This window comes from Chlamydotis macqueenii, chromosome 1 (genome assembly GCF_036417535.1).
Source record: "Chlamydotis macqueenii isolate bChlMac1 chromosome 1, bChlMac1.mat, whole genome shotgun sequence".
In the NCBI taxonomy this organism is placed as follows: Eukaryota; Metazoa; Chordata; class Aves; order Otidiformes; family Otididae; genus Chlamydotis; species Chlamydotis macqueenii.
Genome location: NC_141556.1, coordinates 65,822,205 through 65,894,293, shown reverse-complemented (window position 1 = coordinate 65,894,293; position 72,089 = coordinate 65,822,205). Strand labels below are relative to the sequence as shown.

The following is a 72,089-nucleotide window of genomic DNA, read 5'->3' as shown; positions in this document are numbered from 1 at the left end:
CACTTTGTCCTTTCCATACAGATAAACACAGGACACAGAAATCCTTGGACTGGCAAGATGAAAAATCTTGGATTCAAACCCACTGCTTTTGTATTTCAGTGTAATGAATGTTAGGCACCATAAGCAAAAAGGTGCACTGAAAAGTAACCCTTGAGCTATAGAATACTATTGGAATTACCTAAGAAAAATAGAAACCTTTGGATTGTTTGTCCAGGTTTCAGCTGAGACAGTTAACTTTCTTCCTAGTAGCTGGTATAGTGCTGTGTTTTGGATTTAATATGAGAATAATGTTGATAACACACTGATATTTTAGTTGTTGCTAAGTAGTACTTACATTAAGTCAAGGACTTTTCAGCTTCTCATGCCCTGCCAGTGAGAAGACTGGAGGTGCGCAAGAAGTTGGGAGGGGACACAGCCAGGACAGCTGATCCCAACTGACCAAATACCATAGGACATCATGCTTAGCATATAAATCTGGGGGAAGAAGAAGGAAGGGGGAGATGTTTGTAGTTATGGCATTTGTCTTCTCAAGTAACCATAATGCGTGATGGAGCCCTGCTTTCCTGGAGGTGACTGAACAACCGTCTGCCAATGGGACGTAGTGAATGGATTCCCTGTTTTGCTTTGCTTGTGTGTCCAGCTTTTGCTTTACCTATTAAACTGTCTTTATTTAAACCCATGAGTTTTCTCACTTTTACTCTTCTGATTCTCTCCCTCATCCCATCGGGAGAAAGTGAGCAAGCAGCTGTGTGGTGCTTCGTTGCCAGCTAATGTTAAACCATGATGATGTTGTACTTTATTTCAGATTGTTCTGAAAAATCTATCTAGGTCCTTGCACATTGCACACTAATTTACAGGTACAGATGTATTTTTTATTAGGAAACACTAGGATTTCAATTTCAAGTGTGTTTTCAGCCATGCTAATTGTCCTGCTATATTCTCTTCCAGTGAACTATAGGAAGGATAATGTTATTCTAATTTTCTGTAAAATACATAGGAAAAATACATAAGAATCTCTATTTCATTATAAAAAAAAAACCCAAACATTTCTGAATGCAGAAAAAATATAGAACATAAACCCTCCAGGCTCAAAATCATAGGCAAATTAAAAAGTTACAAACACAGATAACAACAACCTCATGTACATGTACTTGCCTAATTAAATATTTTATCTCTTCTAGCAATCCCTCCATCTCCCTTAAAAACCAATAAGATATTTAAGGTACTGTCCCAGTTTTTAAATAGCTAGTTTGGTTATTGTGGTTCTGAATGAAGGGAAAACATTGTTTTTCAGAGGTTATTAGAGAAAAAAATACTGTGTTGATCACCTCCTGTAGTCAGCTGGAATACAACTCCATGCACTCCTTATGGTTACGTCTGACAACTGGTGGGTTTACGGGCTCAGTGGCAAGTCATAGTCCTTTCTCCTCTCCGTTTCTTCTTGCTTTTTTACATTCCTGTTATTCCAAGACACTTCTGCAGGCATGAAGGGGCTGTGTCTGTAATGATGTGTGATTTTTATAATCCTTTCCCAAGACCTTTAATTTAGTTACAAGACATGGGGTCTAACTTCAGGCTGTATTTTTCCATGCTAAATATCTAAGGTTGAGATCTCTATTTTGGTATTACGAGTAGACTAGAATTTTATCATTCTAGCAGCATGACTAAATAAAAGTTACAGAATGATCTTGACCTGTTCTGAGAAGAAAGTTTAAGAAATTGCAGGTATCAGTTGTACCAGTGGGTGAAGCATTATAGCAACACAATGTTTTTTAAGTTTTCCATGCACAGAAGACAGTAACACTCCTCACAATACACAGTTTCAAGGTTCAAGTGATTTTCGCCTTGCTATTGAGTTATAATAAACTATTTTGTAATCTTACTTAAATTTTATCTGGATGCTCAGGAAATCTTTGGTGAGATTGAAAGGCTGATACTTTTTCAAATGTCATAAAGATATGATACATATAACAAACTTTTAAAAAGAAGAGTGTTGACAACAACTAAACATGGATCACAGTATTCCAATGCATAAAGAGTGGCTACAAAGAGGATGGAGGCTCTCTCTTCACAAGGAGTCACTCAGTTTGAATTTCAGAAGGTTACAGATCCCATCTACCTTTTCAGCCATCACTACTGATCTTTTCTAGCAGGAAGACATCCAGACTGTCTTGTCCACTTGGAGTTGGTCACAGGGCAGGAGCACACAGACAGATTTTAGATGGAGACTGTTGGGAGAGACAAGGAGTAAAAAGCAGTTTGGGTGTTTTGCACATGGAGAGTGTTTTCATGTGGACCAAGGGTACTCTTGGAGGTAGATAAAGTGTATTAAAAACTTGGCTTTTATCTTGGTAGTTTTCTAACAGAGATGTAGAAGTAGGCAATGATTTTGAACTCTGAGGATTTCCTGTTTTTCTGGAGGAGTAAGGGAGGTAGGGAAGAGAAGAAAGGCTGTTTTTCAAAGGTAATGTAGGATTTCTTTTAAAGCAAAACTAGTTTTAAAATAGCAGAAGTGCACTATTGCGAGCGACGGAGGAACGTACAACAAGGACTCAATATGAGTAATAAGCGTAGTTCGATTTATTAGTCCTGGGTGCGCATATTTATATTGCTAAGATAAAATATGCCTACTAGTCATTGCGTGATTGGCTTAAGCTCTAATGGTTACATTTGCATATCCCTCCTACTTGCAGTTAGCTAACCTGGAAAGTCCCGTTAACCTGGAAAGTCCCGTACTTTTCATGTTTTCACTTTCTCAAAGTTATTTACGATCTTCTTCAAGGTTGCTTCATTTACTTTCTCACAGGAAGCTTCATTACTTTCTCACAGGCAGCCTCATTATTTTCTCACAGGTGGCTTCAGTACTTTCTTACAGGCGGCTTCATTACTTTCTCACAAGCGGCTTCAGTGATGTCCTTGAGGCCTGCTGCTCACAAACATAACAATTCAATTCGGTCTGGATTGTTCACTAAGTGTCCCTGATACTCCAGGTATCCAACACACTATTTGGAGTTAAACTATTATCCTGAGCATCTAAAATTACAAAAGCTAGATATTTCTAACTAGTGAGTCTATATTTTATAGTATTTGTAAAAAATAGGAATTTTTTAGATTACTCCACCCTGCCACTATTTGACATTGCCCTGGCCCTTCTATGACCCACCTTCCTTGTCTAGCCTCTGTGATGTTTCTTGAAGACACTTGAACAGCCAGCCATTCAGTTGACCTCCATCCCTACCACTTGCAAAGTAGTTCTTAAACACTGTGAAGGCTCTTCATGCAGGTGGATGTGATGCAGATCAAACACTACCTCTGTCAGTCTAAATGTTCCCTTTTATGTCAATGGCCTTTGTACTGCTCCATGGGATGGACATACCAACAATGCTCATGGAAGTTGGACTTATTTTCAATTTTCTAATTTCTTTCCTTTTCCTGAAGACTATGTTACTCACCTATATTTATATACAAGTATTTAGAAGACCACATATGTAGCTTTGTAAGCTGTAAATACTCTTTCTTCTTTATTTTTTTTTTTCCTCCTTAGCAATTGCAAGCACACTGCAAGAAGACAGACTAGGGCATGAAAGATGAGGAAGGAAAAGATGTTTGCTGTGATCCAGCTGACAGTCGTGCAATTAAACTGCCAGGAAAAAAAAAAATATATGCTTTACTTGTCTAAAGAATGGTTTCAAGCCAAGCACATTTTGTACTGCACATTCAAGGAAGTAATTAGCATATCTGGCATTGTAATAGCTTAGGTGATGGGCAACAAGATATTAGTCACTGCAAATAGCTGCAGTATGGGACTAAAGTATATTACATGGATGGTTGTTTGACACCATTTATCTGAGGAGAAAGAACATATAAATGCATCTAAATAAATTAGAATGCAAAATTACATTTCATCCTTCCTTTTGAAAATAGAATTAAATTTATTGAAATAATTTTTACATGCTTGCCTCACATTATCTTGTGTATTTTTTTAGAATAAATAGGCTGAGGACAGTGGGTAATCACAGACCTCTTAGATTGTGCATTAGCCCATCGTCTCTAGAAGCGGCACAGATGGAGATTACTGTATCTGATACTTTGCAGTGATGATATAGACAAATCCAGTAATATCTCCTACCATTTTGTTTGTGTAGGACTCCATGTTCCTCAGATGAATTAAGAAACAATTCATCTGAATCAGTTAATCATGAAAATACAGGTGCAATACAAGACCCAGTGTGGAGTAATGCCAAGGTAAGGAAATTCTTGCAAGGAACTACACTTAGGTCCCAAATCTCAGGGGCAGCCAGAAGGTGAATCAGCTTCTGTACTCACACTGGACAACTGAGATCAAGGACATTACCACATTATTTTTGTCTAGTAGAAGGAAAAAATAAAACACAACAAAAGTCAAACTATTGAAAATAAATTCTTGCCTGGGGTCTAGTCTTCTTTCCAAGCATTGCCTTCCATAAAATTTCCACTAAAGATAATTTTTTGAGTCTTCAAAAAGACCATGTGTCCCTGTGTACTCAAGGATAGCACATGCTCAGCTACCACAGTATGAATGGCAGATCTGATACATAGCACTAATTAGGTGTCAGCTCAGATGTGACAGCAAATTCAGAATAAAATTATCCATCAACACTCACTAGATCAGTCTGTAAAAGTAAAGTCACAACTGGATAGCAGACCCTTGTGCCTTGGGGATATACTAACAAAAGCTCATTGCTAAAGTAGTGCTGTTGATATAGAGGCCTTCCCATTGGTCCATGGCTGTAAAACCTGCATATTATATTTTATAAGATGCTAATCTTACATAAAACTTGATAGAAGTGATAGAAAATACCTATCAAACACTTCTACATCCAGGAATGCAGAGATTATTTTTTTTTTCAGCTAGAAAAAAAAACCTATATGATTTTAGGCACACAGTGTAACATCAGTTGTGATTATAAAGATTACTACCATAGGCAAATATCCAAAGGCTAATTGTAGAAGATGGCTAAAGCAGCATATTACCTGCATCTGTTATTGATTACATGAGAAACTCTGCGTATATATGGAGGTCTCAAGAAGGCATCCAAGGGGGATATGTTTACTTTACCTAAGTCTCTCAAAAGGCATCAAATCAGTTTAGCTGTTTGTCAGAGGGCTCATTTTCATATTATTCATAATAAGACTAGATCAAATTGAACTCCAGCAGTCTTAGATATAGTGTTTTCGGACTAGTCACCTATTGGGAATCTCTCTGTATCAGTAACTAGCACTTGCTGTCACAAATGGCAGTATGTTTTGTGGAGAAACACAGACATAGAACTGAAGACTTGCAGCTGGAACTACAGTTTATGTGTAAGGAGGAACCACAGGGGAAATTTAATCCTCTTAAGAGGAAAAAAAAATAATCAGAAAGGATTCTTTTTTATATGTTTCTCAAGAACTTCTCTTTTCCTGCTGTTTTTATTTTGATTCTTTTTTGGCTCTCTGCTACAGTCTGTGCTTTATAAATTGGCAATGGGAGTACTGCATGCTTCCAAATTCTCACTACTGCAAATGTTCTCATTGTTCATTCAAGAATTACTCCTGCATCTGAAATACAGTTATACTATTCATAGCCTAGGTAGCCACTGTGAACTGAACTATTCAGCTTTTCACTATTGACATGCACAAAAGTAAGATTACGGCTTGCTCTAAATATTAGGTCGTGTTCAACTACACATAGTCCTTGTCTCTGGGGTCTCTCCTGGAAGAGCACGACATGACTGAAAGATGAGATGTGCTCTCCTGAAAGAATTAATTTGGGTGGTGTCACTGGGATCTGTTCATATTTAAGCTGATTTCCCCAGTGCTTTGTCACAGGCCCACTCTGGGATGACACGAAATCCTTTCTACTATAGTCAGAGATGAGTGGGCTTTTTGCCCATATATAAAGGTCAATACAAACTGCAATACAAGAAAGAGGCAAGCCAAAGGTGGGCTTTTTTTTTTTGCTTTTTCTGGGTTTTTTTGAGCCTATAGAATTACTTTTGAACTTTTCCAAGTAATACATGGGTAAATCTCAAATAATTCCTTGTTGTTATGATGCCACATCACCAAATTAAATGTTACCCATGGCTAGTATTAAATTGTGCTGATTTAAGATTTTTTTTTTCCTAGTTGAGCTGCCTAAACTTATAAATTTATAATATGTAATCTACACTACTTCCAAACACTGTTGTTTTGGTGCAACTTAATAGGTGAAATTGGCCACTGCTATTTGCGTTGGTGGAGGTATCACCAGGTATACTAGCTGTCAAGTAGTTCCATACTACATGTCATCCACAGGAGCTTATTTTTACGCTGAACTTGAATTCAGTCTTTTTGCAGGATACTTTTACAGAGAAGAATTTAGTGAAAAGTAAAAAAGTGTAAGAAAGTAAAAAAGTGTAAGAAGAAAAGCAATAAGAAAAAGTATTCAAAATGTATTGAATGACTGAAGTATGCACCTAAGTGTAGCAGCTAGCATAAGTTAAGTCTAGTTGACAATAGTGTCAGCATAAGTAGATGAGGTTTAGTCAGGCTCTTAGAATCAAGGAGTAGCTTAGTCATAAGAATAGAGCAGTAATTTAAGCATAAACAATCTATTATTCACTATGAACTCTGCGAAGGTTTTAAGACCCTTCAAGACAAGCAGATAGTGAGCATCATTGCTGGTGGCAGTCAGTTGTGGGGTGTCAAGTGTAAGAATGAGTCAATTAAGAATGGAATATTCCCTACCTTGTCCTATAACACTCAGTGTCTGGAGTCACTGGGGAAGAGACTAGTAAAAAGGCAGAAGAAAGGTCATGTCTGTAATAGTCAGGTCTACAATTTTCATGTCCAGTCTTCTGAAATTTACTGCACAGAAAGCTTCAGAATAATTTCAATGGAAACAGTTTGTTCTAAGCAAGTATGTGTGAAATGAAGAAAACATGGTTATTTATTAGTAACAGTTTGTCATTATGTTAAATGAGACAGAAAAAAAGGAGTTTGAAAGAGTTTGTTCAACTGTGGCATTTGCTCAGATTTGACAAAGTAAACAATCTTTTAAACAGTAAGAGGTCACAAAGAACATGGGATATAAGCATCACACATTTAGAAATCAAAATGTAATTTCAATGTTATCAGAGTGTGGGGACAAGTAGAAGAAAACCCTGTCACTAGTTATGGTGATGATTTGATTTTACACAAATATTCACAGAAAATGAAGCAATGATTTCTTCAGCCTTATTACAGAATGACACAAGTTAACTTCTCCTACATATGCCTGTTCAGGTGACTGTAATGCAAAAGGAAATGTACGGGACAGCCAGCCTTATCCTTGTAGTGTTCTGAGGTTTGGATACAAGGGAAGATGGAGCAAAGTGAAAGGGAAAATTTTTCTTTTTCTGTGACAAAAGGGGGAGATGCTACCTTTATATTTGTTAAATACGTGCTCAACAGGTTGAGGAATATGAAGTTGATGCAGCTGAGGGAGGCAGAGAAGGACTGAGGGGCTTCAGACACTGCCACTATAAGAAATAGTTTCAGACTCTCAGAGACGAGCAGAATGGGAACTATTTTCCAATGCAGATGGGTAGGACAGGGAATGAATAAGATAACTTTGGCTCTGCTCACACTCTCTACAGCTCAGGAAGCTTAGGTCTGCATTTCATGGAGGAGGAGTTATCCTGTAAACTCTTGCACATGAAAATATAGAAATCCACCCAACAAATCCTTGGCTTTAGTTACCCTATTACTTCAAAAGTGAATGAAACTACAGACTTTTCAAGAGTGTAAATGCAATACTTTCAATCCAAATAGTCACAAATTCACAGGGCTATTTAAAAACATATGTGGTATGTACTTATGGGTGGTCAACGTCTCCATTTACATGTATCTGAATTTGTAGTCTTTCAGGTATGTTTCAGTTGCTCTTTCAAATTTATGGCACAATAATAATAATAACATTTGTTTTAATAAAAGCTTAAAACCTAGCACCGTCTTGTGAGTCCAAAGGCTGAGATTTTGTGAAACAAATAAAAAAACCCTCCTCAGAACAAATACTGTAGGATTCCTAAGAAACCTGTGACATCTGTCAACTCCTAGTTCAAAAGGACCTTTTCATTTATACTGTGTACAGACAGAAGCCCTATACCAAGGTTAAAACAAAGACTGTAGTAATCTTGGTAGACAATAATTAAATCTACCAATTTGAAAAATCTTAACAGATTGTATACAGCAAACAGTGCTGTATGCCAGTGCACCAGTGCTCCTCAAAAACAAGAACTGAACAATGTTATCTTGGCCTTACTCATCACAGAAGGCAATGGGATTGTTTTGGAAACAGTCAGGACTGTGAACTGTAATGGATCTACCAGCATATTTAGAAATGCTCCTTTGGATGCAGGGAACAAGAACACTCATCTTCCAGGGGAAAATACACTTTTGTATGTAGAGAGATGTTACATCTTTTTGTATATCTATCTCATTTGTTTCTCTGGAAGACATAGTTATACTTGAATCAAAATGCTTGCAATTTGAATGTACGTTTGAAAATAAGAAGCTTCATTGGTTTATTAAATCTAAATAATACAAAGTGACACTAAACACTCAAAGTTATCTGTCTCTTTGCTGTCACCAAGCATTGCTACTGAAGATGGATGATAAAAATCATTGAGCTTTTCTGTTTCCTAGGTAAACAGCTGAAGGAAATGTGTCTGTGTTCCTCTATTCTTGCCCTAGGGCATTTTGATTAATATTGACATCATCAAGCCCTGTGCCAGTGGACCACAAGAAGAATAACATATTTTTGTGACTAATCCAACATTGACAGCAGCAGGCAGCCTGAATTCAACATAAAAAAATATTTTTAGTGGATTTCTCCAGAGTCTCAGACTGAAGCCAGCACTTGGCAACAGTCATCACTTACGAGACAATCAGCTGTAACTCTGAAAGCTTTTGAAGATATGAAACAATACATTCTTACTCTTTAGCATCTCATCTTGCACAATCAATTTTAAAGATAGCTCAATTTTTTAATTCAACTTCTTTGGACAAACCAATTATTTAGAAATATATGCCAGTCTGCAATGTCGAGTGTACAAAGGTGTACAAACAAAACCAAGAAACACCAGCTGTGGTTACACTTACAGGATCAAAACTACATGACTTTCACTAGAATTTAGAATATTCCGTTTCCTTCCCTTTCCATCCTCCTCTTTCGAGGACTCCTTGCCATTCTAGTTAGGTTGGAAGTATTGTTTAAGATGAGCAGATAATGATGGACAAGGCAGATAGTCACCCTTGCAACTGAAAATTATGTTGGTGGGGAACAATATGTTTGCAGGCTTTGCTCTTGGGACTCGACTTTTGTGTGGAATAGAAGAATTGGGGGTAGCCAGTTGCTTTGAGGATAGGCGATGGTATTGTTTACACAGTGGAGGAAGATAGACTAACATCCCACACTATCTTCTACAACTGCTGTATATCAGGGCTGCAGTCAGAGGAAAGTGGGGGTTTCATGTAATGCTCTTCCTCTTGATGCAGGTAGGGAGGTAGAGAAGACAGAAAAATGGCTAAACTTTGGCTTTTTTCAAAGTATCATTTCAAATGGAAATGACCTGGATTGAGGAGAGAATAGGTTGTTATGAGGAGAGTCACCACATGTGCTTTCCCTCCTGAAGCAAAAGGAGAAGCCATGAAGACAGTGAAATGTCACAGGTCACACTTACTTCCCCAGGCTGATCCTGGATTTTTTAAGTTCTGCCCCTGGGGAGAGAAGTGAGGCTCAGTTGAGTCACCCAAACATCAGTTGTGGGAGGTGAAGGAAAGGAGCCGACTGAATGGTGCAGAAGGCTTTTGGGTGAGGTGTCTGAAAGGCAACAATACAACAGCTCCTTTCAGTATAATCCCCCAGCTTGCTGTGGTAGGGTCTCTAGCTGAAACAAAATGGAAGTTTATGTCCATTGGTAAACAGGAAAGAATCTAGATGTGAGCTTCCTAACCACAGGTACCATTCCTGAGGTAGGAGGAAAAATTAAACATTTTAGAATAATTTAATTTCACAGTCATACACATTCATATACCATACACTTTTAAAACATTACTTGCAGATTCTCAATTAGATTTATGAAAGCTATGCTTGATATCATTTCACTCGAGCATGCAGCATGTCTACATAATATAACTTAAATATCCAAATTCAATTAGAACTCAATGTAAATATTTAAATCTAATTATTAGTAGCAGGCAAGCACACAGATAAATATTACCAGACAACGATGTCAGTCAAAATTACACATAATCCACTGCACTTGGAAGATAGAGTTTATATGAGCTTGTGAGTTCTTTATGCAATAAAATGGATACCGAAATTAGCTTGCATTACCACACTTGTAGACAGGTTATCACAATCAGCTAGCTAAGACCCCATGTGGCATCATGGATGGGTGGCATCAGACAACTTTCCTTCTCTCATTTGAAAGACTTCAAAACCAGGCTCTACTACTATTCAGATAAATGGTTCTATCTGACTGTCTGACATTTGCTTTTCTGTTAGAGATATTTATGTAAAGTCACTTTAAAATCAGGCCAAGGGAAATAATGGGAGTCATCTGAGAGCAACCAAACATTACGTACTTTGACAACACATTTTGTTTTCTTTTTCTTATCTATCCTGGATTTCTTCCTTCTGTCTCACCCCAAAGGCTGCTTTTCTAAACATCCCAAGTGGGATATCCGAAACTGATATTTATGACATGGTTTTAATAAGCTGGTTCTAACAAACATATCCTAAAGAACAAGGCTAAAGGGCAGAGAAGCTTATTAGGCAGGTTTCTTTGTGGTCTTAATGGACACAGAGATCAGAAAGGAAGAGCTGAAATGTCAAGAATTCCCAAATGTAAATTCTAAGTTAAATAAAATCTGAGTATAAGTGATCTATATTTCTGTTTTGCTAGTTTCATCTATATTTGAGTACAAAACCATTATCATATTTCAATAGTTTTAAGAGGGGTTTTTTTGTACTATTGACAGAATTAATATTCAATGAGTCAAACACAATCAGCTTTGCATAAAACATATCTACTCAATCCCACTATTGCAAAGACTTCACAAATAATTTTGTTTATATAACATCACATATGGTATATAATATGTAAAGTCTCATCTCTTGACTTGATTTTCTCAGTGAGTGCTTCATAATATCCAACCTTACAGAAAGTCTTCTTCAGTCACTCCAAAGAAAATTCTGATCCTCAAAGAGTCTGTGTTTGACATTCTGTTAGAGTTGGGACAGGCAACAAACTCTTGTGAATCTCACTTGCCCTTAGGAGCAAAGCAATTTGCTTGAGAAGAAACATTAGAGCAAATAGAGTTTATTTTGAAAAGCTATGAAAGAAATTAAAATGGGAGACTGTGGCTGGTCATCTTAACTGGAAATGCACTGCTCTGTGGGATGTAGGACACTAACACAAAGACAACTGCTATTTTTTGTAAAAGTGCAGTGTGAAGCATGAGGACATAAAAGATACATGCTGGAGAAGGCAAAAAAGCACCTGAGTGGGAATGAGTATGCTCACCACTTCAGCAGAAGAGCTTAGGCTGTGATTGCTGCATTTTAAAATTCCAAAGGGGAGAGTAATTGAGCAACTTAAACATGCTAAGCATGTTAAGCAAAATCAGTGCATGGGCAAATCAGAGCATTTGTACTGCTCCCAAAATACCACCTTCAGAATGTGACAAGTGATAAAGATTTCTGTCTTTATACTGCCATAGACATAAAGCTTTTAAAATAATCTGGTTTGTATGACTATAACCAGCATTGTGATCAACTGAGCTGCATACAAGCAACACAGAGAATGGAGTTCATGCAGAACCTTTAGTTCTAAAAATACATGCATCTGTCATTTGAGTTAAACAGCAGATTCTGTTATCTACAACAGTAGCAGCAGGAGGGCTTTTATTCAACTTTTGGAATGACATAGTAGGCAATATTGTGAGAAAATAGTATTTCTCTTTCCTTATCTGAATCAATGTGTTTTATCAGGATAAGATAACTATATATATATATAGTTATATAGTTTTATATATATATAACTATATATATATAGTTATATATATATATAAAACTATATAACTATATTATATATTTTATATAATATATCTAAAAATTTATTTTCTGCCTCCATATGTATAAAAACTTTCCCTTTGAGAGACTCTCATATATTCCATGCAAAGTACAAATTGAGAGGAATGGTAGTTCTGTGGCCTAGAAGACAGGAGATTTGGTGTCAATGCTGATCCTTGATTTTCTCTGTATCAGTTTTAATGTTGTGGTAATAGTGTGCATTGGCTGAGACAGAGTGCTCTTTTCTGCATGTAAGAATACCTAATAATTTGTGAAATTGTGTCATGTTTGTTTTTTACTGGGCTAAAGGGTAGAAGAGTGTGGGTTTTTACAGGAGCCATCCTCCTCTCCTGAAGTCAATAGGAAGTAACTGTTCTAGTGTATTTCTGAGGCAAGATGGAAAGGAAGGCAATAGCCACCAGAAGTTTCCCCAAACCATAAGGTTGTCTGACAACACATGGAAGTCTGGAAACAACATATCATGGTGCACGATGAGCCCTTTCACATGCAGGAAAAGGCTAGGGGCAAAGCCTCCCATAGTGCAGCACAACCTGAGCCCTATGCTAGGGCCAGGCTGGGGATGTGGCACTGCAGAATTGGGACACACTGGTACCACCAGCCCGACACCCCTCCCCATGCAGCCTGAGCTGGTAAGATGAGGAGAAGCCACCACATTGCCCTGGAGAACGCTCATGCCTTGCTTCTTGATTGGTGCAGAATTAACAGAAAGGCTAAATCTCTCAGAGCTTGACAGCTAATTTTCCAAACTAAACTATACTACTAATAACCATCAGAACCCATCCTTCTAATGAAAATTAGTACTTTATATATTAAAGAGGAAATACTAAGATTAAAGGCAATGGCAAACTGGAATGACATAACCCTTGCTAAATAAAGACAAGTTTTCTTTCAGTTTTCAATCTTTCAATCACAGATGTAAACCAAGTCCCTCAACTGAAGTGCAGAACAGAATTCCGTTTAATATCTTAGAAGAAATTTAACTTACGATAGATTAATGTTCAGCCAGCAGAGACCAGCAACAGGGTTGGAACCTCAATACTATATATCTAATTTCATTTCAGGAGAATTACAAATGCCTGCCAAGGGGCAACTGCTTGTATGTTGAACTTAGATACTGTTTTTCTTCAGACAGGAGATTTTTATCAGATGGAATGAAGCAGCTGGTGGAATGAAAAAATGTCACATCCAGCTGAAACTGAACATTTGTAGCTTAGGTTTCCTCTTTAAAGAGTGCTGTCCTGCTAAGTGCCAACAAAGTATCTGACATGCTTGAGCCTCTCTACTCTGGGTCATCATTGCTTCATAATGTGTTGTCATTGGCACCAATTCAACTTAAACGTAAATTAAGTTCTGTCCAAATCTGGCTTTTTTTTTTTCTTTGCATGGTGGCAAAATTCTTGTGTGTTTAGTCTAAATGATTAGGCAAGTAGGAACAAGGAAGTTGGAAATTAGACTTAGTCTCTTAAATGAACTTCAATAAACTGAAATACTTTCATAATCTTAAATTAAATAATTAATCCATTATTTAAAGTGTAGTCTAATTACTTTGACGATTACAATAAACAACATCATAGCAGGAAATTGAAGATAATGTGAAAAGCATTACACAAAGTACTAGTTAATAATGGAGCTGATTGATTTAATTGTTTTCATCCAAAGATATTCTGTCTTCAGCCCTGCAAAGCTGGTGGCAAAAATGGCCTACACTTCTTCGTAGTGTAGAATTTTAAAATAATAGATTCATGAGAAGAAAATATTTTGTAATGTTACTTGGATACAGGCAGGGGTGCTCAACGTGAGGCAAGAAGGTTAAGAAGGCTGCTCTTCCCATCTGTGGAAAGGAAAATGAACAGATTTTTCTGTTTTAGAGGTGATCTTAAGGCATCAAGTCAATGTGAATATGCTGTAGGTGCACAAGAAATTCTGGCATGGAAAAGGGAGAGAATAAATAGGAAAATATGATCTCTGCAATTATAACCAACTGATCTGTATTTACTTTTGAACAGTTTTCTTTTGTAAGAAAGACAAAAAAAAAAGAATAATTTTAATCACTTTATTTCTTGTTCAAAATACATATGAAACAATTAGAATAAAATTATTTCAAATGAGTTCTTTTAATTTTCTTGTCTTTTTTAATATAAAATTATCACAAACTGTACACTTCATAACATCTTTTGAGGTTTCATTGTTACATATTTTTTCAGAACAGACAAATAAATTCACACCTTCCAGATAATACATTGTAAAAATACTGAAATGTGTTACAGCTCTCAAAAGCTAGTGCAAAAAAAACTCATTTACGATCAGTAGTACAATTTTATGCTGTCAAGTTTCACAAATGGCCATTTAGCGCATACAAAAAGCCAGTAACACGAGTTCAAAAAGTTTTGTTTTCTTTTCTCTATAACGCAGAAGCCAAGGATATTGACTTGAACAATGGCTAGGTATCAAATCACAGACTTCATTTAAAAAGTCACATCATGAACACTGAATAAAGGGTACTAAAACAGTCAGGTATTTAATATTAGATCTTGGTCAGCCAACATCACATAGCAAGAAGAGACAAAATCTTAGAAGAACTCTGTAGTTCTTTGTAAGCTACATAGACTTGGCAACATTTCTGATCTAATCATAAAGACTATTTGAAAGGTAGGGAGTTCTGTTAGAGTTTGGGCCAGTTAGGGCCTAATCCAGAACCCCACATTGTCACAGCAAAGGTGCTTATTCTGACAGGCATTGTATTGGATGTTTTCTTTTAATATTTCTGTTTAAAATACTGTTTAAATATTGAGTGGGTTATTTTTTCAGCTGTTAATGTTTCCTATGGCCAGGAACTCTGATTTAACTTCCTACCTTTTGAAGCATACACTCTGGAGAATGCCTTCCCCACAAACAAGCATATACTAGAAAAATGTAATGTTCTATGCTAAAGAAAAGATGTGGCTAATTTCTGTATTCTACTGCCTCTGCTTCAGTTGTCTTGAGGAGTGCACTGAAGCCAGTCGACTCGAATGCGGTGCAGACTACAGGCTCACGAGAAGAAAGGAGAGGCTTTTTGAGACTCCTCTTGTAGTAGCTAGACAGGCATCTGGCTAGTGTGCAGAAGAGTCAGTGCTGCAGTCCTGCTGCCTAAGGTGGTGAGGACTGGGCAGAGCAGGACAATGGAGAAATGCAATTTGGCCTTGCCCACTCTCATCTCGGCTAGTACAGCTACGCTAGCATGGAGGGTGCTGAGATGTGCTTTTAGCATAGACTAGCCGCGAGACTCCTCACGTCACTGCTTTCCTGGCCAGCAAAGCACCCGAGGTCTGCTCAGGGTCTGTGCCCAAGCCATCATGACTTCACGGGGACTCAATTAACAGGTCATATTTACAAAATACTTCACAGGATTTGCTGAACAAAGGCGCTTGTGTTCTCCACCAGAAAGGGGAGAAAGCACGTCAGAAATGTGTCTCCAAGTCAGGACACCAACAATGCCAACTGGTAGGGTAGAGAACTAGTCATATCCCATCCTTAGACATGTGCATTTAATTCCAATGTATCCTACTGAGACTACTCACATAAACAGAGAAGAATAGAGAAGAATTCTGACTCACACTTGGAAGAAAAAGAAACAAGAAACAATACGAAATATATATCTATACTTTTTCCTTTTCTTGAGAAATAGTTTTCTATTTATTTAACAAAAGTAAATTTTTTTTTCAATATTTTTCCATAGAAATATAGAGTGAAAAGAAGTGCTTTATATCTGATGTGCAACAGGACTATCTAAATATTAAAGATTTAATCTATACAGATACCCTCCGAGCTTCAATAGCAAGATGGCATCATGAGGAAAATTGTAGGCCACTATTAAAAAGTAAAAATCCAGGAAAAACACATCTGACCTCCATGCCTGACTACAGAGACCAGACATTTTTATTTATCAAATCAGGCAGCTGAGACTCATATTTCTTACCAGTAGCAGCAAAATTAACATTTGCAATAGTAGTTCATACTGTAGAGATGCACTGAAGACTATTAATACAGTCTGAATTGTCAGCAAGCCACAAGTATCCATGGACATAAGAGAATTAGTTCTTCTTGCCTTGAGACTTACAGGGTTAATTTCAGAAGATGCTATGATACATCATCACATGCAACCTGATGCAAAGCCAACTGAAATCAAGAATAGTGCTTCTGCTCAATTTCAATGGTGGACTGGTAAAATACATAATGCTGTGCTTTGAAATGAAATGACATATTAAGAAGATCTACAGAATAATTTTATTGGATATATTCAATGGTCTATTGCCATGATATTAAAAATATTTTCATTTTAATTAACACAAGAACTATTGCCATGTAAAGCAGCAAGTGATAGACCTAAAAGAAAGCTTGTTTTGAAAGCATGTCATAATTGTTGTATATTGGAAATAAGGTAATGAACAGATTTTGGTAAGCTTTTGTAGTAATGTAAAATATATAAAGGTATGTTGTTAAAATTACCTTAAAAGGCTGAAATGAATAACTTTTTTGTGCTATATTATTTCAACAAATATTAAAGCTACAATAGATACATTTATCACTTTGTGTTTTTCTTGAGACAGCCCAAAAAAGGAAGGTGAAGTATTCTAATTCTTTTTTTAAAAAAAAAGGAAAAAAAATCACAGAAAATGTCTTTTTGTCAGTATCTTTTATATTTTGCTGACACAAGTATTTTTGCTAAAAGATTTTAATTTTTTTTTTTGCGTCAATATTATTTTCAGTGCATGAGTAGATTGGTACTTTCAGTACCACTTTTTGCCCTGCTAGAGATTCAATTATAAAGTTTTATCTTAAGAAAAAGTTCATTTTTAACAACAGTACAGAAAACAAGGCAAAAATTCTAAAAGATGCCTTGGAATAATTTGAACAAAATCTCTTTTCTCAGCATGGATTGCTCATTATCAAGCCCTCTTTAGGTAAGACTGCTCTTTGACTTCATTGGTTGCCCTTTTTCTGGAGGGCGTGCAGAATCAGACCCAAGATTTTAGAGGTTAATCCCCAGAGCTTCTCTGAAACCTGGCTATGACCTACAATTTTTTTTTTGTCTGCTACTGGCAAGTAGCTAAAGTGCAATAGTGCCAGGCTCCCTTTCAGAATAATACAGGAAAGGTCCAGCTGTGCAGATTCAGATGCTGGCTAAGATAAAGCTGTACTTTGTTGTTAATGATTTTGATTCTCTGACCCAAAGTTACCTTGGTGGACTAAAAATTGAAAAGGTTGTAGGTTTAGATAAATGAATCAAGTTCTTGTGCTATAGGGATAATTAAGATCATTAAATACTTATTCTACATAGAGCTTGAAATGAATAAATGTAACAGTTTAAAGTGCTCTTTGGAGAGTTGACCAAATTTCCTTTTTTGTTTTCTGTGGTAGTCAAATCTCCATTTACATAAAGAAGAAAGACACACCCATCCACACGTACCCATTTGTCAAAAATAATTACAACTGGCAATTCTATGTCTTGCTCAGCTATGCAGTCATTTCCCTCGTAACTATTATGATGCAATTAAGCCTCAGAAAACCAGGGTGAGGAAAGTAATGGTCCTGTGGTGATCACTCTGATTTTCAGTAAGAGGCAGCCACTCCCAGAGTGAAACAATCATGGTACACCCAGTACTATGTGACAATTTAGGACAAAGGAATAAGAGTTCATTATTCAGCTGAACCTACATGAATAGGAAGAATAGGAGGAGATGGGATTTTTCTGGAACATCAGTTCCAGGACCCTATTCATACACAAAGAACTGGAGGATATTAAGTGAGAAATACACCATAATTATGACTTCAATTTTGTGAGTCACTGGAGAATTAGCACCTGCAAGAGCCCAATGACTCGTCCACCATTCTGTGACATTAGTTTAGGCTTGACTTCAAAACAAAACCAGTACCTTGTGTATCATAGCAGCATTTTCAAAGGTGTTTCCTATTGGTAATTCAAGCACTGATTGTCAAAAGCTTTGAAAATGTGAGGAGCTGACATTATATAAAAGCTATTTTTCACCTATTGGAGACTTTCCATTCTATGCCAGGTGCAAATAAATAGGAGGCCATTACAGCATCAAGAGAGGAATGTGTCAGAGCACATGCTGGTGATGTGCCTTTCTTGTCTCTGTTATGCTGGAAGAGAATGAGTGGAGGGGAAGGACATGCCACAAGCAACGACCAGTACTTTTTCCACTGTCAATCCTCTGGAGTCAGGATCTGTGGGGTGGAGGGCTGTTTTTATTTTAAGAACAGACCCAAGTTCTGCAAAATGGCTCCCACTACCCTTGTAAGCTTGCAAATGTCTGTACAAGATCTGAGGTAAGGGAATTACATCAAAAATCTCTTTGTTTTGTAAGTGTTTGTTACATATAAATTTTTGACTATTGAAAATGCTCTCATTCATCCCTTTTTTATATTTTCCACTTTTCTTTTGAACACCTTTTTTTTTTTTCCAGAGATCTATTTATGTGCTCAATAGGCTTTTCCCTTCCTCTCTTCTCCCATGTTCATAACTCAAGACACCACAAAAGATTTAAAGTATATTCTTGTCCAGTCCTCTTCTCTTCTGATGCAATTATTAGTCTCAACTCATAGTATATTGAAAAAAAAAAACTCCACCCTTTATATCTATCCTTTTGCAGACTGTATTTATATAAATAAATCTGCTTCACAAAAACAGCTAACAGTCCACAGCCTCTCCTCCCTAGAAATTAACTTAAGAATTGTCCTAAAAACCAGGTTCCTTCTGGTGATGTTAATCTTATGTTGACAAGCATTTGTTAGAATATCTCTGATACTAGGAATCACACAGGGACTAGGCAAGTAGGACATTTTGTGTATCTGCACAAAAATATTGTTTTATCATAGGGGGCATAGCCCTTCTTTTCAAGTCTACGAGATCTCAAGATATCACATCTTAAACCTACACTATTGTTCTACACAGGAAAGCAACTTCAGGAATGTTCTAGAGTTTTGTCGATTTTTACTGGTTTTGATTCCCCCCCCCCTTTTTTTTTCCCTCATGGGTAGATGCATGGATAGATTTGCTTTACTTCAGGCTTTTGAATTTCTAAGGTATGAAAAGATCCCAACCTACTGAAAAAAAAAACATTATCTCCAAAACTTTTCTATGCTTGTATTTTGAGTGAGAGTAAAACTGTGTACACAGGGTAGATTGCTGTCATGAAAACATGTTGCTGGCACTCTGTTGCTATGTCTTGCATAATAAATGAGTGGCAAAGCTCTCTGTGAGCTCTGAAGTTGTCATGAAATAGTTGTACACCCATCCTTTCCTTTGTTAGTCTTCAGCTCTCCCTTCATGTCAGGCTTCCTGAATTCACCTCTCCAGGGGAGAGGCACAATTTCACAGTTCTTCTGTAATTACGCTGGGCTCTGGGACACTGTATCTGTCATAACTGTGCTAACCCAGACAGTCTGAGTGGATTTGCAACTTTTCTTTCAGGGAGTCTGTGAATACTCCACTTCATTAAATACAGAATGCTATTTAAATATTTAAGCCTAACTATGCAAGCTTAAATATTTCAAATAAATGGATTTGAAAACAACAGTCTATATGCATATTTGTCCTGCCTCAAGCCTTCCCATCCATTAATGGGAATTTCTTTGTAAACTGTAACAACAGCTTGCATACCAGCGTGCTCAGACACAAATCTTGTCTATCCTGAAACAGACCTCTTGATCTTTCCTACGTTTTTTTTTCCTATGCCTGCTTGGGTTTTCAGCATTTTAGATAAGATGCATTTTTCAGACTGGTTGTAGCATCGGTAGTATCTCCCAGGCCATCAGTATGGACATCAACATTTTGTAAATCTCGCTTTCTTCTAAGAGGCACTCCCTTGTCAAACATTTTCTGCCTGTTTTTCTTTCTTTCCCTGAATCCTACATATTGGTCTCAAATTAGGTGAGTTCAATAGGCAAGTCAACATATTGTATTCATAAATTATTACAGAGAAGCTCCACTTTCATCACAGCAGCTATGTGACTTCCTGCAGAACCAACTTTCAGAGCACACTGTCTTGAATTATATATCAGGCAGCCATTACGTCTTTCCCACTGAAGAGAGCTTTGGTACTTTGGTAACCTATATAACCTATATTTATATTTATCAGTTATATTTTGACAATGTTCATACTGAGGGTCTTCAATAATGCATGGTTCACCAACATGGGCTTACCCATACAGAGTACTGTACAAAATGCCCTCCCCCTGGATGAGTAAGGTACCCACGCTTGTCCTTAGTATCAACAAAGTGAATAGTCCTTGTGATGATAGAGTGTAAAGCTTTAGCTGATTTTTCCCATTCTGCAAATTGAACATGCTTTGTGCCCTTCCAGAGGACTGAGTCCCATGTAACGTAAGAGTCATAGTCTATACTTCGTTGGAAAAATTTTACATAGCAATACCAGAGACATTCTCCTTTCTGAGCCAGTAAAGAAGAGGTTTCCCAGCAACAGCAACACTGTAGAGGTATTATCAGATAAAACATAAAATCACAGCCCTGAGCACTTGCTATCATCAAGCATCCCCTAGCACTCAGCACAAGATTGAAGGTGTTAGTTCCATTTTCCTGGACAAATTCCCCTGTGATATTTAAATCCCACCCGCAGCTCCACTTTCTTTTAGAGTTTCAGCACTTACTTTCCTGCGTGCTGTTAAAAATCTGCTAGTTTCAAGCTGGGGTTAAGGAAAAGGGGAATTGTGTAGGAGATGTTTATTCATTTGGATGAGTAAACAAAGGACACTTTTTGAAGTTAAGGTATTATTTGCCTTGGAAATGGCAAATGTCTGTGATGAGCACCTCAATTAACTCCTATGCCTAATGCTGACTCTTCTTCAGGAATGCCGCTCTTTTTTCCTGCTTTAAGTAGAGAAAGAAAGGACAAGTGATAGGAATATTGTGATGATTATCAGTTTTGAAAGGAGGCTTTTCATTTCAGAGTGCTTGCAGTTGCATTGAATAGTTGTGCATCTACTGCCACATTTTCCTTTGTCTGTCTTCGCTCTGTGGTCTGCTCTGTGTATGATTTATGTATTTTCTGAACCACAGAGCTCAGTTTAGACTGGCAAGCCTCAGAAGCTAAGTGAAAATGAATCTTGAGCAAAGGGTTAAACTGAGTCTCAGCTATGGTGTGAATGAGAGAAATTTTTCCATCAAAACATGCATTAATATTCCTGTCATGTATAGTATATTTTATCCATATTTTGGATGGGCTAATAGATGCTATATGTGCTTTGTTCAAAAGTCACCTCACTGTCTAATTAACATGTAAGTCATATTTTAACACCTACAGAATTTGCAAGCATATTCATTTGTAGAAATAAAGTCACATGAACTTTTTGGGTCAGGAACTGTCACTCAGTACAGATTTGTCTAGTATTTGTTACAGGCTGAAATACATTTCTGATTACGTGTGGGTGTTCTGTTGTAATAGAAGTGCTAAATAATAACGGTTATACATTTTGCAAGTGCAAATACTGGTATGTGCAAATCTAGGGTTTTGCATGCTCTAATAAGGTGGTTTTCAAATTTTGCAGGCACATTTATGGATCTCTGAAAAATCTGATATTTTCATCAGAAGAACTCTATTACCCTTTTTAAAAATGTCTACACACTTTAAAAACATAATCAAACTATTTTAGATGTATAAAGCTTGCTAAATTAATGGAGTGTAATAAAAAGTTAGTACATATAAAAGTTTATAAGATACAAGCAGTTAATTGATTAAAAAGATACAGCAAAATAATATTTGAACTAGACTATCATGTATTTGTTGTGCATTATCATGTTAAAAACTTTCCAAAGGATTACATGGAAGCCAATAGAAAAAAACTGAGAAATAGGAGAAATGGATGGATCAAATAAGTCTTTTTTTGAAACTTAAATTTTTCTTAATATTGCTCTAAAATTGCTTCCATAGAAAGAAATTAGGAAGTAATTGCTTTTTTTTCCCTTGAAAAAAAAAAAATCAACCCAATGAAAACACTTCATGTTGATGAAAATTTTCTTAAAAAATATTAAATATGGTTGTCATTCTTTAAGAAAAATCTATAGTTTTGTTACTTAAACATAAGAAATTAAAACAATTCCACATATTGAAGAAGAAATTTTGCAGAGGAACTTTTGTCCTTATATACTGTTTTGTTTTATCTTATTGGTTTTGGCCACTTTCTCAGTCCCTGACCAATATACATATCCCTGAGATATGTATATTGCTGTTTTAGTGCTTGCTAGAAGCAAAAACCCAGACAGTATTACTGATTTCTGAATGTCTGATGATCATTAGGGACTATGGAGAAGGGTTCCTTGACAGCTCTTTGTAGAACCAAAGTGAGAGATGTAGCTATCCTACATCTTTTGGTCAAGACCCCACAGGTTTAATGTTACTACTTTTTAAGGCTAGGATTCATCTTTCAGCGGTGCAGACAAAAGTAAGGCTCAGGTCTCTACTGCTTGAACAGAAGCCCAGTATAGACAAAAGATGGTGGGGAAGGAGATGGTTACTTGCTGAGAGAGTGAGGAGAAGGGCTATACCAGCAGAAGTATACATTACAGGGATCTGAAGTTGAGATCATGGAGCGCAATACATGACTTACATCTGCTTACCTATGCTACTGTCTGCGGTGCTGCTAGAATCCTAAATCTACCTATGGTTTAGGGTCCTACTTAACATTTTGCATAGACCTAATAAGAATTTTATGGTTGCTGAGAGCAAATCTAATGGTCCCTGAAAACTTATTTAATGTGGGGAAGGGAAACAATTGCTTGAAAACAATATTTACCCAGAAGACTAGAATGGCTCATTAGATACATTTGTATGTGGGCTTTTTCACTTTACAGTGCATTATTGAAAATAAATATAAAAATGTAAGAGCTCCCCTGGAACCACTTAATCCATCATGTACTTTCTCTGTACAGTTCTGTGGTTTACTGTTGTGAAAGTATAAAAAAGCTCTGCAGTGCAAAACGCAATTCTTATTAAGTACTGTTACTGTTTTCAGTAAATCATTTCAATAAAAGTAACTCAGGCTTTTAGGAATGTGAGTTTTTCAAACTATTGCAAAATTATTTTATACCAACCATTTGCCAAATTTGATTTTCGTCAAATTAGGCTAATGTTTATGATATGGCAGAAATGTGGATAAGTACAAAACCCCCAACATTCAGGACGGAAGCAGGGGGTTTACAACTTCTCTAAATGAAAATATTTTAAATTTCTTAATAAAGACATATGTAAATCAAGATATTAATTGACTAAAACTGTGCTAAGTTTTCACTCGGGTCTTCTGTGAGTACACTCAGAGAGTAACTTCTGAACCAGGCTCTAAAGGCAATGGGTTGGTTATACTACATATATACTCTGTCTTGTAAGCTAGCTAAGAAAGTAGTGGAAAACAAATACATAATCTTCTGCATTAATTCTATTAATCACTGATAAGGGACTAAAAATAATTAATTAGCAGATCATTTTTGAAGTTAGATGTCCTCAAAATTTTGCAGCCTGATTTTTCCTAGATGCAGAGCACCCATAAATCAAGTTTAGATACAGCAGTCATTCACTATTGTTATTAACAATATCAAAAATAACACAACAAGAGGGCACAAACTGAGCTATTATTCCTTTGGTGTTTGACAACAATTTAAATTTAAGAAAATGAATATTGAAATACCTTACTACCTGTGATGAAACATAAAGGATACTCATAGAGAACAATGAAATAGTTAAAAAGATGTTGCTCATTGCTGAACACTTATGCTACATTTGATCATAAAATTGTTAGCTTTTTGGATATTAGGTGCAAAAAAGTGCAAAGAATATTTAGTTAACTGTTACAGTACCACATTACAAAAAGTATTTTCTAGGCCACAAAGGCCACTGCTGACATAATTTATATTAAGATAAATGTATACACAAAATAGTTTTTCAATCTCGACATATATATATATATCTGTTTCTATATCAACCTTGCAAAATCATGATGAAAATTATCTAGGCCACAAAATCTCATGATGATAACAATGATGGAGGAAAAAAAACCCACAGAGGACAGCTTGTTCTCCTATTAAAAAAAATTACTCAGCCAGAGCAAACAGAGGAATGAAATTTGGCAAGGCTGCTCTGTATTCATGGTGATGAAAATACAATCTTGAGCAAGGAGGATCAGTGTATGGCATTACCAGCACTCTCTGGGAAAAACTAGAGGCCATGAATAGCAACCTGGAACATACATAAAAGTTGGGCTGGAGCCCAACTCCAGCCCAACCTTTTTTTTTTTTAATTTATAAAGAATGTCTGAAGGCTTTATTTGTTTGTTTGCTTGCTCTGTTTGTAGGCATAGAAGGCAATGTGTAAAATCTGCCTCCATATTTTTTTTTTTGCCTGAGAAACACCTGTAATGTTAAGACCAGCCTTCTTACCTTCCTGGAGCAGTTAAGACACCTCAATCATATTTTACTGTCTTAGAGATTAGTTAGGGGAATGGAGGGACCGGATCTTCATAAAAGTATTCTGTGTCAACCAGGCCAAACTAACCAAGCCAAAACAGTTCTTCAGAAGTCTGTCTAAACTGCCTTTTCCCTTTAGAACTAGATTAATTCTCACAAATTCTTCCATTACCGTAAAACAATCTTCCAGTGGCATTTTTCTCATGTATGACACTTTTCTTCTGCAAGACTTTTATGTAAACTACTGTCTTCTCAGTTTTCTTTATACATTACAAAGGTACAAAAAGAACCACTACCCCAACTTTTTCTAGTTGCAGTACAGAATTAAAAATCTCAGGCCCAGTCATGTAGTCTTTGCCACAGTCCTTGTAGAAAGAAAGAAAAAAAAAAAAACAGAAAAAAAAAGAAAATAACTGTTTGATTGAGGTAAATTGCAGTGCTGAAAAGAGCTAAATTCACAAAACAAAATGTAGTTCTCATACAGTTTTTAAAATAGCTCACTTCAGCCAATACTTTTTTGTATTTGCTGTCGCTGTGTATTCTAATAAATTAGTTTACTAGTTTATAAAATTGTTAGATTTCAATTTCTTTTTTTCATATATTGACACAAAACATCTCAAATTCATATTTGGCATATAAATATATAGAGGCATCCACCCGGGGACCAGAAACTACTCCACATGAGCTATTCACTCCATCAAAATAGCTTGAAAGAAATCTAATACTGTTACCCTAAATCAAGAATCATAAAAATGTTCTGCGTAACTGCATTTTTTGGCCATCTTTTTGAACAGCTAAAATACATAAAATAAATTCCTTTACTTCAGAGCATTGTCCTGCCTATGGTTTGACCTGCGTAAAGACTGAATAACAACTGCATGATGCTGGCAACAAGTGGACTATTTCAAAGGACCTGGACGCACCTCAGCAGGAGCTCTGTGGAGCAATGTCAACTTCCACACAACTCATTGCAGACATATTTGCTTTCCACAACAATACCCGTACGTGTGCTCTTCAGTGCCATGCAGAGACATCCGAGCTATCTCTTCATCAGCTGGTCGGTAGCTGAAGCAAAACAGCCACTGAGTACAGCCACCTTGGTGCATGTGCCTGGTTGTTTTGCTGGATTGGCTAACGAGTTCCTGTAGGTGCAGCGGGTGTCTTGATTGCTGGAAGATTATAACTGCATAGATCCAGTTGTGAATCCTGTTCCATAAAGGCTGAACTAAAACCCAGTGAAGCCAGTAGGGTCCTTCTCATTGGCTTCAGTGGGCTTTTGATCAGCCCTTTCTCCCTGCCTAAGGAATGAACTGACTTTCCAAACACTAAAAACATGACAACAGTTGTTTTTTTCATGCAACATCCAGTTTGAAGTGTTATCTTGAGAAGTCATACAGGATTTAGTGCAATTTAGAAGAAATTTACTACAAGAGCTATATATAATTATTTGCTCTCCCTCAAAAGAATTAAGCATTACAAGCTGCAGTGGTTTTGAATTGCTTAAGGGATTTTTTTTTTCTGATTTCTTTGTCTATGCAAAGATACAGGTCATATCAGAACACTACTTGGATATGACACTGGATATATGCCAGTGAGAAAACAGGTGAATGAATTTCTTTGAGGAAGGGTTATATTTGGCTCAAGTCAACTTCATTCATACATTAAGATATTATTATAAATTGTAATATAAGATTTAGAATAGGAAAAATGTATTTTAATAAAAAAATATGGATACAGTTAATCTGCAGAAGCCAAACCTTCTGTTTATGTAGATGTGAGCTACAAGGGAGCTTTGGACACTGAACATGATGAATCCACTCTTGTTTCTTAGGGTGTAAGTGGTGGTTTTGGTGATGAACAAGATCCCTGGCTATCAAAACTGGTTGCTCGGCCAGGTAACTGCAAGAAAAATGTTAGTTTCACAAATGTCATCATATATGTGCATCACATGCATTTCAGAGAATGAAAGACTCTCTCAAAGAAGAATCCGAATCACATCTAGACCCTTTCTGGATCAAAGTTAAAGAACTAATAACGAAAAGAAAATTCCTAAAGAGAGCTCCTAAAAATATTTCTGATTCATTCCACAGGAGTGGGCTTACTTCACCAATCAGGGGTGGTACATGATCCAGAGAAAGCCATGAACCTATGAAAAGAGGCTTCTCTGCTGCACTGACTCAGTTTGCCTGCCCTCACACTTTAGATGTTTTACTGAAGCCTTTTTGTTGGGCTTTTTCTACCTGTCATTGGAGATGCTCTGCAGCCACGTGCTACACAGTGGGGAAAACAAATGCCCCGTGATGCCTCAGACAGCAACTTATTTTTCTACAGAGACAGAGTTTGAGAAGGGCTAAACAGTGTGACCTCTCTGTCCCAAAGCTGGGCCTGCTGCTTCTTGAGGGTTCAATATGAATCTTTCTGAACCCAAAGCTGTGAGCATTCTGTACACTGAAAACCAGTAAGATGTGGCCACAGCAGGTTGAAGAGGGAGTCCAAGCCCAGGCAGTTGTAGATATAATCACCCATGTATTTGAATAAGCTTCCAGTGTCTGTTTAAGTAACTCTGGGGGTAGCTGCTGGTATGTTGCCTCAACTTAGCCTAATTAGCAGGCCAGTTTCAAATTAAGGTTTTAGCAACATAACTGCTTGTGCTAAAGATTTTTGAGTAGGAAATGACTGCTTTTTAAATACTTGCAAATGATCTTTTCTAATTGGATCTCAGCTCCTTATAATAATCTCTAGAAATTTCAAATGTCTTAATTGTTTAATGGTACAATGCTGTCAGTGCATCATGGAAACTTATGAGGTGGTGCATTTAAGTAATCAATAAACCCATGCAACTAGATTTAGGTTGTGCTAAGGATCTTATAGCTGCTCCATAGATGCTGCACTGATTGTCATGATCTCAGAAGCACTTAAGTGTGAAAGAGACAAAAACATTCAATATACTGAGAAAGAGAGAATTTTGCTACTTCTTACCTCTACTAGTGGATGCCAGTGAGTTATTGGTTTACGTGGGTAAGCCAACATTTCATTCCAATGATCCCTTCCAAGGCCTTCAGCATCAATTCCTGTCCGACATACCCCAATGACCTCATTGTGCCCTACTCTAAGAATTGCAGAGAGGTAGAATTATTTTTTAGTAAAAATAGTTTTAATAACATCTGATGTGTAATTCAGTTTACTGGTTTTGTGCAGCACAGAGTACATGCCCAAAGTTTTCACATTATTTATTACATGTATTAGTTTTAGTGGTAGTATAGTAATATTAAGTTCTATAATGGTAGCATCAAAAATCTCCAGCCACTTCCAGAGTGCTTCTAGCAGCTATAAAAATAGCAATGAAGACACAACCCTTGCCATTAAAAGGTTACAGCCCAAAAGGCACAAGGACAGAAAAGGACCATGATACACCAAACAATCTAGGAAGAAAACATGCTTAAATTGTGTGGGAGAGAAAGGTGAAGGAAGATGGTGGGGAGTACATTTTCTGCTGCAAATGCTTCAGGCATAATTCCACACTATATTTCCCAGCTCTAAATCTTGTGGTCATTGGAACTTCAGTCAAAAATGTGAAAGAGTATAGCCATAATAGGCTATACCTTAATACTTCATGCTCCTGGCAGCACCATAGTTATTGAGGGACTCCAGAAAGTAATTTTCTGTACCTTTCTATATGTACCTTAGAATAATGTTTCCTAACTTCCTGTGAGCAAATGCTTTGAAAGGAGCAGCAGAAGAGGACTGAAAGTGAGCAAGCTGCAGTGCTCTTCTCCCACTAACGGCACCGTGGTGCCCCTTTAACATCTGACTTCCTGACAGAAGTTGGAGGACAATCAGAAATCTGATGGTGGGCAAAAATAATCTGAAGGTTCATGTTGCTAAACTGGACTTTCTCTATTTGCCCCGCAGTCTCAAGAGCTCATTACTAATAGCAATTGAACAGAGCAGACTTGGCTCTGCAGTCCTTGAGTCACTCTAAGCAGGATTCTAATCCTGTCAGTTCTCGGTCAGGAAATAGATAATTAAGGCTGAGATGTGTTATCAGTAAGCACTGAACCCAAAGGTTACAAAGCTTCTTCATTGAGTCAACCAAAGGATTAATTTTTACTTAATTCAATGAAGTAATTAGCATCTATTTTTTTTTTGTCATCCAAATTTTCTTTGATTTCAAATATGTGTCATTTAAATAGAAATTAGAGATGTGAGTGTCCTTTTTAAACAGAGACATACCTAATTTACAACACTTTTACATAGTCCAGCCACCAGATGGGGACAGAAATGTATGCCAATGCTAGTGGCCCGTAAGAAGATTGAGCCATGTTTTTTCCTCATCACAGTTATTTATCATATAGATAAAATGGCCTGAGCTCTAAAAGATGTAGAAGTTTTTTCAGGAAAAGATCCAAAGGATTTTTCTTTGATGACACGGAACTAGCTTGAAAGGTCAGGGAGGTAGAAAGCAGTTGCTTGCAATGATCAGGTAACCCCTCACTGGAGAAGACTGTTTAGAAAGCAAACTGTGCTTACCGATCATAATCCATCACAGCAATGGAAAGGCTGACCTGGTCCACATTCTCTGGAGGGATATCAAAGATGATGGCCTCATTATAAACGGGATTGAGTGTGTTCTTCTTCGTGGTTGTTTTCCGCTTTTTCAGTCTTCGACCCTCACACATCAGTGACACTTTGACATATGGATCTGAGTGACAGATAATCAGTTGTGGGCATTTGGACTCAACATCATTCAGATGTGTAGCATAAGAGCAATATTTTTTTTTGTAGGAATGTCATATTGATAAGACAAAAAATTAGAAAGATTTTACTGACCCTAGCAAACACTGCTTTTAACATGCTGTCAATGCAAAGGAAAGGTATAGGCATTCTGAACAGACATACTGACTGCCAGATCAATGACAGCCAGTAGATCTAAACAGGGCCTATACCCAGTCTCCCAGAAACCAAGGAGTTCCTATTTGTCCCCTTCCTGAGTAGACTCTGCCTTGTTACTTAAAAAAGAAGTAGATTCACCTGATGCTCCAGTTATATCCATTGCTTTGAGATTCCTACATTTGATGACTGTTAATGTCATTCTCCCAGCAGTAGGCAAATAACAGAGGGAAAACATGATCTCACCCAAATCTACGCTTTCCTGAAAAAGAAAAGTAATGATTAGAAATCTGACCATATTGCCAACAATTCAGTTCAGATCACGTAAAAATTTATTTTTTTTTTTTAACATGGAGAGACTTCTTTTGCAGCCTCAGATGCTTTTGAAGAGGTCACAAACAATTTTCAGAAGTTATTTCTATAAAATATGAAAGAGTACCAACAGGATAATATTTTAGTGACAGGATCTATTATTATTGACTTGAGAAATTAAAACAAAAGCAGAGTCAAAACTTTCTGGATTCCTGATATGTTTGTGTTGAATTTACACAAATGAAAAAGTGCTGAATGTAGAATGTCAGGTTCTGATGTCAAAAAGACTCAGACTCTATCCTCCACAACAGAAAGAAATACAGTGGAATATTTAGATCACATACATTTACATGTCTTTTAGCCACTGGAATTTATGTAGGAGATTTCTGTGCATAGGTATGTATATGAAAAGTTTATCCTGCCTAAGTGCCTTGAAAAGATGAATGTGCTTCCAAAAGCTGCTAGTTTTATTGGTCTTTCTGCTCTTTGAGGGGTTCCTCTCTTTTAGAGAAAAGCAAAGTAAAGGAGTAGCACGTACAACTTTCCTCTCTCAAGGGCAACGTTTTGGAGGATAATACACTCAGAAAGAAGGATAAGGTCCATCTTAATAATCATGACAAAGAGAGAGTTTCTATGTTGAGACAATGTGCTGTGAATTCATGCAATATGGTGCTACGCAGTTCAGATGCTACAATACTCGAGAAATGTAACCTGAGAAGTTCCATCAATTCTTATTTTTTCTTTCCTTACAGTTATATAATTATCCTAACATCACAATATTTAGTTGTTGAGATGTTAGTTATGTTCCAAATTCCTAATTCCTGTTCTTCTAAGATTTTAAAAACGCCCCCTAAAAAGCAAAAAAAAAAAAAAAAAAAAATCTTATTAAGAACAACTCAAGATTTTTAAATATGAGCTTGTCAGGAACATCTAAGGAAGGCACTGTTGTAAAGCCATCATTCTTAAGCATGCTTATGTGATCTCAAAGGACTTTATTTGACCACTACTAAAAAGTTTATTTTTAATATCCCAGCTCCAGCTTCAATATTTTATCTGTCAAACCTCCAGCTACCTCAAGAGTACAAATTTGTTTGAGATCTCCTGGATTTATGGTACAGCTGTTCTAGCATCAGAAGGCAAGCATGATATATTTTTAAATGATACATACTAAAATAATGATTGCTGTGTAGATGACAAATACATTGCTTACAGTTATGAGACAGACTGGGGCTTCTTTTTCACATTTTTCAGCTGCTTATAGCTTTATTGACTTCCTTTGGGTTAAAGCTCTGTCTAAACTGAAATAGGTACTTCAGATCTTTCTTGAGTAAAGATGGACTTATTCACGTGCTTCAGGGTTTTTGTTGCTTGTTTGTTTGGTTTTTTTCCCCCGCATTGCAGACTCTAGATAGAATACTGCAGTTTTAGAATAGCTTTAAATTCTCTGGTGCACTGTTAATAAAATATTGACTTTTGTGTGGGGTGGTCAATTCACATGTTCAGTCATTCTGCTGGGATTCTGTTCTGAAAATTAACAGATTGATAAGCATGTGAACATGCACTGTGGGCAAATTTCATGCTTGTCAGGATTTCAGGATTTCAGATTTCTCAGAATTTCAAAATGATTTAGCTCATTCAGTTCACATCAGATAAACACAGCTATTTGACATCTCCTTAGCCCAACCCATTACTTTGCCACATAGAGTGCAGAATTTTGTGTCAAGAGTACATTAACAAACTCATTTTTCTATTTCAGAAAATATAAATAAAACTTGAACAAGTGAACTGTAATTCTTTTCACTCATTTGTTAAAGTGGCAAGTGCTCTCTGTTATATTTTACAGTTTTTGTCATAACTGAAATCTGTTTTAAGTACAGCTTCTGTTGCTAGCCTTGCTTTCTGAATTCAGAGTCTGATCATCGTTCCTCATATCCATATGTGAAAGAGATCTCACTCTTTTGTTTGAAAAGGAAATACATTTTCCCCACATCCAGTGCTTTAAAGTTTAAAGGTCTGTGTTGAAGGAGGTGATGAAGATGAGTTGGATCAAAAAGCACAGTGCGGGGGGGTCTCATAAAAGGGACTAATTCTTCCTTCTTCAGAGAGATGACTTGCATAGGTGAATAGATAAAAAAATCATGTTTGCAAGATGGGAGTATGAACTTGAGTTTTTTATTATTTCTTTTTAAAGATAAATTGGATAGACACTCAGAGGTCTGAGTGAGCTCAAATGATAAACAAGAATACAGACAGACAGGACTATTTACCATGACTTAAATACTTTAAAAGAAACATTGCTCAAAATACTTGCAAAACTCCATATGGTGGCTGTTCTACCCTACTTTTCTGAAGAGCAAAGCATCAGTGCTTAACAAAATTGCAACAGTTTGAGGCTTATCCTCAGTCGTTTATCTTTCCTTTCTGAATATCATGTACTGAAGTTACATGAAATCCCCTGCAATCAAGCTCAGTACTTTTGACCATGCAATGAATAAGCAAGATGCCTTAATGCAAAAAGAAATGCTTGGAAAGCAAACGAAGGGAATCTTTTCACTCCGCAGAGTAAACTGTGCAAAGGGCAGATGTACTGAAGCTACCAGAGCTCTGTAACCTGTGTACTGACTACTCAGGTTGAACTGGTAAGGCACGGTTTTAGGATTGGGAAAAGGATTTAGGATTTAGGATTTAGGGAAAAGGCTCTCTACCACTCCACTGTTTATACAGGCATTTTCTGACACCTGTGACCTATAACTGGAAAAAATGTGGCTTGTGCTGCCCTGAAATGTCTGATTCTCATTTTGCGGAACAGCACTCATGTTGCTTTATGCAGTATTTCAATAGATAAATAAACAGTATTTCAACAGATAAACTCTGCAGTAGACTACAACAGATATTACAAATAAACATTCTTGTCTATATCAGACAATTATGAGTCAGGCATTGCAAGATCGAAGGGCTAGAAATAAAATTAGCAGTTACCCTGCACTAGGCCATAGACATGGTTTAACTGCTGTACTGGTGGAGAGAACTGGCTGTGATAGACTGCTACCACAGACTAGGAGTCCTCATGGTCCTCAGATCAAGTTCAAATGGAAGTCCTTTCGGAATGCTTTGAAACTACTCTGATGATTTTATCTTTTCAACTTAATTTGGTACTAGTTGTGACATCCGATGTTTAGTAGACAGTATCTTTTTGGTTAGTAAGGAATAGAAAGTCCTAGTACTTTTACTCTTTTTTTACTCTAAGCATCTGCTGAGATTGATGGTCTTTCTTCATACTGGGGTAAATTGTGTAGATTTTGTTAGGAGCTCTGGAAGTCACAGGGTAACTGAAGATCAAGATCTTAAAATGCATCATTAAAATAAATGTTCATTGGAACTAAATGACACAGGGTGAAGCCAAAGACTTATGAACTTTTAAATGTTCTTTTGAAGGATTAAGATTAAAATCATGCATATATATATGATAGCATCAGAGACTGGGTATTGGGTAAAATGTCAGGAATACCACCATTCTCCCCGGCTTTTTTTTTGTTAACGTAAGCACTACAGGCTCATGAATTTGGAACTGAAAACACAGGTTCAGGCCCTGATAATGAACAAAGCAAGGCTCAGCATTTAAACTTCTCATGACAGTCTTTGTCTACAACATTGTCATGAATAACATTTTTAAATGCCCTTAATCCTTAAGTATTATTGGTTTTAATTGAGATTTAAAAATAGGATTTAAATTGCTTCAGAATTTTCCAGTGCTCTCGAAAATTCTTGTTTTTCTCACTTTACAATACACTAGATAATTAAGTTCACATAGCACATCTGACATGAACCATTCAGTAAGAGCAAATCTGAGGAAGCCAAGGCACAATCTGCCCTCAACAATCACGTGTGCATTGCAGGCCACCTCAAACATCACAAACACAACTCAGAAGACACAAGCCTGGACACAGTGGTTGTTATTCATGCAAATTTTTAACTGTTTCAGATTGTCTTACATGTATCATATATTCACCTAGAATTGCACATTACTTACGTAACTCTCATGAAATGTTATCTATTTCCTAGGCCTATTTTGAGTTTTTCTTTTTCTTCTTAAATTAAACTTAGATTTCAATTAACAGCTAGCTTTACAGATTCTTGTAATGACCCCCCCCCCACCCCCCAACTGACTTCCAATAATGGGTACAGAAAAACCAGCATTGAGCACAGCTGCACTAATGCATAAGGAAGTGTTTGCTGGTACTGAATATCTCTTCTTCACTTATTTCCCTTTGGTGTACACAAGCCATCGTACAGAACTAAGGAACTGGAATGGTGGTAAGCCCTATACCCACTTCAATTATTTTTATGGATCTCAGTTTTCCTCAGTATCCCATCAATTTTCTTGTATGGTGATGTTAGAACAAAATGAAACACAGAAAACACCAACCTCAAATGTCCATGTCAGCTATTCAGGTGAACTTTGGGTTTTTTAGCTACAACATACAGATTCTACAAACAGTGTAATTTTCATCCCACACAAGCAATCACACCTGAATGGATGTGCTAATAATTTTTTCCATTAGGTTACCAAGGATCTGTCTGCTTTATGGACTATTGGGAAATCAGTACAGGGGTTGGCAAAGTCAGATGAAAAGAGATCCTTATTCTATTGTTATCAGACGCAATGGATGCCAGTGCCCTCATTTTCACGCTTATGCTTGTGGAAGTAGCAGCATTTCTACAGAGGCTGTGCTCCCTACTCACAATATGGGGAAACAAGGGATGGATGTGAGAAGAAGTCTGCAGCCCTTGCAGAGGAGCATCAGTGAGACTGATCAAGTTTTTAGAACCCTTGTTGCCCGAGAAAGCTTTGCTATCCCTTACTCCAATTAATTTTCCCAGTTGTTTCCATTACATTCAATAGAAAAGACACCTTTTAGCTAGGAATCTCCGCAAATTCTGTGAGGAAGTTAAACAGAGATCCTTCCATGTTCAAGGTAGTTTCTTCTCACATATCACCACCCATAATCCTGAATGGAATAGGAAAAATTATTTACTGATTATACTAACAGTGTAAGAACTTGCATAGTCTCCCTCCTATTACTCCAAGACCTTAATTAGTTTCCTAGGCTAGCAGGAGCCAAAAGCTTATAGGGAGCTCATATGTAAAATAGTGTGTCATTTTTTGATCACAAATGAACCCTAGGCCATTTTGTTTACTGATATTTGTTTCTTCTTCTTTTCCTCTAGGTTTTTAAGTTTTGCAATTCAAGCAAAGTCTTAAAAGAGCAACCTGCTATGGATTCTTACAATGAGCTATGTAAGTGTTACTGGAACTAAAACATTTATACACTTTTATTCTTACTAGTGTGTCATTAATTTACATGGTTAATATTTGTGTAATTAATACTACATTAGAAATTAAATTCTCTCAAAAACTTCCTTGTTGTTACCTTCATTATCAGTCAAATTATCATAATTCACAGTAAGTAATCATTTTAATTCTTAATCTCAATTTTAATATCCAGAACTACTTTCCTATTAGTTGTAATTTAAATAATATTTTAAAGATTGCCTGTGAGAATAGCACAGCAAAAATACAAACATTGGCAATTTATTTTGTATTTGATTCCTAAAGAAGTGATTTACAATTTTTTTTCTATTCATTTTCCTGCTGTATTTTGAGTAAACATCTATAATAACAAATAATAATATTCTAGATATCAAAGAGGTTATTCAAGCACTTACACTCCTAGACTTTTAGCTGCTTCCTGCAGTCACACTAAAAATTGCTTTTCTGTATAGCACGCAAATTTAAAAAAAATGCATTGGCGGAATGAGACCTTTCAATTACTTGAATACTGCAGGAAGATAATTCTCCCAAACAACAGATTTCTGTCTCTTTTTCTAGTTCTGTTTAGAAACACATCATTATATATATTCCTGCTTTCCAATAAAAACTACTGACCGTAAGCTTCAAGAATCAGAGATAAAATAAAATATAATTATAAACGTGGGGAGTTTGATGAAAAAAAAAGAAGAGGGAAACCTGTCCCCTCAGACCGCTAAGAATATCTTAAGACATTTCAGGTTTTGAGATAGAGATCGATTTAAAAGAATGATCAGAAAGAGCAGTACAGAAATCTACCAGTCTGTCTGTTTTCTCATCTAGCATTTAGAATTTGATGGTGTTTATGCTTTCATAGAAATTGTCAAAAGTTACATGAAGCTTGAATTGGAGAGTTAATTGTACCACCCCTCAAGGGGATTTTAGTTTGGAAACCTTGTCCCCACAGCTAATATTTATTTCCCTCTCCTGTTATTCTTTGCATATCAAATCCAGCTGTTTTTCTTCCTCCCAGCATCACTTATTGATTGAGTTGTTGTCCTGGGAAATGAATCAATGAGGTTTGTGTTTGTTCTCGCCTCCGTGAAAGGCAGTGTGGAGGCAGTGGGGTCCGTTGCTCTATAATGACAGCGCCTTTTGCTTGTGGAGGCCTAGTGCTTGTTTTAGCCTGATGTCCTGATTGCTCCAGGTAAGCGTGGACTGCTGATTGCAGTCCTGATTGCGTAGAGAGGACTCCCTGAGATACCATGCTGCGTCCAGCAACCTGAATGTTCTCAATAGCACCCCGGGAAGCCTCCTAGGTGCTTCTTTTATCACTCCCTCTGTACAGAACCATCTGTCTTGTGTACCAGGGCAGGGTGGTTTCATCTTGCCAGCCCATTCCTGCTTCAGCTGAGAAGAGAGGTACTTCTGTGAACTAATTGTGGCATCTACTGGCACGTGAACAAACCAAAATGTATGTGGCTTCCCATATAAAGATGCTCTTTCGGAGCAGCAGTGCATTGACTGCAAAGAGACTATTTGCAGTGAGAAACTTGGAGAGCCTGGATGCAGAGATATTAATTTCCCTTCAGGAAATGATGTTGTTCATTCATCTAATATTTCTTACTTTTAAGGTAGATTGAAAACAACAGTTTGCCTCTAGCAAAGCAAAATATTCAAATAATTTGTCGTTTCAAATGAAAAGAAACCTTCCCTCCTTTCAGGAACCGGACAGAAACCCACCCCTTCCTTCTCCATCATCTTCTCTATTTATCACCCAGACCTAAAGCAATCCCAAACCTAACTGAAACACCTCAACACATTTCCCGTAAAGACTGATCCAGAGGATTTTCTTGTCTACTCAGCAGCAGGCGATCATGTGAATGCTTTATATCACGGGCCCCGAGTAGAAATTACAAGTGCCGGCTACTCTTGGCTTTAAAGGGGCTGTTCCCATTACAGAGATGATAAATGCTTCTATACTGACAAGCCTTTACTCTTTCACACTTGTTTAACATTGTGTTAAAGCTTTTATGTACATTTCCAGAGACACTAATAGTCTAAGTCCATTCTGATGAGGATGGCTAACTGTATGGCATAGTCCACTACATCACTGGCGATAAAACAGTTCTTCATAGTGCTGCTCCTCGAACACTAAGAAATAGGACAATCCTTTTAATGTGGCTTTAAAGTTTAACCACCGTAAGACATGTCTTTGTCAGCTCTATATGACTATTGCCTTGCTCAGAGTAAGGTCCAGTGTGCCATTTTTTTTCCACTTATGAACTAGTGAACGATGGAGAAAACTAAGCAAAGATAATGCCTGCAATTGCTCTGGGTGAACTGCAGAGGTGGGCTTCATTCTTGTTTGATCAGGAAGTCAGAAGAATCTCTTTCCGTAACAGAGGCCATCAGCCAGCATGATTGCCTATGTGACATCCTACTCTGGCAAGTGTTTGAGATGAAATAACTGAGACAAATGTTACTGTTCCGCTTATTAAAAAAAATTAAAAAAGGTATTTAAGCACTTCTGTCTTTTCCAGCAACACTATTCACTTATATTCCAAGTGCTTTAGAAACAGCAATCACACATCATGGGCATCACATGAAGTTTGTGTCCTCACAGAGTCTTCTTTTATATCCCACTTCACAAATGAGAAAACTGCAGCATTGAAATGCTTAGTGTTGGAAAAATAAATAATAATCAAGTTCTGTCTGTCTACATGAGATAATTCAAGAGGCTACAAATACATGACAGCTCCATGACTAACATCCCAAGAGACTACCACTGTGCTGGAAATGGCTTTCATTTAAATTTTGAACCCTATTTCTTTTTTTCCCCAATTGCACAGTTTCCTATCATTGGTTACACTAAGAAAGTTCACTGAATACCTTTGGGAAAAAAATGTTTCTGACAGTCACTTGCCAAATTTTTTTTAAGCAATGACGTTAGAGGCAGAGATTTCCAAAGCAATCAATCATTTTTAAAAGTGTAATAGGAAATTAATAAACTTTACATCCAGAAAGTGTTAGATCACAAGAAGTTGTACTTTTTCCTAAAGAATTTTACAACACTGAGTATTTGCACTTAAGTGCTTGTTAGCAATTCCAGTAAATCAATTTTCTTTTTTTAAAGCATGTGGTATATTTTGATAGTAACAAAACCTCAGAAACATATGCAAAACTCACAAGCACGTTGCAAAAACAGAAGGTAGATATGTTGACTAAACAATCCATTTGATATTATTTATTTGCCTCTGATGTTACAAACTAATTTCCTAAAGTGTATTAAGAATTACAGTATTCCAATATACTGAACAACCTTCACAGGTGGTCCAAAGCTGTCTCTTGAGGTTTTTTTTAATTAATCAAACGAACAGAAGTAAATAATGGATTATTTATTGAAAATTCAATCACCCATGTATAAGAAAAATTTGGGGATATTAATATAATCAGATATCTAGGGTACTTCTTTTCCACAACTGATTTTACACCAAATTTATCTTGATAACTTAGGAAATGAAAATGCTTTAGCACTTACAACAGGCACATGCTACATATTATACAACAGCTGTAGGTTTTCAACATAACATATAACACAGAAACAATGACATGAATAAAAAATTAAAGGAACAAAATAGAAACTACAAAAGATGAAGAAATATTAACAGTTGAAAAACAATGAGCATGTGAGGGGGCCAATCCTGCACTTCTATAAAATAGTTTCAAATTACTATTATGAGCAAAAAAAAGTACTCAAACTGTAGGTCCCCACAGAGTTACTGGTTTTATGGCCAAAAGGACTCAGTGAAACCATCCAGTCTGATTTTCCCCAGACTGTGTATTTCCTGCACCAAATAAAAACTCTTCATGCATATGCAAGCAAATCTTTTAAAAACGCTGTTAACAACTGACAAAGAGTCATTGCATAGCAGAGAATCTCCCAGTCTCCTGTGGTAACTTCCTTCACTGGTAAACTGTTGTAGTTCATTTCCTTGGTAAATCTCTCTAGTGGGTGTTAAACTCCGAGACTGTAGAGCCTTGTGTCATAAAAATAGGTAATAGGTAATAAGAATGATTTTTACCCTCACTCTACCTTCTGAATAGAACTATGGAAGAGACATAAAAGACTCAAAGATGAGGAAAGGATACTTCTGCTGTGTTTTTTATGTTTTGGACCAATCCTTTGATCTGTCACTTCTACCATTTTCTGCCATCTACCATTTAGCAACAGCATGAGCAAACCACTGGGTGCTGGAAGCATGTCTGAACAAAAGGCTGCAAAACTTCACACAACATACAACAAAACAGAGCAGAGGTGAAGAAGTAAAAAGCACGAGGGAGATACATTTGCAGAATGGCATCTTGGTTCTTGTGCTCTACCATGTAAGTAAGGACCTTCTCATTTAGCCAGCCAGTTTGTTTTTTAAAGATTCTTGACGAACACCAAAGTACGCTTGTCTGAAGTACAGGTATTTTTCACTAACTGTAGAACCAGTGGGATCTTCTTTTTCAAGGCTTAATCCAAGTCCAAATTGACTCTGTCACGCATTAGTTAGTTATTTAATTGCTAGTTAGTGACTTCAGCAAACTTTAGATCTGTGCTTAAGATTCCAGTTCCCCATTGATGAACATCTTATGTCCTGTTTATTCCTGTGCAGGATTGGCTCCCTTAACTTACAGTTTCTGAAACCGCAGAACTAGAAACCTTTATTACTAATCAATTTTGATCTACATGAAACAGTGGTAGTAAAACACACGGCAGCATATTGCACATATAGTAACAGGACATCTTATAGGAGGGTTTCATTTTGCCAGGACAAATCAATTCAATTCTACATAATTTTCCAAGAATAGTGTAAGGCTTGTGAAAGCTGATGCGGTCACCCAATACTAGAAGATATCTCAATTTTATGTGTTTATTGTTAATGGTTTAAGTAGAGACAACTTACTCACACACACAAAATACTGTAAACTACACTGGCTGAAAGGCTGAAATCAAAAAACTTCATGCTTTCTCTTAAACTTCATACATAGTAAAACACCAGCAGAGTGAATTAAGCACTGTAACTGCATGTACTAACCCCGAGTGGGAAAGAAACTCGAATTAGAATTCAGCGCCAAGATTAGCAACTATTTTAATCCAGATGTATATTAGTATCTCTCCCAACTGCGTAATTTAGTATGGCATTTCAATCTCCTCAAAACCAGTGATGAACAGTCCAGGGATTCTAATTTGCTGAAACGATTCTAGTTATCAGCTAAAAATATCACACACACGCCTGTTGCAAAGGACCAGTGAGCATTTAAGTAATTATTAAAGTATTAAAGATACTATCAAAGCTAGAAGAAATTAAAAACAATTGTTACTGGGCTATTATTCCAAGACCTTAAATACAGATTCAATTTTAAGCTTGAGAACACAGTTCTTAAATTTACCTGAAATCTGAGCTTTATCAAACTAAGCATACACAGATATGGTTTTCTAGACGCGTGCTGGAGGCTGTTGCAGACCAATCTGGTAGACTCAGCAGTTAAAATAAATAGTAATTTTTGTGAATTCACATTTGAAGACTGTCTCCACTATGCTCTGCTTCCTAACATTTCTCCTTCTGTAGGAAACACATTACTTATGCTCAAACTGGTGAGGAAATACCAGTCCTCTTTACCCTCGTAGTCACGCAGACCTAGACCTCCTTGTCTAGCAGGTATGAAGAGCAGGAAAACATATGGGAAAAGAGGCATGGGAAGTCTCCAGCTCTATTGAAGGGATGGTAAGAAGCTTCTGTCACTGAAGCAGTGTCTAGTACTGTTCTGTCCTCTCTTCATCCTTGTGGAAGTTCAGCCCATACTCAAACCCAGAGATGACTCAGACTGTTTTGGATATCTCCACAGAACAATAAATGGGAAAAATTCTTTATATAAATAGAATAGTAGTTTAAAACAACAAACCAAACCAAAACAAAACAAAACCCTTACACCCCACCACTTCTCCCAATCCCCCTCAAGTTCCAGCCAGGGAAGATGAGTTTGTATTTCAAGGTTAATAAAGACAATGTTTGGAGACTGGTGGTTTTCCTGCTTGTAGCCCGTCATCCATCCTGTCATCCATGCATGGGCCTCCTTTTCTTGCTTGTAACAATAAATAAATAATAAATAAATAAATAAATAATTTTTATTTCTTAACTCTACTTGCTTTTGCCTCTTGAGTTTTGCTAGTAACGAGCAGCAACACAGATACATCTACCGGAGACCCTAAGTGGCAGGGCAGCTAGCAAAAAACATTTTAGACTTCAAACATTTTTGCTTCTCTCTCTTCCTTCACAAGATTCCCAACCTATGAAAATCTGCTAAGAAGAGTGCTGTTCCTTAATAGATGGTTATTTTGAAGGACAGGGTATTTTGCTAACAGGAAAATGTGAATTGTTCTTGTTAAGCTGTGATTTTCATGATGTACTATTAATTAATAAACTTAATTTATATTTGCACAGTGAGCCATAAGGGTGATGGTATGTTCCTAGAAGATTTTTTTAGTAATTAAATTTTACAGCTTCCTAGGCATCTTATGCTCTATGCTTGAAGGAAAATATTGACAACTTTTTTTTTTCCTTCCAGACTCTGCTGATAAATGGGATGCTCTGACACAAACTACAGAAGAGAAATGAAAATATCACGTTAATGCTTTTGGAACACATTACTTACTGTGGTGGCACAGTGGATGTCTTTCCATACATTGGCTTCCCTGGAGAGATCTGAGACTTCAAAAAGGTTATCAAGAATAACTTCCCCAATCATGTCATGTCTAGAAAATCTGTCAAAATCATAAACACTGAAATGCAATTTCCTGTTGCTGAGTTGATCATAGGCTACAGGAAACTGAAAGGTTTCATCAAAGATAGGATTTAATGTCTTTCTGTGAACTCGTGTCTGAAACTTCTTTTTCCTATCTGGAAGCAGATAAATCTTAACGTAGGGGTCGGATGTTCCTGTGAAGTCTTTAGCAGGCAGATCTAAGGCTTTGACAATTGTGACAGCCAGAAGTTCATTCTCATAATCATACCGGAGAGTGAAATTAAGTTTTCCACATGTTTTCACATCTTCTTGTTGCCCATCAGAATCCACAGACTTTTGTTTGTAGAGTTCCGGTTTTATTCTCCCAATGCTGGTTGTTGTCTCTCCCCTTTGCAAAATCGGATCTGTCCCCATGTTAAAATCAACACTGGACACTTGCATCTGCCTTGGCAAGTGCCTCCTGAAAGAATTGTGCCTGCACACATACACATACACACACACAAAACGAGCCATGGTTATCTCTGGGAAAAGATCTGGCTACTACTAAGGAAAGAATGTAAGAAGATCAAATTACTAAGGGTTCCTCTCTTTAAAATAGTTTTAAAATAATTCCCCCTCCCTCCCAATATTGTGCAAGTGTTAAACATCCTTGAGAGGAAATGAACATTCAGAATAAACTTCTTGGCCCGAGAGATGCCCAGTGTCCTGGCAATACATAAATTTATAACTCTGTTTTCAGGCTAAGCAGCTGAAGCTGAATTCAGGTTCTTTCACGGAACAAGTTGACAGTTCCAACATTGCTTGATCCCACTGTGCTAGGATCTGAGTAAAATACAGTCAGGCAGAAAAAAAATCACTTTCAGAATTGCAATCAGTACTTCCTAGGCTTTGGAGGCATTCCTTGGTCGTTTTCCAATTACATATTTACCAAGCTTCACACTGATCACTGTGAAAGGCACCTGAAAAGGCCATGCAGAGCTATGTCTGGAGGCTTTCAGCATAGTGCTTTGCCATCCTATAATATTTTATATACACCTGCTTGGTATTTCCTACGTTGAGGTACAGGCTGCCTTCTCCAGTCCTACTGGGAACATTTTTGTTCTGGCTGCATACATTTCAAAGTTTTGGTCAACATTTTCTGTGGTAGGTCTTTTCCTTCTGTTCTCCCACCCTGCTGTGTATTAGAAAGATAACTCCTGTGCTCCTAGCAAGAAACAAAATGTTTAAATCCTCATAATGCTGAATACAGTTGCATAAGCATATGTATTTATGGGCTTATCTTGACTCATGAACATCAATGGAACTTTGTGCCTTTCCTACTAAGAGTGAAATCAAACCCCTAGTATGCCATACAGCCTTATAGTGGTATAAAAACAGCAGTCAAAAAGCTTCAGAGAATTAATCATCAGCAGTTGCCATTATGACCACACTGTCCAGTTTATTTTTTGCACATTTTCACATTTCCTTGGTAGTTCACTACCCCAACAATCTGTACTGGAAAACCTCACTACCTCATCCTATGAGCGTACTCAGTTGCTGTTAAAAACCAATTTGTCAGAATTTCCTCTGCTTTTTGCAATCAATTGCTTATTAATGCCAAATGTAGCCTTCCCTTATTGCTTGGTTTCCCCGTGGTGTTGTGTTCTGAAAACAAGAGGTGTCACAGCTGTGTGTTTCTTTCTTTAAATCAGAAATGCAAATTGTCCGTTTGAAAGCAACCAGGACTCATTTCATAGATATTATTTGTATTTTTGCTGTAAGTGAAGTGGTTGCAGAAGGCATGAAGCACAAAACTACCGCAGTTCAGCTGATCAGAGATACAAGAGGGTAATCTGCAGCCATTAAATAATAGACAAGAACGTTTCCCCTTTCAGCTGTTTCAGTACTGGTAGGCAGAGGGAGCAGTACTATTGTAGCACAGGAACAGAGGAGGGAGAACTTCATGGTCTAGACTTGAAGTAGCTCCAAAAAATCCAGGTGTTTTGATCTCAAATTTAGATGAACAATTTTTACCTTTCTTTTTTTTAGAGATAGACAAGTTGAAAGATTTTATTTACTCTCAAACGTTTAAACTCCCCAAATCCATAGTATACAATGTCCACATCGGAACGGAGTGAGGAATGGAAAGGTCTTAACTAGTCAGAAAGGTGCAATATTGTCCTCAGGGAGTTTCAAGGCTGTCCTTGTGCCTTTGTCCTCTGAGTCCAGCCTTCTAGGTGTGCTAAACACAGGGAAGGAACTGAACTCCACCCAAAATGTAGCGGCAATAAAGGTTCAGGCATGCAGCAATTTAGGCACTAGCTGTCTAGTATCTTTGACTCATAATGAAGTCCAGGAAGACCTATGTTACTCCTACTTCTATTTTTGGTAATGAAACCTGTGCAGGTAGGTCTTCCTGAGTGCTCCTTGCAGCTGTAGTACTGAGATGCCCTGATAATCATGTTCAAACCCTGCTGTAGACAAGCAGTAGAGAGAGCTGCCTGTGCGGGGGAAACAGTGAAGCTGACTGTATTGCATTTTCAGTTTGAGTGAAAATGGATACATGATACATGACAAATTCTCTTTTCCTCAACTTCTCCTGCATTTATGAAGATCTGAGTTAATACTTGTAAAAGTAACACATAAAAATCCAAATCTATGATTTCTAAGGTACCAACCTTCTTTCAACTTTTCAAACTTTATGCACATAGTCATTGTTGTGAGATGTCACCAAGTAAAACAGCGCAGCTGTAAGCTGTTCCCTGTGGGAACAAGGAGCGCTTTTGCTCTAGTAAGCCAAAATCGTAATTACATAGTGCCTAGACTCTGTTCTGAGTCACAGCATTTCACCAAGATAGCTAATTGGTCTGTTAATTATTAAGATGTTTCATTGTTGTCATGGCAACATATTTATCTTCCTTTGTTCTGCAATAACAAAGGAATTAATGACTGTGATAATGAAGTACAAGGATGTCAGGCAACCAGGTTGTGAAAATGCTGTGAAGCTACTAACGTGTGCAAATCCAGGTACTTCAACCCCCACTGGCTCTTATGTAGCTCTCCTACAACAGACATCGCTTCCACAACTTAGAACAAATAAATTTTGAGTGACAGTACCTCTGCACATAAATCTCTAATATAAAATTGTGCTTGCATACGAATAATGATAGTGTGAAGCTGATTTCTAACTCAGTAAAATTGCCATATGTAAGACAAGAAAGAAGGACAAGGATGCTGATTTATTATATGACTTGGGATTTATGAAGAGTGGCTCTGGAGCAGCTTTTCTAGATGACATTAGAGCAATCTTTTGAACCAAATCCAGGAACAGATACCAGCACTTGTGGTATTTAGACAAAGCAGAGGCTGCTGTCTCCTCCTTGCAATCACTAAAGTCAACAGACCTCTCTGCTTTTCTTTAACCTTAACATTCCCAAGCACCTCACTTTTGCCTTTGTCCCTCTTGGGATCCAGCTTACTCTTTGCAGAGCTGAATAACAAGCTCCTCTCCCAGCTAATGCTAAGGAGCAAAAAGCATGTCCTTTGAAAATACAGGTGAACATCTGAAGAAAAGAATATAATAGAAGCAATAAACTATATCACAGAATACTTCCACAAAGTACTGGGAAGAGTGGTTCTCAATAACACATGTTTGTAAATGAACACCAACTGATGTAAGACTCCTCCTTCTATCGTAGTTTACCAGTTAATTGGGATCAAGGACTAAAGAGGTTTTTTTTTCTTAAGAAGCAGGTGTTTTCCTATTATTGAAAACTACAAAAATGATATAGTTCTGAAATTCATCTTTTCCCTGCACTAACATGTCTTCATGTTAAACGTATAGTCTTTAAAAGTGACCAGGCACATTTTATTATTGCTCTGAATGGCTTCTTAAAATCCTCATGCTTCAATTACAATGACTTAATATGATTCTATTTCTTTTATTAAGAGCTGATGGCTGCAAGAACCTATCACAGAACTGGTTACAACCTTTTTCTTTGCCCTAGCTCAAGTGAGATCAGGGTAGGGGAGACAGTCCACAGAGCAAACATTTCTCTTAGATCCTTTGTCAATAGAATAACAGGAGATGGTGCATTTGGGTCACTCGGCACTCCTGAGTACAACAAAGCAGTGCTGCATTGAAAGTGGTGCAAGAGAAAGTTATGCTACCCCTGTGTCTGCTAATGGCTCCCATTTATTTAGTGGTGTCCAATGAAGGACACCAGCAACAGTTTTTAGTCTTTGTGTGATCCAACATTCAACAACGCAATGGAGGAGTAATCCAGCAAGCTGGTCTAAATGTCCAGTCTTCATCTCATATATTATATGAGATGTTTAGTAGGGCCCTGTTTAGTAGGGCCTGTTGTGATAGGACAAGGAATAATGGTTTTAAAATAGAGGGTGGTAGATTTAGATTGGATATTAGGAAAAAAATTTTTACAATGAGAGTTATAGAACACTGGAACAGGTTGCCCAGAAAGGTGGTGGAAGCCCCATCCCTGGAAACATTCAAGGCCAGGCTGGATGAGGCTCTGAGCAACCTGATCTAGTTGGGGATGTCCCTGCTCCTTGCAGGGGGGTTGGACTAGATGACCTTTGAAGGTCCCTTCCAACCCTAACAATTCTATGATTCTATGATTCTATATTCTTGGCAGCAATAATTAATATAGGTTGTCAGGAGGTTAAGACTCACTTAAGGCAGTCAGCGGTATAGAAAAAAATGTATTTATGAACACAGAAAGGACCACTTCTCGGTAACTTTTAATACACATCTCATTCTAAACATGTTTTGTAGCAACGGTGCAGAGTTTTTCAGCAAACTGTAAAGGAAGGTGATGTCTTCAAATGCCCTGGCTAAGGTGGGACAACCAGGTTTACTCAAAGCAAAGAAACTCTCCCTCTAGGAGATTTAACTCTATCTAGAGACAATAAAAACAAACAGTTCCCTTACAAAGTTACCAACATGTGCAGAACGAGTAGGACTGATGGCAGGTTTTAATTTTGTAAAACTGTCCTTGGCTTCATGGATATTTTATATGCACTTAGATCCCAGTCCAAATCACTCTAGAGGTCTGTGGTACTTTCACAGCCTGAAGTAGCTCTGGATCATGTCCCTGGAACTTCTTTCTTCCCCTATACTACCACAGGGACTATTCAAGTCCATTTGCCAGCCAGCTATTTCTTCTGCCTGTTCAGAAAGTCAGACAGTCTGACTATCTACAAATTTATGTCTTCCACTTAATATCTTAGGTAATAGCGAGTTGTGTAATATCCTTGTCATGCTAAGCTGTATCAATTTTGGTCCCTCTGTGTTTAGTATAACAGTTGCAATTTCAAAGTTTTCTTCCCAGTATTTCGGAAATATTCCTCAGAGTGGCTTGGATATTGTGCTCGGTCTCTTAGCAGATGGATACAGTAGTTGGAGCCAGGCACAGCCAGGGCAATGTGGCTTAAAGCCAACTGTACAGTCTCATAATTCAGGAGATGGTTCAGCTGCTAAAGTGAGTTAGACCTCCCCTGGCTGGAGCGCTCTCATTTTTGGGAGCCTCCCGTGGTTGCCTGTTGGCTGTTCCATGCTGTCAGAATAGCTGGGAAAAAGCATTTCAGCACTCATCACTGCAATGAGCGCCCTGAGCTGGCAAAACGCTGTCTTAGGGAGTCACAGGTCAGCAAAATATGTGCCCACTAAATACAAAGCACGTACATTCTCCAGTCTTGTGCCTCCAACAATTATTGGGAATGTGAAGGGGTTTTTTTGTTGTTTTTTTTTTGTTTGTTTGTTTTATTGAGTTCTTTTTTTTTTTTTTTAATTTAGTAGCACATGTTCATGTAGCAAATGTTTTATTGAAGGAAAGCTACCTCCTATACAGTATTTGTGTTCTTATTTATGGCATTATGCAACACTTCAGGTGCCTCCTTTAGCCTGCACTTTCCTATTCTTTGGTTATAAAACATCCCCCTCCTTTTTTTTTTTTCTGATGTAGAAAGTGATCTTTGCAGTTCACTGTTTGTTTTCCATGCATTAAATTTGCTGTCAGTATTTGAAGAAAATCTTGTTTGAAACTATAGGTCACTGCACACGTCTTCACCACTTTTCAACATAAAGCACTACCTGCGACAAAATAGAAGTTTATGTCCTCTACTTTAATACAAAAGAAATCAGTAGCAATTCTACATGCTTGTCATTTATTCAAGGACCTATGTAAAATATGTACTGCTTTAAGGTCAGTCCATAAGGATCTATATTCTTAGACTGGGATTTTAATTCCTTTACAAGTGGCAAACTGTGTCTTACAGACACGTGCCATCAACAACAAATCTTTCATTTATTTAGTGGAGAGGGAAACTTCCATCTGCAAAAGCAACTGCTGCATCTATAAAAATACCTCTGTGAAAAGGCACACTTGCAGTACTTTAAAACATAACACTGGAACAAATTTTCCTATACACAAAACCAAAAATGGAAATGCTGGAAGTAGTAACATAGGTATTTACAAAGTAGTAGAAGACATAGATTTGGTCTTCATATGTTAAAGTAATGAAGTAACAGAATATTCTGTTTAAAGGACACTGAGACTTTGCCTTCACGTGACTGCTGTTTCATGCATAACTACTAAGAAGTCAGTGAATAACCCAGGGTCCTGGTAATTTCCAACACAGCGTTCTGGCTCTACCTCTTCCCAGGGAACATGCCACAAATGCTAGTGCCCCTGACTTACCTTGATGACGATGTGGGCTCAGTGATCTGCCTCTGCATGCGTGCATGTCTGATCAGATGCTCTTTCAGTGCGTTCTGGACCTCTGCTGGTATATCAGGTGAAGTGTGGCTAATTTTCAACGCAGCTTCAAGTACCTTTGTTGTAGGTTTCCCATTTTCTTTAACTTCCTTTTTCTCACTGGTCTCAAAAACCTCCGTAGGAGCACTGGAGTTGCTCTGCGGGACATTACTGGGATTGGAAGTGAGAGGTTTGCTTCTCCAGCAGGGCCAACACAACTTCCAAAAGACAAAAAGTGAGACTACCAGCAAGGCGAGCCCGCAGAAGCTGACGACTACTGCTAACAGACTGACTGAGACGTCTGCAAGGAATTAGAAACAAAGATCATCATGACAGACAAACATGGAGAAAAAGAAAAAATAAAAAATGGCACAGGTAAGGAGATAGAAGCATTTTGATCATAGAATCATAGAATAGCTTGGGTTGGAAGGGACCTTTAAAGGCCATCTAGTCCAACCCCCTGCAAGAAGCAGGGACAGCTCCAACCAGATCAGGTTGCTCAGAGCCTCATCCAACCTGGTCTTGAACGTTTCCAGGGATGGGGCATCCACCTCCTCTCTGGGCAACCTGTTCCAGTGTTCTACCACCCTCATTGTAAAAATTTTTTTCCTGATGTCTAATCTGAATCTACCTCCCTCTATTTTGAAACCATTACCCCTAGTCCTGTCACAACAGGCCCTACTGAACAGCCTCTCCCTGTCTTTCCTGTAGGCCCCCTTGAGGTACTGGAAGACCGCTATAAGGTCTCCCCGGAGCCTTCTCTTCTCCAGACTGAGCAGCCCCAACTCTCTCAGCCTGTCCTCATAGGAGAGGTGCTCCAGCTCTCTTATCATCTTTGTGGCCCTCCTCTGGACTTGCTCCAACAGGTCCACGTTCTTATTATGCTGAGGCATTCAGAGCTGGAGGCAGTACTCCAGGAGGGGTCTCATGAGAGAGATCGATCATTATCTTGCATAGAGCTTTGATTCGTATTTAAGGTTTTTTTTTTCTTTTTTGATATCTATGCCTGTACCTTTAAAATGTTATCATTCTCTAGTATCTTTTTCACAAATACTCCATTAATTGTTTTTTAAGGCCAGGGGCCAGTATCTGTACCACTAGCTACAAACTCAGTCAGACGTCTGAGGAAGTAAGGGACTACCCAAATGGTTCCAAATACAACCAGCCATTGTTGCCAAAGGGTATCTGCTCAGGAACACATCTTGCTGAAAAATTTAAACCGCAGTCAACGTTTTCTATAAGTGCACATGAAGACAGACCACTTCTAAACCACCAGGCTGATACACAAATTTCTTCAGGACTTGACAAACTTTTGACTTTGTGTGCTAACTGCTTCAGAAACATATTAAACCCTAATATTTCAGTGGCATAAATAGGGACAGGATATAGTTCAACATATATAAGAAATCTCTAGGGTTAAATCTTAAGCTCTGGACCAAGACTGTGTTAGACCAAGACAGCACATACACATTGCTATCGAAAAATCTGCTCTGAAAATGCAGCTGGCTTCAGAGTACACTATGCAATGCTCTCGCACACCATGTGTACACTTAGGTACTCCTGCTGCCCTATATTTGACCTTTTCTGCCACAATTAGTTAGCATATCCAATAGCACAGCCAAAGATAGGAGAACAGATTTCATATCAAAGAAATTCTTTAAACAGATTTGTATTTTAGGAGATGGTGGATCACCAGAAATGCCAGTTGAGCCGTAATTAGGAGTTTTATTCCTTGTGACATGTTTCAGTTTGTTTTTTCCAGTATCATGTAATATTATAACTAAAAAAAAAAACCCCTTTCCTTTTAAGAAAAGCCTTTTGTATGCTTTAAAAGTATTCAGTAAACCCTGCTTAAATGTCCCTCAAGCAACAGCTACTGCTGCTTGTTACAACAAGTTTTGACAGTTTAACAGCTAATATTTCGCATCCATCGCTACAGGCTACTGAACTGAACCAGTGGAAAAGTGCAATGAGAGTTTGAGCATGTTTTTCCTAGAGGATGACAGGAAGAAAAAATAGTCCTCTAGGTATGTATTAGCTCCATGGAACGGTATGTAGCTCACAGGTCCCTTTGAGAGATGAAGATTCCAGTAGAAAATTTGGGAACGTTTTCTTTATGAATATATAATAACCAGATACATCTCTCAGTAACAAGCACTGAGCATAAGGCCCATTCAACATGAAAATGTGTGAAAATTAGCAAAAGCAAATAGCAAACGTTTGTAGTCTGGAGATTTGAAAGACACGGTTTTGCTCAACCTTCATATATGTCCCGGCCAATGCCATGGGAGAATGGGCAGAGGATGTGCTTCTTGATGTAAAGAGTTTGGCACAAACTGCTGCCCTACCTTGAACATTTCTTGCCAGTTCTGAGAAAGGTGTCCTCCTTTTCTGCCTGTAGTTAAATGTCAAAATGTAACCCTTGGAATATGCATGTCAGCTTAATGAGAAATTCCTATGCCAAATTCTGATTTAAGATGCTTCCATAAAATGAATGGATACATAATTATATCTAATAATAATGTAACTCAAGAAGCAAATGATACTTTTGCATATGATTTTTCTAGATAATTTATTCCCAGTAGGGTCTATTAGGCTATTTGGCTTAATTTACTGTTTACCCTGATATCCTTCCTCAGCCCAGTAATTTTCACTTGGCTTACGCATGTTCCGCAGCAGACTGTCCCATCTTGACAACAAGAGAAAACATTAAGAGATGCTAAGTTTGCAGCTTGTTTAGTGGTTAATCACTTCATTGCAAATTTGTATTTCAGATTTGTATTTTTGTAGTTGTAATTTACAATCATTGCTTCTTTCATGTCTTTGTGTGAGAGATTAAAAGATATGTAATGCTTCATAAGACATGCCTACACAAAATACAAATACAAACTGTGCCAGGAAACAAACCCAGAACTTGAAACTCAATTGCTTATACCAGTCCCTGGAACGGTTTTAAACTGAGCCAGTTCATATCCTCCCAGCTAATTCCTGGTCATGGATCAGGAATTAGAGTAGACCAATGATAATTTGTAATAGGTGGTTTGGAAGTGGCCCTTCTGTTTCAGCAGATGATGGACTTAAATACCATGAAGAGAGGTTCTTACATACAAGTTGGCCTCAATGGCAGAGAACAGCCACAAGTGAATTTAATACATGAATACACAGGTATGCCTCACTAAAGGAACTTTTGTGATAAATTGAACCAGCTGAATTTTCAATCAAGCTGGGCAAAATATTTTTCTACTCTCAAAGCCTGATAAAAAGTAAAACTCTTGAAAGTGTTGATGATCTATCAGAAATTTAAAAAAAAGAAAACAAAAAGCAACTCAGCTTTGGGTCATTTGCAATATTTCCAGCTCAGTTTATAGATGGTTGGCATAATTAGGTTATATTTTGAGAGGAAGGCTTTTAGAATTAAAAATTGTATTTTTTTTTTTAATTTAGAAAATATTGAAGCAGGATGTTTTAACAACTTTGAAACTGCTGGAAACATTTCAAAACCAGGAATATGAAAACTGATCCCTTCCAGTAGAGTTTAAATTCAATGAATAGATACTATTACCTGAAAAACATTCCATCAAAGCATTTCTAGCCAATTCTACTTTAAGTAGATGGCTTGGGTCCTAGGTTGGAAGGTCCCTTCCAACCCTAACCATTCTATGATTCTATGATTCTATGTTTCCTCATGGTTTTCTGTTTAAAACTGCTCTTTCAAGATATGACATTTTGGACAATTTTATATTTCTCATTTAAGAAAGGCGTGTCCATTTGGGAAGTGTGTTAATTCTTTTTACCTCAAAATCTCTCAGCATTTTTTTATAAATACCCTTAGAAACATTTCCACCATAAGAGGCTCCTTGATAGCCAGTCTTTCATATTAGGCAAGTACTTCAGAAACATCCTCATCTTTTTTCTGGACGGTAGGGAATGTTTTGAGCAATGGCTTCTGCACTATGGCTTACAACAATTTGCTGTTTGAAAACTGTCTCAAAAAAGTTCTGCCCATTAATCCATTTGCAAACATGCACATTGGCAGACTTCCATTTCCAAACCAAATTAAATTAATTTACATTTTAGTCAGTGCCCTGACAGCATATGCCCCTTGATGCTTAACTTTGGAAAAACATACTCCACAAACCCATGATCTTGAACAGAGAGACACAGTGCTGTGACGAAGCTGCCTATGTGTATAATGGGCAGGGATGTGTCTGATGTGGACCATGCTAAAGAGCATGTACTGTTGCCAGCAAAGGAACAGGTGGAAAGGAATGCCTGGAAAAAAAAGGGGCTTGTATTCTCTTTTGACCCACCTTTTGGTCTCTATTTTATCTTGGTTCTCTTAAATATTCAAAGTACAATGCCCCTGTAACTTTTTTTCAAACCTATTTTTCTTTAACTTTTAATTTGTTCTCACGTTCATCAGCCATAAGTAATTTCATCTTTTCCATAACGACCACCCTGAAGGTAACTCCAGTGTCTGGAATACCACGAGTCAGCTCAATCAGATAAATTAATATGTCTCTGATTTTCCAGAGTTTGGAGAGAAGCAGGAGCTTTATGTCTGAGTCCAATAAATCTCCCTTATCTCCATGTATATGAACTAGTTGGTCCAACCCATCATTTCTGCTGTTCAGTTTTCCTTGGGGAAATTTGAAGAACATAAAAAGTTGCTGGTGTTCATTTTTACTCGGTATTAGCAGACATTCCACAACTGCCTCTGTTTCTTCCAAATCCCTGCAGATAGGGATATAATGCTTTAGCCTGCCTCAAAAACTGGCAAGTGCAGAGTCTTGTATTTTCTTTCATAACCTGAACATGTCAAACCACCTGACTTAAATTTCAAATAGCAAAAATAGTCTTTCGCTTAGAAGTCTATGTGTGATCTCCTATCCTGTCCTCATGGAGAAACATACTTTGAAGATCTCCCTCAAATCTTCTGAGTCTAGCCCTATTGTGAAAGTGTTCCCTTCTAGGCTGTTAATTCAGTCTGATGTCTGAACTTGTTCAAAACAGCCATCGCTGTCTACTGGCTGGTACATCGGTTCTTCATGCTAACAGACCTCTAAGGTAGCATGCGTCTTGACAGGAAGGGGATCAAATGGAGCCAGGTATCACTGTGATTTACTACACCTTTGCATCACATAAAACTATTAATCTCTTGTCAAAATAATTTTATCAAAGTTGTATTATTTATTAATGCATCTGATAATCTATATCTGTCCAATCACAAATGGAATGCCCTCCTTTGCCATTTCAAACTCCATGTGCGGGACTTCAGATTACATGACATACAGCAGATACAGGGTAGTTCCCAAAAGTTTATTAGCCTTCTCCTAGGCCACATTACCTCCTGTTTTCCATAAATCAGAGGGAATTTGCCACAATAGCTGTGTATTCATGAGCCTCAGTACATGACTTGTGCACTGTACGTAACTAGAGAACTTTTGTCTGACTGTGTCATCGCGTTTTGCCTGAAGTATAGGAAGCAAAAGATGTTGCACTGAACATTGGTCTCTCCTCTCTAACAGACCAAATTATGTGTCTCCACTTCCAAGGCTTTTTCTGGCCTACCTACTCTCCTACTTGTTAACTCAATCTCAATATGAGGTAACTCTCAGCTCGGCTCAGCCCACATCTGCTCCCTTTGCTTTCCATTAAACAAAACCCCAGCTTTGGGCTTGGTCCCATCCTCCTCTCACACTTGTGAGGATGTCCCTGTAAGCATCTGCAAGGAAATCTCATTATCCTCTTTCAGACAAGAAAACGAAATGAAAACACATCACAAGCCCACCGGACTGCCATTAATCATAAGCATACCATAGCTGTAACACGGTTCATGTGGCTCAAGTGTCATTTTTTAATTCCCATGGTTATGTTTATTCTTACCCGGCATTATAGAATGAACAACTCCCACATATGATGAGACCTAGCAAAACACCGTGTCTCTTTATCTTGATCACTACAGATGTGTCCTCCAGCTGTTAAAAACGTTTCTGTATTTTTCACCTCTATTTCTTTGCAAAACATGTATGGAGAAAGATTCTTCCAAAAAACTCTTGTTTTTACTGTGTATCGCTGCTGTCTGCATGTTGAGCACTTCTGCATTGCTGTGACTGCCTTCGCATTTACTGTAAATAAATCTGGTCTCTGTGGTACATTTATCCCTCTGTTCTGCCTTTATGCTGCTGAATTAGATGCATTTCTGGTTTTCACAGCTTGTTAACACTGATTTTATAAAGCATATTTTTCAGTAACCCTGCTTTTTTTTCCCCTCAAAGCATATTCCTCTCCAGTAATAACTTTGTTCTGACCAGGTGATGGACTGTATCATAAATAATTTGATCGGTCTGTTAACTGTCCAAATATTTATCATTTAACTTTATCACATTTCTCTGTAACAGAATGCTCAGTTGTTTCACACAACAGTTACTTCCTCATGAAGAAAAATGTTCCTTTCTTGCATGACAGTCCTACACTGATGACAGTAGTCTTCACATTTGTTCAAGCCATTTCTGGTCCCCTTCATGCTTGCTTTGGCATAGTCAAGAAGAACTTGCAAGTACACTACTAGTTAAATCTCTTCTTTCTCACCCCTAAATGTATCCAGGCACTGTAAGTATACCTAGAGCTTATATTCCGTGTGTGTGTGTGCAAATGCACGCGTGCGCACATGCACGTTTAAAGGAACCAAGACTAAATGTAAACTATCAGCTGCCATCCGTGGGCTGAGAACTATCAGGGAAGCAGTTGACAGCCAACGGAAGACGCACACCAACTACAGCAGGAGGACTCATGACATTGCTCTTCAAAAAAAAGTGAGCCTATACTACAGAATGGCCATGCACAGGGTGCTCTAGTGTTTTCTTACTTCCTCTATACTTCTATAGTAAATGGTTAATTGAGGTAGGGTTAGAAACTTGGTAGGTTAAACTTTTATGGTAATAAAATAATTATGAGTAGAATATTTAGGTAAGTAACAAACAATCCTGCAGAAGCTGATGCTCTTCGCATGGTCAACTTAAAAAAAAATTAATTGTCTGACAAGGAAAAGAGCAAGAGCGAACATCACTCTCTAGAACTCTCTAGCCATTCTAGATGGCTAAAATATGCCCTCCTGGCAGGGAAGCAACTGGGTTCCCAGCTCTGTTATAAACATCAGTTCCCCATGAGAACTGATAATGAAAAAGCAAAGTTCTGCAGGACTAGCAGGCCTGAAAAAAAAGCAAAGACAGCAGAAAATGCCCACCATTTGCAGAGGACATACAATGAATTTTAAACCTGTGTCCCTAGAGCAGGATGCCACAGCTCCTCTTATTACACTCTATGCAATTGGCTTAACCTTCAGAAATGCTCCCAGCTGGGACTTTGATGTGCTTGGTTCCTTTGAAAATGAGGAGGGATGCTTAACAAGCAGAAATGAATTAGAGTCCTTTATTAATCAGATAACCTGAGTCAAAATACAGGTACAACCAAGCGGCATATATGAATTTTGGACACTTCTAGAAAATAATTTACTTGGATTAGAGATAAATTTTGTTAGGTGCAATCCTGCACATCCAGCTCCCACTTATTTTTCCACCTGAACTCTTCCTATTATTTGACAAACATCTTAATCATTTTGCCCAAATCTACTGGAAATAAAGAAGATGTAAAAAAAAAAAAACAACCCTAACACACAACAAAACAGTTGCACTTGCAATTCAGCATTTTGTCAAAAATGTTATACCCTTCAGAAGAAAGCTCACATTGTCATCTAACTGTATAAAGGTACCATAAACATAAACAGCTTCCTAATCTTTTCTCTTGAGCATTCCCCTGAGATGAGAGAATTAATAGTCCTTGTAATTACCAGAGCAGAAGATACAACAGCAGATGTCGTGTCTTCACTAATTGTCTAAAGCTCTTAGAAATTTAGAAAATTATTTATCTCACTAAGATTCTTTGCTGTGAGTTCCACAGATTAATTATCCATTACACTAAATATGATTACCCCTTCCTGACCCAAGCAGCGAGCAGTAATTGAGGGTCTTAAGGTGGTGGTGGTGTCGCTGAGAGGAAAAAACTATTGAAGAATCAGCCATTTCTTTGATGTAATTCTGTTTGTCCACAAAGAATGTCCAAACTCTTATTTCTCTGACAATAAAAGGAATCGAACACATGGAGGTTTTTTTTTTTTTGGTTAGTAGCAAACCTGAATAGCTCTCCTTTCTGCTTTGTTGTTTCATTTTGTTGTACTCTGCCTTCCCAAAGCCATACTCACAATTTTTTTTTTTTTGTTCTGACTATGTCTCTGGCTCCCTCTTCTTTGTTATCCCTGTTATGCTTCTTTCTCATAGTTAGGCACTTACACTATCAAAAGGATCCGTAGCCAGCCTTCCTGCTTGCCAGTGAAATTTCTAGGGTCACAAGGTTAATATTGCCTCATATTTGGCTTTGAGCCTGTGATTGGGTGGTGCATCTTTTGTCTCAAGTAGCCAATTCCTCTGAGAAGCCTGGCTGCTTTTCATGGTCTAGCTGAACAGAAAACAATCATCACACCCAACAACATAACCATATCACAGCAGTTCTAGTTGTCTTTTTAAAATGTTTTCGACTTCCAGAGTATGTTTTTATTCCTGTATTATATAGAAATGTTCTGCTTTCCTTTTTACCATCTACTCTTCCACTTTCCGAAATGTTTCTTGCTCTATTCTTTTCTTTCCAAATATGGGTCTCCTCATCTTTTAGACTTCTTTCCTTCAATGAAATCTCATTAGTAATTTTTACCTTTGCTATCTTTGTGACACTTTCAGGTGTCTTTTTTTTTTTATATTAGGAAAACCCAATGAACCCACTGTTTAAAGAAAGAATATGCTATCCCTATACAGTCCACTATTATTATATTTTCTCTCCCCTTTATACCACCTCTTGGACTATTTGCTTTTTGGATTTTTCATTTAAAGTTTAGCTGTGATTCTGTAACATAACAACATACAATAATAAGCCATTATTCTGTAATAACTCTCTGCCAGTCTTTCCTCTACATCTTCCAGTTCTTACAACTCAAGTATCTTCTTACTCTTAGTACAGTAGCTTCTTCTCCATACACTTCAGTGCTTGCTGTAGGAGCTAATTCCCAACACACTGCTATAGCTGGAGCCTCAGACAGCAAATAACTGAACTGGTTCTATTATGCATATCACCCAGTGTGGGCATATGCTGGGGAAATGCTTCCTGCATCATCATCTGGGACATACAGCAAAACTGGCAAGGCTAAATTTGCCATTCCTCCTCTGTACCATACAGCTACAGTTGCCTGACACCAGAACTGTGCTGAATTTACTCAGCCACTGAAGGATATGGCTACATGATATAGACTGTCACGTCAAATGCTACCGTCCTATGCATGAGACACAGATAATTTCAGGAAAACACAAACATTTATGGCTTCATTCTCAGAATGATGATGGTGAACACTCAACATTTCTACTTTTAATGAATAGGAACTATGGATGTTCAATGCTGTAGACAACATTAACCACAGAGATGATAAGGACCTCTATGTGCATTTGAAGAGCAGAAGAGATGGCATTATTCACCTTTCAATGATCACATTTCTTTGAGCCTAGACACTATTTACAACTTTTCAGTTCATAACATTAATGTGAGTGATACTTATGTCTCTCTCCAAGTGTTTGCATATTAAAATATTGCCAATTATCAACAACGACAGTGTGTCCGTTCCTCCTCTGGGGCCAGAAAATATTAAAATATGCTCACTGGCAGTGTTATTAATGTTCAGTTTAATATGTTTGCCAATACAGTTGACATCTTCTTCCAGTACCTCAAGGGGGCCTACAAGAAAGATGGAGAGAGGCTGTTCAGTAGGGCTTGTTGTGATAGGACGAGGGGTAATGGTTTTAAAATAGAGGGAGGTAGATTTAGATTGGATATTAGGAAAAAATTTTTTACAATGCGAGTTGTAGAACACTGGAACAGGTTGCCCAGCGAGGAGGTGGAAGCCCCATCACTGGAAATGTTCAAGTCCAGGTTGGATGAGGCTCTGAGCAATCTGATCTAGTTGGGGATGTCCCTGCTTCTTGCAGGGGGGTTGGACTAGATGACCTTTGAAGGTCCCTTCCAACTCTAACCATTCTATGATTCTATCTATCATCTAATAATGGTTTCCATTTAAGGAGGAAAAAGAGATTTAGGAACTCAGTTGAGCTGTGGCACCCAGTGGTTGAAGCTCCTGGTCTGTTAAATATCAGGGTTTTTTTCTAATCCAGCAATTGCAAATTAGTTAGGATTTACAAATGAAAAAAACACGAAGATCACTGACTTTGAAGAAATGTCTAAAAAGAAGATCCTGTTACTGTATACAATGCAATATCAAGGCTGGCATTGAATTTTCAAATTTCCTGAACAGCAAACCTTGGTTTACCTTGTGGGACATTTTTGTATCCTTCACATCCCACCTGTTTATATTTCCACTTTGCTTTTATATAACACATAATACTGACTCCCTGCGTAGTACTCTCTAAAAATCACAGAGAAACTAATCTTTTCAGAGCTCAATTTCCCAACCCCTCTAGGGTAATTTTATTTTCATGCAACCTTCTACGATTCCGACCAAGAGAACTAACACAGTGCGTGGTCGGAATATACTTGGTAGTTTGCATTTACAGTGCACAACAAATCCACGATTCGTGCTGTGGAAGCACACTACGACCCCTGCGCCCCCGGCGTGCAGCCGCCGCTGCAAACTCAGCGCTCACCTCCAGCGCAAAGCCCTGGGAGAACCGCACAGGTACCGGCGTCTGAAAGAAGTATCACTCCTCTTTCAGGCACCAAGTTTTTTTTGTCTGAGGTACTACAAATACCCAGCATTTTGCAGTAAAATCTGCGGGCATTAGAAGAAAAAAAAAACCCACCAAAGTAACAGCTGCGGCGGTAGCCATAGCGCAGCTGGGGCACATGCTGAGGACCTGCTGCTTTTCATGACTTGGTGTTAATTTATTTAATTTGCACTGTAGGCTTGGCATTTGTTGGCCATAATGCAAGCTGTCAATTTGCATTTATGGACAGACAGAATAGGTTACCAATCCCTTCCGGCAGAAATTAAGCACGGAACTTGGGACTAATTTTCAAGCCCCGCCCTAAAACTAAAGTACCACGGAGAGCCAGGGGTGCAGAGGGTACTGTACAGAACAACGCAAGGGCGCAGAGCCGGTCCCGAAAGATCCTGACAAGCCACAAATCAGTCACCAAAGACACCACCGTTAAGAGTCAAAATCTTGGGTTCGACCCCGACAATTTTTTCTGACTTCGGAATGTTTAAATTAACCCAAATTCCCTCCTCTGCCCGCCACCCGCCCTAATTTTTTTTTCTGGACGAGTCCTGGACCGGCTGCCCTGACTCCACAGGTCCCCACTGGCTGTCAGAAAGCTCTCCTGCCGTCCCCTGCGATTAAGAGAGGAGGGGATGTAAAACGCCTCACGCCCCTCTCAGAAAGAACCGGGGGCTCTGCCAAGTTTCACGGCAGGGATGCTTTAAGCCGCGGCTTGGCGAGCTCTGCCCCCAGCCCCGAGGGCTGTCCAACCCCGCTCCGTCCCCATCCCCGCCGGTGTGTCCGGGGCCGCCGGCGCGGGACGCCGAAGACGGGAGGGCGGCTGGCGAGAAGAGCGGGCGCAAACCAGACGTTGCGCGCCCGTCGCACGGAAATGCCGCCCGCCCGTGACCAGGGCAGCAAACGCAGCCCTCTCCCCTGCTCCCCGCACGCGCGACCCCGCAAAACACATGCAACAGCCCGAACCCCACCGCCGGGAAAACCTTGCCGAAGCGGAGCCGCGGGGGGCAAACGGGCGAGAGGCGGGGGAAAGGCGCCGGCCCCGACGGCGCGGCTCGCACATCGGCGGCGATTTCTTTCCCCTCGCTCCCCGTCCCCAAGCCCGCACCCCGACGTTTCCCCCCTCCATCGCCCCGGGGTGCTGGCCTCCACCCCAGGCGCGGGGCACAAGGGGCGGGTATCACCCCGCAGTGGCGGCTCGGTGGTCCCGACGCTTCCCCTCGCTGCTTCCCCGGCGCGGAAGCCACCGCGGACTGCGAGAGGAAGACGATTTTAAAGTGTGACTGCCCCCCCTCCGCCACCTCCGCACGCAGGGAAGGCAAAGGAAAAAAAAAAAAAGTTGCGCTCTCCGGCCGCCCACGCCGGCGCTGCCCGCCCCGCGGCGGCGGCAGGACGGGCACGGCGGCGCGGCGGTGGTACCGGTACCTGTGCCGCCGATGCCCTGACGGGCGGTCTCCAGGGGGAAGATGCCGGCGCACTTCTCCCGCTCCACCTGCCCGCCCAGGCACAGCTCCGAGATGATCTGCAGCGCCTTGTGGCACAGGCTGCCCACGCCGTCCTCCGCCGGGAAACTCATCCTTCTGCTCGGGCCGCCCGCCTAAGCCATGGCCGGAGCGGGACGGCTCCGCGCCCGACCCGCGCAGCCTCCCGCGGGGAGCGGAGCGGCGACGGCGGGAGCGGGGCGGCGGGCGCGGCGCGAGTGAACCCGCGCTCTCATCTAAAGAAGTAGTGAAGGGGGGAGGGGGGGGAGGGAGGGAGAGACACAAAAAAAAAAAAAAAAGGGGGGGAGGGGGGGAGGGAAAAAAATAAAAAGAAGGGGGAAAAAAATAAGCATCCACTTAGCAACGCCTTTTGTGCCTAGCGGGCTTCGGTAGGCGGCTCGGCCAATGGCAGCCCAGCGCGGCGGGGCGCAGGTGGTGGGGGGGCTCCCCGCCTCCCCGAGGGAAACTTTTCCTGCCCCCCCGCAGCGGCCGGGCGAGGGGCGGTGGCGGCCGGGGCTGTGGTCGGGGCGAGGGGCTGCACCGCGGGCGGGGCGCGGGAAGGTGCGGAGCGGAGCAGGGGCTGCGCCGCTGGCGGGGCGTGGGAAGGTGCGGAGCGGGGCGGGGGCTGCGCGGCTGGCGGCGGGCAGAGCCCTGCCCTCCCCCTCCGCAACCCACGACTGGACCCCCGAGAGCTGATGGCAGCGGTGGGCTTCGTGCGGCGCTCCTCGGTCGCGGGTCGCGCCGGCGGGACCGAGCGGAGTTTATTCCCCACCGCTCCAGTCGTTTTTCCCGAAACGTTATTTCTTAGGTGACCTGGGCAGCGTCATCTTCAATACGATCTGCCCAGAGACGTCGGACGACTTCGTTAAAGAGATCGCCATCTCCACCGCGCTTGTCAGCAGCGGAGTTACGGGATAGTTGACTTCGGCTATTTCTCTGACTTGTAAAGGAGTTAGAGTAACCTTACGATTGTCCAGTCTGTTTCCTCAGCAAGTTCTATAAAGTTGATTTTTTTTTTTTTATAGATATAAAAAGTTCCAGTCACTGCGTGTGCTTGAACGTACTTCTAAAACTCAGTACAGCGTTATGCTGCTAGTGGTTGCTTCAGTAACTGGCTGCATACCCCAACAAGACTTTAAGCTGTTAATTTGGTCATAAACTTACTGAAATTCTGATACATTTTTACACTTTGAGGAAACATGCTTCTACGTCGATGGTCTATGTCTATCTTTCAATATTTAATTCTAATTAGGCATAATTGAAGGGAAGTCTGCTAGCAGTTCGCTTAACAGCACTGCCTGTAGCCTGCTGCTGGGGTGTCTTGGTTTCATAAGCATGAGAAGTTAACTTGTGTACTGCTGTGCTTTTTTTTTTTCCTCCAGATTTCAAATTTTTTAACTGTTAACTGAAAATTAATAACTCTCTCTGACAAACTGCGAAGTTTAACATTTGAAAACTATATAACCATTAATCAATAACTGTAAATTATTAATGAAATAGTACAGAGATGTTTATTCCAGTTTTAATTCTGAAGTTCTATACTGTATATAGTATAGATACTTGTAAAAAACACAAGATGATACTTCTAAAAGTCAGCCTCAGCATTTTGAAGGCTTAGGTATCTGTGCATATGAATTCATACACATGCATTTTTCAAAATGTTAGGAAAGTAATAGACTCCATTGTATATAAACTGTAGCATCAACATCAACAGAAATTCTGTTCCATAAAGCTTTTTCACCGATATAGCAGGTACATCAGAAATATCAGATGCTACTAAAGAAATCATTCCCTGTTCAATGCATTTCCTGAGACTAGCATTGTCAAAACTCTCTGTTACTTCTGCAAAGTGTTCTGACAAATCCTAGAATGTTTAGACCATAACTAATCAGGGCACAGAACTGTGTAGTACTATTTGAAAACTCATTAACCTTCATCAGGACCTAAATTTGTATAATTACTTCATGAAAACAGGCATGCCAGCAATAAAAAGGTATGTACATATTTTCATTACAGTGAAGGCAACTGATGCCTACTTCCAAACTTTGAAATATGAGCATATTTACTGTTCATGTGACATTTACAGTCTAGTTCCCAAAATTCTGTCATGCACCACCAACTAATAATTAAGCAGTCTGTTTATCTTTGAGACATATTCAGAACTCCAGCAGAAGCAAACAGGAGATACATATACAGACTGGTGAAGGAAGTATGTTAAGCAGAAATTGGTTTTAATGAGAGTAAGCACTGCATTTAAAGGCTGAGACCTAAACTTTTCTATTTCTGAACCTTTCTACAGACTGTCTTTGTGCTCATGGATGTATCACGCAGTCCAGGAGTTAAGTTTTTTGTCTCTGAAGTTACTGGCATTTTTGCCATTGATTATAGTAGAGCCGAAGTTTCACACATAGATCAGTTTGCTGCCCTGCTTGTTTACTTATGTACTGAGACTTGGTTACGTTCTTGTATTGTTCACCTTTGCACACAAGAACTTAGTTCCAATGAAGATCATACCACCTTATTACTGTTACTATTGGTGGTATTGACAAGTACATAGATACAAAAAAGCACAAACAGGTATATTCTACATTAGTAATTAAAAAAAAAAAAATTGAAGACTGAGATTTTCAGGTAGATGTCTGGAGACAGGTACCCAACTGCTACCTCTCTTAGTTGTCCTAAGTACTCTACAAAAAGCTTATAGATGTACAGAAAATACCAGCCTAAGTAAGTAGTATTACTGTATCTTTATCAAAATGCATCACCATCTAAATCCTGTTCTTCAGTAAGTAGCATGGATATACACTTTGATTCATCAACAGTTTTTCTCAGCCTAAGTACTATGAGATGAGTTTCACTAGGAGATGAATTATTCTGTTTGTGAGATGTGCTGACAATCTTGTTCTAAACCAGATCCAAATATATTGTTTGTTGTGGGGGTCAAGTTATTGATGAACGAAATTCTTCACTTTTGTACTGAGTTTAGTCCGAAGAGTGAATTCAGATTCAGAATCATGACATTTTTCTACAATATGTTCTTACAGTGGAAACCTACTTTTTCTGCATATGAAAGGATATCGAAGCTTGTTTTCTAGCTTCAGCTCCCACTGCTTGGATTTTCAATAGCCTGGCAGTTTTAAAATAAATATCCAGTTGCATGGTGTGCCCTTGTATCCACAAAGGCCACTTATTTTATTTCCCCTTTGGAAGTGGTCTCAGGCTGACCACTCATGATTTGTTAGGACACTGTGGACTCCTGCCTCATGGGTTCCAGCTGCTGGAATCACACCAGACCTTATCCACTCTCGCTATGCTGACTGCCGGTCATTACCAAGGTGGTACTGGCTTGACTGCTTTCTGTTGATTGATGTTGACTTAAGGAGAAAATTTCCTTTTTTTTTTTTTTTTCACATTAATTGCATGCATTCACATCCTCATATTGTCTATGCAATATCCAATCAGTGGTTAGGGTACTACGCTTTGGACCGGAAAAACATGGGATAAATACCCAGTTTTGTAAGATGTATCCTTTAACAAACCCTGTGTTAGGATTTTTGGAGTTTAGTCAATATGGGTAGCCTGAAGGCAGACAAGGTTCAGATGTCTTTCAGAGTTAAGCTGCTCTACTAAATGTAAGGCCACAAATTACCTGGTGTAAATGAGTGAAGGCCTAGTAATTTGCAAAGGAGGAATGGGCTGGTCTAGTGAGTATTGAGTCAAAAGTACTCTCTCTGCTTCAGGTGATGGTAAGCAGGTGTAAGAATAGCCATAGCAATGGTATACTCCACAGTTCATAGCTTTTGACCACTTCCTGAAGTGAATTTCTGTCTGAAATTCAGCTAGAGTGGCAGCATACAATGGCAAAGACATCTGCAACAGAAAGGAAACTCCGACTGCATTTGTAGCTGTGCTTGCAACCAGAGGCTGGCTCTGAGGGTACAGCTGGGCATGGCCAAATGCAGGCTTTGTAGATATACAAAGGAAGAACCGTGATTTGCGCTTGACTTGTGCAGTCTTCGATAGCTCCCCCCTGTGCTTCTTGTACATCGTGCCTGTTCACTCTAGCTGGATATTTTTAACCCTCTAATTTTGAGTAAGAAGTGCCTTTCACACCTAATGTAAAAAAAAAAAAAAAAAAAGAGAGTGCTGACAGGCATTATTACAGTTATACAGCAATCCAGGAGACAGGCAAAGCGGAACATTCCTAACCTGCAAATTAGAGAGGAAGGGAGCTTTGTAAAGGTGCCCATAATAACAGACGGAAACATTATGTCAGCTGGATATAGAAATGCTGCTGTTCTTTGAGTCTTGATTGAATGAAGATGAGATCGTTTTGGTCAGAATTAAGCCTCCGCTCGTGAAGTGAAAGGCTAGCATAGGAGTCCAACGCATGAAATCATGCCCTTCCTTCTTGTGACATGAAAAGGTAACTGGCATCATTTTGTTATTGGAGCAAATATTCAGTACATTAGGAGAGAGCTTCCAACTTTTTGAATATTCAGAACAGTCTCCTTGGAAGAGGACCGAAGTCTACAGCAGTGAAGGGCCATGGTGTGCATTCCTATTTTCTGACAGTCTTCAGGCTATCCCTGTGACTTTGAAAGAAACCCTTAATTTCTCTGAGTTACAGACTATAACACGGGGACAGTAACTCTTTCAGGTGTCCTTTATTTTTCTCGCCTGTGTAAGGTTTGAACACTTATGAAAACAAACCCTATACTAGTTGTAGAAGTAATACCAAAAAGTTTAAATTTCCTTTTTTTTTTTCTACCATTCTTCTCAATTTGCTCTTCTCACTTCCATACTTTCATAGTACCTATACAATGGAGCCCTCGTCTGGGTTGCTTTTTCCAACTTCTAATTCACTGTGAATAAAAACCATGATCATAAAGAGGGTCCCTCACATTTGGTCCAACAGATGCTTCCTTGATTTTCGGAAATGCTGCACAACCATTACTTTTTTTTTTCCCCCTGCTTAGTTTTGTGTAGTCAATTCTTAAGACTACAAGTCTGACCAAAGAGAGTTCTACAGGACCTGCACAGACAGCTGAGGCAACTTCTGAGAGTCTGGAGCAAATAACATTTGTAGTTTTGTGGAAATTTTTTTTTTTTAATTATGCCATGGCATGGAATAATTTATGGAGATTTAAGATGTTATAATGCCTTTAGAATAATTGGTTGGGGACAGAGGGCAAAGTGATTAGCATTCTATTTTATTTCAAATCATGCTTAGTTGGCGGTACATGGGATGGGGAAGTTTTTGGTGTCTCAGAGTCCTGAATCCACAGTCAATTGTTTGCTTTTCAGGTGCTAGCTGGTAATTAATTTTTTTTTTTTAACAGCAAAGTCATAAGCATGTGATGTGGTCTTTTCTGTGGCTATTTGAGCAGAAGGAATAGGGAAGCAATCGATTGGGAAGCCAGCTGATCCCAGGAGCTCATCATGGTCATCTGGAGGAATGGCTGTGTGGTCTGGGACGCCATTTTCCCCCACAACGATTTTAAGGCCTACTTAGCAAGTGATGTGCAAAGGAGCTGTGAACGTGTATTGATTAATGATCGCAAAATGAACAAGCACGTTGCCACTAGGGTGTGGGAAGAGCCGGCAGCTCACTGAGGGCCGTGGAGCTGGGGGTGATGGTGGCTCCCTGTGTGCGTGGCAGCAGGGCAGGACCTGGCAGCCAGGGCCTACCCCACCCCCCCAGCCAGGAGCAAGGCAGCTTGGGAGGCATTGCGGGCAGCCCCAGCCCCAGGGCATACAGCACCTCCATGCGGACAGGGGTAGGCTGAGGCTGGGACGGGATGTAGGGCCCATGGCCAGGCAGGGCAGGGCTGTGGGAAGCTGGAGACCGGCCCTCTGCAATGTCTCTGGGGCAGGTGCTGATGGCCTTGGGGACTGAAATGGAGTCCTGGGCCGTGGGCAGGGTGAGAGGATCTCCAGAGTATGAGCAGGGATGTTCTTGCCTGGCAGTGCCCTCAGGGCCCTGACAGTTGATACATAAAAGATCACAATTATTATTAAATGGATGTAAAGGGTGCTTAGAAAACCTCATCTGGATAATCTTCAGTCCTAAGTGGGGTGAGACAGTGGTTGAAGATGTGATGGTCTGTGATGAGGTGGCTCCAGGCTGGTGGCAGACAGTGGAGCAAGGTAGCAGTGACTCCTGTTGCATGATGGCTAATTACATGTTGGAAGAGGTGAAAAGAGCGGTTCAGAGACAGTTTCCTTCTCTGATAGTTTGTTGGTTTTTTTTTTTTACCAGATAAAGTATTTTTGAGGTTAATAAGCCTTTTATATCTGCCGTTTCTCAATTGAAAGTCTTCCTTGTCTCCGCTCTGTGACAGCTGGCATCACCTGCATCACACAGCTTCTTATTTTTATCATTTTCACCTACTTTTTGAAAGAGAAGAACGGCAAGGTCACAAAGAAGCAATGTGTTCGAGCATGTGTGCATGTGACGTAGTGCCTTAAAAGGACATATTCTATTGAATGGTAGCATGTTAACAGTCTCTGTTACCTTTTTTCTTCCTATTACCTTCCCTTCTTTCTCTTAGTTTCAGTTATTGAGGAATGAAGTTGTGACTGGCATTAGAGGAGTTTCTTCAGCTGTGGATAAGAAGTCATGCTGAAATAATCTCATGATTTGCAAAGTAGGTGAGTTTGAAGAATTCAGAGTAATAGAATAATGATTTTTTTTGTGTGTCTCAGCAGACTTTTCAATTTTTTTTTCCTCAAAGCCAGCTTCCTCAAAATACTCTGTCTCTGGTACAAGCCAATCATAAGCCTTGGTGAAATAAGGTATGTTTTGTTACTAGAATAGTTCAATACAACCAGATTTTACTGATGAATTTTGGCTATTTATCTACATCGAACGAATTTATGCCTCTGTGTGCTTTCTAGTGAGACGGCTATGAGCACACTCCTTAGTGATTTCCAAAAGCTATTATCAACCTGAATCCAGCCACAAGCAGTTTGTTTGGTGATTATAATTTTTTTTTCTGCTTTTGTTCTTCTGTACTTGAGGATTTCATGGCAGAATGCCTCCTATAATAGCTCCAAATTTTGCTTCCAAAATATTTCATTAAAAAGCCTAATAAATTAAGGTTTTTGTAGCCCATTATGTTGTATTCTCTTCTCACAGCAAAACTATTTGGTGAATGTATGATTAGGTCCTAATGGAGCAATACAAAACTCACTGAAATAATTTATGGTAGTGCAAATGCAGCAAAAACATTTGTTTTGAAGGACTACACTCTTGCTACAATGCATTAAGATATCTCCTGTCTAAGCTATTTAGAATAAAATAGGTCAACAATTTATGAAATTAACACCTGTTCATCTACACTATCAATAGCCACTGAATAAAATTATTACATCTATATCAATCATTTAGTTCCACATAATAGAAACAAATAATTACTACTCAGCATTGTCAAAAGAGTAGAGCTTCATGCTTTTAAAAGATACCAGCTCTGCCTCGACATTCATTCCTGATAAATGAGCCTCATTTCAGCATTTGTTGAGCAGCAGGAGACCTTTATCCTGTGACATTGTTCTATTTCTCTGTCGTTATTTCTTAATTATCTCTGTCATCACTAGCTTGGAGCTTGGTATATGTTACTGGCCAAATTCAACTTTGACTTAAGTGGGTACAATTTCACAACAGAAATTATGTCCATTTGTGTCAGGACTGAGCTTAACTCTCAACTCTTAACCAGTGGCTCCTGATTCAGTTTCCCTATTCACAGCAGATGCTAGAAAATGAACTGAGAAAACTAATTTTTACAATGAGAAGGTGCCGTTCAATAGACATCTGTGAATGAGTCTCACTGTGCTGTCTTCCTCCTGTCCGTGCTACCTGCCCTTATTCTGCTAGGGAAAAAGGAGAGCTGCCCTAACAGGGTGCCTATATGTCCTACAAGCCAGGTTTGCTATTTGCACAGTGAGGTATGTTCTTTGAAAGTCTGATGGTGACAGCAGGACTTGTTGGCCGTCCTCAACAAAAGTGGTCCCTTAGATAACTGAAAATTAATCAGATTCTCCCTGCTGTGCTGAAGTCTTTTGTACTTTAACAACTGCTGCATAATACTTTGGCTAGACCATGGGACCATAGTAAATGTGCCCAATCATAAAGTGATATATCATGTACTAATTCTGAGAGAGCCTATTTCCCACCTAGTTAATGATAAATAATTTCTGTTAGGCTTAGAAGGATGTCTTCTATTCTCTAATGATTGGTAATTTATTATTTTTTCAGTGAGCGAAAGGAACTAATCTCTGGTAATTCTAATTGACACAACTTCAATTTTGTGTAATCAGTCGTTTCAAGGATTTCTTCCTAGCCCTTAATCACTGCTTTCCCTTTAGTTTACAGTCAGGGGAATAAGCCAGAAACAATGCTCAAAGACACTGTGTTAGCACCGTGCAGAGACCTGTTCATGGGGTCTTTCATCAGCAACCACAGTGCAGTTGCTACTGACTGAAGAATTTGGTAGGGATGGGAGCTGGCAGTGTGCATGGCTTCCCAGAAGGGATAGGAAGGGAGCACATGGGGCCATGGCATCAGTTTTTCCTCCAGCACTGACTGATAAAATGGGCGTTTGGTGCACTGGAAGAAGTGTGCTGCACCTCTTTGAAGCGTTGTCTTTTCCCTTTCACTTGGCCTGAGGGAAGTCAGATTTCCTGGCGGACTCCTCCTTATACAATAGTTGTGGTTTTGCAAATGGCATAAATAAATGCCGGGAATGCTGACTCCCTCCACCCCACTCCAAACTCTGGTTACCCATCTTTAATTAGTTATCATATCACAAGGTACAATATTTACAAAGTTGTTGATCTGATCCGTGAGCATTGAGGAAACTGACAGCAGCAGAATGTGCAGCAGATGTCACAACTGTTAATAATAGTGGAGGCTGTATCAAGGCTATTTTATTTTAAGTGCACTACTTTTTTTTTTTTGTGTTTATGGAAAAAATTTGATTTTTTCAGCTTGTTTGAATTTGCTGTCACATTGACCCACCACACTGACGGGAGTCCTGTGATGTACACACAGATGTAGGACTGGATCAGGATATAGGACAGTATACCCATCGTAATAACTCAAGCATGGAAACCAACATATTTCAAATGTAGCTGAATCATGAATATTCTTCTCAAGGTTTCATATCAGGATTTCTAGCTTGTCATTCAATCATGGTGAGAAGCCACCTGGAGTACTGCGTCCAGTTCTGGAGCCCCCAACATAAGAAGGACATGGACCTGTTGGAGAGGGACCAGATGAGTGCCATGAAGATGATCAGAGGGCTGGAGCACCTCTCCTATGAGGACAGGCTGAGAGAGTTGGGGCTGTTCAGGCTGGAGAAGAGGAGGCTCTGGGGAGATCTGATAGTGGTCTTCCAGTACCTCAAGGGGGCCTACAAGAAAGATGGGGAGAGGCTGTTCAGTAGGGCCTGTTGTGACAGGACTAGGGGTAATGGTTTCAAAATAGAGGGAGGTAGATTCCGATTAGACATCAGGAAAAAAATTTTTACAATGAGGGTGGTAGAACACTGGAACAGGTTACCCAGAGAGGTGGTGGATGCCCCATCCCTGGAAACGTTCAAGGCCAGGCTGGATGAGGCTCTGAGCAACCTGATCTAGTCAGGGATGTCCCTGCTCCTTGCAGGGGGGTTGGACTAGATGACCTTTAAAGGTCCCTTCCAACCCTAACCATTCTATGATTCTATATGAACAATATTTAAATTAAAAGGCACAAAGTTAAAGGGGTGTGAGCAGAGCCAAACATTCTTGCTAGTATATCTGAGTCTCTAAAACATCTGGTTCACTAACTTTCACAGAGAACTTTTCTTGTCTCTGTTTCCTTACAGGAGGGTGGCATAATATGCATTTCATTCACAAAATTCCTGTCTGAGAAGGAACATGGCACAGTTGTAGAGGATGCTTTACCATTTCAAAGTTCCTTAAGAAAATCTATACCCGCAAATATGTAGGCATTTTTTCTCCTGCATTTTTTCACATTGACTTGTCACAAGTACTTTTTCGGTTAAAAATGTGAGCTTTTCCAAATGGTTTACAACGCACACACTCAAAGGCAATAAATATCATGATAAAATAATACAAGGATGATTTGAATCAGTCATATATTAACTGACTGAGAACAAACCTCTGGAGTACTTTAATAACAGCATATTCCCATTCACTGTAAAATTCATAAATGAAGCCACAGTATTAGGGTAGAATCACTGCCAAGTAACTGTGAACTTTAAGTCTTTAGTGTTCCTTTCTTAACAGTGAATGATGCCCTTAGGGAGAAAACTCTGAGAAGATGAACTTTAAAAATGAAGTTTTAAAGCAAAAGAAGAAAAAAATTAAAAGCAAGCTTTTTTGTAAACGTAAAAGCTTTTATATGAATGCTGAGTTTGGCACTGTAGGCATTAATTTGTCCTCCCAGTAAAGATCAAAATATAGCCAAACCCTTCTCCATTCCTAGTCATCATTTGATTTAATGGAAATAAGCCCACAAAGAATCCACTTGTAGGTCTAGCTGTGAGACTGCTACTATATTCAGGTTGTGATGAGGTTTTGAGGTCTTACTCTATTTCAGAGCAGCCTAAAAGCTTTTTAAAAATGCATTAACAGATTGTGACTCCATTGTGCCAATCCATCAGCTAAAGCTCAGCTAGAAATCACAGCTCATGAGTGCTTAAGACCTAGGCCTATAAAAGAAGACTGTAGAAGAATTTATGGGTAGGATTCATCTTAGTTACCTTTAGATATCTACAGTGTAGATGCATGTATCTCAACTGTAATCTGTTTATAGCTTATGGACAATAGGTCCAATGCTGTGATTTAGAATTTCAGATTCTAATATAATGCCACCCATAGAAAGCATCAAGATGTTGCAGTATACCATGAAACTACAGAACTCAAGAGGTTCTGGGAAAAGTCATTCCCTTTTCACTAGCCTCCCAGTTTGTCACACAGTCTGATCTCATTAAGGTGCTTGTATTTGTTCCCTGATGAACATTATCCATAATGGAAGCCACAGGCCAAGATAGTCCTGAAGTCCGCTTGCACAACCTCCTCCTTCAGCTGCTCGTCTTCTGGGA

General features: G+C 38.8%; 1 protein-coding gene across 1 annotated transcript; it reads right to left on the bottom strand.

The window, feature by feature from the left end:
* Window positions 1-26,441: 26,441 nt before the first annotated feature.
* On the bottom strand, window positions 26,442-61,076 carry SYT10 (synaptotagmin 10). Its single transcript, XM_086748213.1, has 7 exons — window positions 60,926-61,076; window positions 48,615-48,972; window positions 41,827-42,391; window positions 29,646-29,766; window positions 29,145-29,316; window positions 27,594-27,723; window positions 26,442-26,513 (listed from the first exon to the last, which is right to left on the bottom strand). The coding sequence occupies exons 1-7, from the start codon at window positions 61,074-61,076 to the stop codon at window positions 26,442-26,444; spliced, it is 1,569 nt and encodes a 522-aa protein (XP_086604339.1).
* Between the last annotated feature and the right edge of the window lie 11,013 nt (window positions 61,077-72,089).

Bases quoted from the DNA above. Each gene is read 5' to 3' on its own strand.
- SYT10 (XM_086748213.1), bottom strand. From the start codon at position 61,076: ATGAGTTTCCCGGCGGAGGACGGCGTGGGCAGCCTGTGCCACAAGGCG. The intron at 29,317-29,645 runs GTGAATCTACTT...TCTGTCACTCAG, and splicing joins GGATATAACTGGAGCATCAG to ATCCATATGTCAAAGTGTCA. The intron at 26,514-27,593 runs GTAAGAAGTAGC...TTTTTCTTGCAG, and splicing joins ACTGGCATCCACTAGTAGAG to TTACCTGGCCGAGCAACCAG.